This window comes from Arvicanthis niloticus, chromosome 2 (assembly GCF_011762505.2).
Source record: "Arvicanthis niloticus isolate mArvNil1 chromosome 2, mArvNil1.pat.X, whole genome shotgun sequence".
In the NCBI taxonomy this organism is placed as follows: domain Eukaryota; kingdom Metazoa; phylum Chordata; class Mammalia; order Rodentia; family Muridae; genus Arvicanthis; species Arvicanthis niloticus.
This window is the reverse complement of record NC_047659.1, coordinates 54,284,565-54,356,653: the sequence shown is the minus strand read 5'-3', so window position 1 is coordinate 54,356,653 and position 72,089 is coordinate 54,284,565. Positions and strand designations below refer to the sequence as shown.

General features: G+C 38.8%; 1 long non-coding RNA gene across 2 annotated transcripts; it reads right to left on the bottom strand.

Annotated features, from left to right (window-relative positions):
• Positions 1–36,594: 36,594 nt before the first annotated feature.
• Positions 36,595–70,909, bottom strand: LOC143441350 (uncharacterized). 2 transcript variants are annotated; one of them, XR_013108663.1, is made up of 4 exons: positions 70,762–70,909; positions 57,518–57,599; positions 40,913–40,976; positions 36,595–37,341 (listed from the first exon to the last, which is right to left on the bottom strand). It is a non-coding gene; the product is annotated as an uncharacterized LOC143441350 (long non-coding RNA). The 2 variants fall into 2 exon arrangements; XR_013108664.1 differs by lacking the exon at positions 70,762–70,909 and adding an exon at positions 65,699–65,984.
• Positions 70,910–72,089: the final 1,180 nt, after the last annotated feature.

Genomic DNA, 72,089 nt, shown 5'->3' with positions numbered 1-72,089 from the left:
AGAGATTTTGCCAGGCAGCCACACACCTTAGGCTTGGCCTCAAGTTTTAAAAAGCAGCCCCTTTTATTTTCATGTGCCCTGACAGTTTGTATGTGGTTTCATAGGACTGTTGCAAGAGTTGTATGCAGAAATACCTACGAGGATTTTCACCAGGATCCAGTACTGTGCAACAGCTTGGAAAGGAAGAGCTATAAAACTTTACCAGTACATGCTTCTAGGTTTATACACTTTATATTTTTACTTTTTTTTTTTTTTTTTTTTTTAGTTTTTCTATGCATGAGTGTTCTACATACATGTCTATGCACTACTTACATGTCTGGTGCTCATGAAGGCCAGAAGAGAACAACAGATTCCATGGTCATGGAGTTACAGACAGTTGTTAGCCATACATAGATGCTGCGAATCTGGCAAGAGTCCTCTGGAAGAGCAGTCAGTGCTCTTAACCACTGAGCCATTACTCCAGACCCTGGGCTTATACATCTTAACTTTACCATTATCAGTCTGTTTATAAATATCTGAGGAATAAATATAAAGATCCATAATGTGTTTAAAGAAGATAGGCAGCCACTGTGTCTGGTGTGTAACATTTGGGCCACAGCTGAAAAAGTCACTTGTTTCTTTAAAATTGAGTTTTTGTTTGAATTAAATAAATAAAGGTAGAATATAATGATTATGCAATACTAAGCTTCTATTTTGCTTTCAGGAAATTTTAATGGGGCTGGAGAGATGGCTCATGTTAAGGACGTACACTATTCTTGAAGAGCATCAACTCTTTTTTGATATATCCATGTTAGGTGGCTCACAACTATCTGTAATTTAAGCTGCAGGGGATTTGACACCTCTGGCCTCTGCACGCACCTCCACTCACTGCACCTACCCAAACACAGATGCATACATATACACATAGTTTAAAAATAATAAAACAAACCTTACAAAAATGCTTCTCTAGTAATTAGTAAATAGTTATTAGTAAATAGTTAAATCACTCAGTATGCCATGAGCATCAGTGTAAACAAGCAGGTTATGGGTAAGATCATTATCAAGAGACTTAATGTATACACTGTGCCTATTAGACAGACTAAGAGCAGAGAAAGCTTCCTGAAGTGGATGAAGGAAAACAATCAGGAAAAACAAAAGCCAAAGAAAGAGGTATGTGGGTTGAGATAAAGCTCCAGCCTGCTGCACCCAAGGAAGCCCAGTTAGTGAAGACTGGAGGAAAGATTGGGAGCTGCTGGAGACTCTTCCCCGTGACTTCCTGACTTAATATCAGAAAGAAATTACAATAGTAAATGTATTTTCCTCTAAAGAAAAAGAAACTAGCAAAGCCAACCACAAAGCAATAAACATTTGTAACATAGTTACTAAAGGAATCATTATGAAAGCAATACATACATAAATATATGTGTAAATAGATACATGTACAAATCATAATAATAAAACAATAGATTATAAGAAAAATAATTTTACTCAAAAGAAATACATTTGGCCAGTAACTCGATTTTACTGATCAATCTCTTGTACTGTATATATCGCATTATGTATTGTGTAAATGGTATTAATACTGTGTGTATCATCTATATATTATTGGAAATTTTAAATTTTTTTAATTTTTTAAAAAGAAATCTGGAAATATAAATGAGTCCATTTTTCACATGTGTGAAGTTGAATTCAGTTTTGAAAATACTTTTTTAAGTTTTAAACCTTAAAGAGCCTCTTAGTTGCATAACCCATGGCTGAGCAGTAACCTCTGTATACACACACAGTAAACTTTTGCACACACCAAGAACACACAACATGAGCCCCTTCATCACAGTTTAAGATGAAAAGCATGTTGAGAATTTCCAATGCCCATTTAAGAGAAAGTCACCAAATGAACACAGTATACATTCAATGGTAAGTATTTATCAGATACAGTGTAACAATACCCACTATCTAATTTCAAAAAAATAAATGTACATTGCTGTTTGAGATAACCAGCTAGAACATACATGATACAAAATTGGGGGTGGGAGGTTAAAGCTGGGAAAGCCTCTTAAATTTATTAATATCACTGTTCTAAAAGAGCACAGATTCAGGAATCTCAGGTTTTGTGTGTAGGCAATCCAGTAATTGCACAAAGAATACAGAATTTAAAGTTATAGTAAATGCCAATACAGCATCAGAGGCTACCTAAGATGAGCAATGTAGAAATTAACTTGAATCAAAACCATTTCTGAACTCCTTAGAGGAAAGATCAGGAATGTCTTGAGGAGCTATAAGCAAACTCAGTGTTTACTCAAATTGGTGATGTCAAGTTCAGCTAAGGTGAAGAAGCATCTGCTTCTTCACGTTGCTATTCCTTCAGCCACTGTGCAAGACATAACTGATTTTGGCCCTTTCCAGTTTAACAGGAAATAGGAAGTGCAGTAAGTAATAAAAGGAACAGATCTATATTCTGATTTTTCACTCATCTAGTAAATATATCTTTTGTGCAACATGTATGATGCTTGGTGCTGGAGAGTGAGTAACACGCAGATGTGACAAGACTCCTGCCTTTAGAAGGCTTACAGTCTCATGGGGACTGCACATCCATGGAGAGAGAACTAGACTGCTAGGGAGAGTGTTCACTGGGCTGGGCAGAGTGTTACAATACTTGGAGCCTCTGAATACTAAGATCCACAGCTAAACATTAGACAGCTTGGGGAGTCTCGTGGACGAGTTGGGAGAAGGATTGAGGGACCTGGAGGGGAGGAGATAGAACTCCACCAGACCAACAGAGTCAACTAACCTGGACTTTTGCAGGCACTCAGAGACTGAACCAACAACCAACAACCAAAGAGCATATACGAGCTGGAATGAGCTCCTCCTGTCCCCTATGCCGATGCATGTATGTTGCAAATGTGCAGCTTGGTCTTCATGTGGGACCCAAACATCTAGAGCTGGGGGTACCTCTTACTCTGTTGGCTGCCTGTGGATCCTGTTCCCCTAGCTGGACCACCTTGTCTGGCCTGAGTGGAAGAGGATGTACCTAGTTCTGCAGTGACTTGATGTGCTAGGTGAGGTTGGACCTTCCACCTTCTCAGAGAAGAAAAGAAAGGGGATAGGAAGAAGATGCATGCAGAGAGGACTGGGGGAAGGGGGAAGACTATGATCAGGATGTAAAGTGAATTAAACAAACAAATTAACTAACAACATACAAACCGGGCTGGGAAGATAGCTTGGTTGATAAAGCTAAGAACCTGTATGAAAATGACGGCATAGTAGCATGAGCTTGTAATACCAGCCCTGGGGAGGCAGAGAGAGGGGGATCCCTGGGGTACATGTGCCAGCCCTTCTAGCCTAATTAGTGAGTCCCAGACCAATGAGAGACCTAATCTCAAAAGAGGTAGATAGTATTCCCGAGAATCACACTTAAGGTTGTCCTCTCAATTTCACAAGCACAGGTATGCATGTGCTTGTACCCATATGTGTACATTTCTCCTCACACATGAGAACACCCACATCCATGACGGGGAGTGGGGGTAAGCAAACACACAGAGATGACAAATGATAAATAGATAGATGATAGATATAATAGATAGATAGATAGATAGATAGATAAAAATCCACAAACAACCTCATACCAACATACTTGTGTAAAAGGAATCCAAAGGCAGTGGAGGATCTATAGCTTAAAAGAGGAAAAAATGAAAATCCTAAGATAGGGCTATAAGAAGAAACAAGGCAGAGTGGCCAGAGTTTGCCTCAGAAACAGTGGTTACAACATGAAGAAACCTTAAAAGCCCAGATGTGGAAATACTCCTGTTCATTCATGTATATGTACATCTAGTTATATATAATCCATTAATCCATGTCTAGTCAGTGTAATTAATAACAAGAAACATCTTACAGAAGGCTATTTGCTGTAAGATGATAGGAAAATTACTAGAGTTGATTTGGCATTTTGTCTGCTATTCCAAGATACAAAGTTATAATTTCAAAATTGTATTTGGACTTTTTCAGTTCAAAACTGGTTATAAAGTATAAGTGGTCTTCTTTTAGATGACACAGAGATGATCCATGCCTTGACAGAGCCTTAGAACATTCTAGAACAGTAATTCTGAAGTTGGTCAGAAAATTATGATCACCTGGAGGAAGTTACAAATCCCAGGCTTCATTGCAGAGCTATTGAAATGAAAACCCCTGGAGATGAGATGCAAGGCAGGCATAGGTCTCTAGGCTCTTCAGGTGGTTTCTGAATGCAGATTAAGTTTGGGAACAAGTGGTCTAGAATAGGAACACAAAAGTGAACTGAAACTGCTCACTGTGAACTGGGACTGATCTAACTTAGAGGCCACAAAATCAGGTGTGCAATAAATAGCTTCAGTCCTCAGTAACAGTAATTTCCTTTAATTCCACAGCACAGAAAACATTTGCTCTATGTTCATCCAGGTCTTGTCTCTCTTCTCCCCTGTACTGTTTTCTACACATAGCTGGTACAGTCCATCCAGTGAGAGTCATGAAGTGTCAGGGGGAAGATGAGACAGATTAGCAGGGACCAGCAGCAATAGAATCTCCAGCTGAGATCAATCCATGTTGCTTGTGCTGACTCCCTCAACACTTGTCTTCTCTGTCTCTTGGTTTCTGAGCTCCCTAGCACATCCCAAAACATCCCATCCACATGGAGTCTATGGTCCCTGGGATTTCTGTTCACATCCTCACTGCTCATAACCTCACTACTCTGGGCAGCGACAGAAATTCTGCAACTTGCTACTTTGCATGAACTTCAAGGGACAAAGTATTTAAAATAGTAGTATGAAAAGAGATGGTTGAGAATGAGAAACTCCAGTTAATAACATATCCACATATAAATAACAATACCGCTTCCCATTACATGGTTGATTGTGCACAGGAATTTTATGTTTGTTAAATTATTTGCCGTGTAATTTTAGCATCCTCTTAATTAACTTCATGAGTTCTTTTTTAAGATGCTTGTCCATTTTGTGAAGGTAATTGTTTTATGCAAAATCATAGAGAGACATAATCTATCAACTTCCCTAATTGAATGTACAAAAGCTACAATACTGTAAGAGCTAAGAAGCATGAAAGATAGTCTTGCTCTTGCATACTGACCAGCATTTGCTCAGACATGACTCAAGGCTGGCTTATAGGACAGCAGTGTCAATTATTGTATGAGTTATCAAACTGTTTAAGAATATAGGTCAGTGTACTGGGAATATGACTCCATCAGCACAGGGCACAACTGTCACTTTAGAAAAGTTTTTCCACATTTGAAAGTTCATGGGTGAGCAACCTTGGTGCCCATATTTAAGCAGCAGCATGTGCTGTGTGTACATCAAAGCATTTGTCAGGCTGAACATCTTCAGATAGGAATGACTAAATTCTAGCACACTCAGCCATTTTGGGATTCAGTAGCCTGCTACTGTACTGTCATCTAAAAGGTGGTTCAAGACTTCACATTGTCTAACACAACAAGATCAGGGTCAGAATAGAACTCTGTACATTGAATGCTATGACATGGTGTGTGGAAGATGACATAAATGGGCTATGAGAACATGGATACACAAGTATGTGCATTGCCTGACTCGGATTAGCTTTCTCCTTTTTTATTTTATCCACTTATTAAGTATTTTCAAAGCATTTGGTTATGTTACCCTAATTGCCATGTTACTTACTATGTAGGCCAGGCGAATGTCTGACTATGGCTGAATGCCCCTGCCTCAGTCTCTCTAGTACTAAGTAGGACTAGCTTCTGTATGGTGATGGCCATCTGGTACCATCTGGTACCATGATTTTCTTGCTTGCAGTATAAAGATATCGTCCAACATTCTGTAATACAAACCAGTTCTTCCAGACCCAGTGGAAAAAGCACTGAGCTCTGAGAAGGAAGACAAGACCAGGATATACTCACCTACTTTGATAAGAAACAGAAAGGGTGGAAATTTCTAAATGAAACAAAAAAAAGCCTAAATACAGACTTCTTTCCCTTCTCGTGGGTGTAAGGCCTGTTGGGTGTTGAATTGTTGGTTCTTGGATGTACTTAAGAACTATTTACAAAGGCAAGAGTTCCCAGGGATAGTTTTATCTTAAAATATTGTTCAAATAAGATAATATAAAGAATTAATGTGTGAGGCAGAGCTAAGGAATAGGCCATAAAAGAGATGACTCAATGTCTGTAAGATGTGATGTCTTGCCGAGAGCTTTATAGGGTACATGGTTTTGAGTTTATGTGAATTAAAAGTACAATTTCAATATGTTAGGTGTGGTAAGATTTTCCTGAGTAATTAGGACAAATGCCAAGGCAAGAGATCATGGTGGGAGAACACTGGGTCGTACATGAAGTACAGAGACATTACCACAGAAAGGGGGGTGACAGTCAGACTTTGAACTGAATTAAGCCAAATGATGACTTATTTGGCCTGCTCAATGTTTAGTTCTCTAACTTCAGAAACAGTTTTATTGTATTAACAGCCAGTACTTAAACATTGTGAGATTGCCTAATCTTCTTCTAAAGGGTTTGCTTCCCTTGGAAAATCTAAAGCTCTGATCATGATGCTAGGCTTGCAGTCCCATGTCAATAGTCAGTGATCATTAGAAGCAAACCACCAGGGCAAGTCACAAGCTGTCAATAAACATGGTACCCAGCTTTACTTTCTGCCACAGTGATTGTCAGTTGGCCATTTGTCATGATGGCTATCCTGACTATATTACTGCTGTTGTTTTGTAGTACAGAATAATGTTTTCTTTGTACCATGTTTCACAGACTTCTCTGCTGCCTGGACTCTCTATATATTTGAGGTTTTGATCTCTACCATAAGGAAAGATCAGGAGACAGTCAACCTCTGCTGGATGCCTTTGTTCATCAGATGGTGGACAACCGCAAAGCTTGGGAGTAATTAGGGGACCTCAGCAGCTGGCTAGAGATGTGCTCATAAAACCTTAGCATAGCAAAGGGAAGTAGAATTAATTAAAGAAGGGAAAGATGGAAAATTCAATGGGAAATTCCCTTATTATTTAAGTAAGAGGTAGAAGGTGAAGTTAAGCTGGTGTGAGTGGCGATGGGAGTAGAAGAAAGGTGTACCCAAGATCTACATGAACAGAAGCAGATGGCTTCTAGAATTAAAAGGGGAGACAGATGACAAGCCAAGTGGTGACAATGATCAACTCCTCAAAGCATGGCCATTCATTCCATCAGAAGACATGGAAGAAATTAAAGTCTGGGAGAGATGTCTATTTTCTTTGGTAAGATTATCCCTTGCTTTGGAGCATCTTGGTTTGGGATGTCTCCTGAACATTTGAGCGGAGAAATTTATCAACAGCAATGGCATTCTAATGGGTCAGTACAGCTAAGAGCTAAAAACATAGGCTGTGCAAATAGGCAGAGCTCAGAGACCTCATGTACACAATAGGGGAACAGTAGGTCCCACTTTCCTTGAGAATACTGCCTGGTGAGTGTTTAATACAAAAAGTGACTTATTAGATACATATAAAAATTCATGGAAACCATGGATATGGAAAAATAACAACAAAATGGATTGAAAAACTCTAACAGGAGTCAAAAATAACTAGAAACTCAGTGAAAACTGGCCTCTTGGTGATTCTAGGTTCAAAAGAATACATAAGGCATTGGATTCAGAACTAAAAAATAATGACCCAGAGATACCATATATGTATTCTAAACTCCCAGGTGATCTCCTATTATGGTAGCCTGATTGCCTCTATTTCAGAGTAGGAGCTCGTGTGCCTACCTCTGGTGATGTTGACTGATATCAAGATAAGTCACTCCAGGTAATGATCGCTGAATCAGAGTAATCTCAGTGTCTTGTTGAAAAGACAAGTAGATTAATAGAGAAAATATATCGTCTAATCTTTTCTGAATCAAAGAGGCTGCTGGGTAAAGATATTGTGTGTGTTAATTAATTCAGAAATATATCATACTTCTAACATTATTGAATTTGACATTTGTATTTTCAGTTTCTCAAAAAATTCAGTGCTACTCAGACAAGAGAGAATATTGGCTGGTGAGTCATGCTACATATCAAGATTTTTGTCTAAATATGTCTCTTGCTTTAAAGAAAAACTCATTTTAGTCTTTAACCACCTTCCCCAACATATTTAAAGTCATAGCTGGAACTAGAAGTTAAGAAGCTAGAGCAAGCAGTGGCTGCTGGTAAGATTGTAATGCTCAATTCAGGGACAACTTTCTGCTTAGAACAAAATAAACACTTAGTATAGAAGCAAATAATTGCAGGTGATGACCTGTGGATGAAACGTGATGCTTGGAGGAAGTATAGAAAGGACTCCATGGATAGTGACAGAGGATGAGCTTGGCTTGCTTATAGAACTAGCTGTACGACGTTTGTTGGTCTTGCATCTTTGCTGATCTTTGCTTTGCTGAGAGAAGCACAGCTGAGAACTTTTCTTGGAATTCCTGTTGGTCCTGGTCCCTCCTGCTGACTTTGAGGCTGAGGCTGGTGCTGAGGCTGAGGCTGGTGCTGAGGCTGAGGCTGGTGCTGAGGCTGAGGCTGGTGCTGAGGCTGAGGCTGAGGCTGAGGCTGAGGCTGAGGCTGAGGCTGAGGCTGGTGCTGAGGCTGAGGCTGGTGCTGAGGCTGAGGCTGGTGCTGAGGCTGAGGCTGAGGCTGAGGCTGAGGCTGAGGCTGAGGCCTGGCTGACTCTGCTAGGTAGTGCTACTGCTGATTTGTGTTTGTTATCCCAACTCTACTGAACTGGACTGCTGGTGTATCCGTGAAGTGTTTGTGAGTGGAACAAGTTGTTACTGTTGCATTTTGAACTGAACTGTCAATTTCCAGACAACACACCTGGGGGTTTCTCCAAAGAACCATTTCTAAACAGGTCCACTTCCTCCATATTCTTTCTTTTCCACTTCCTCTGGTAAGTGGTAGGCTAAAGGGGAGGTTAAAATGTTTAAGAAACGTTATTAAAAACAGGTTATAAAAATAAGTTACAGATGTGTAACTGTATGTGTGCATGTAACAATCCCAAGTTACCTGTTTGGAGATTAGAAGACTGCTTACAGGAGTAGACTCTCTCTGCTCACCTGAGTCACAAGAATCAAACTCAGGTTTGGCAGCAGAAGCTGTTTACCCATGGAGCTATCTCAACAGCCCAGGACTACATTTTCATAGAGCCTTTTAGAATAAAAGTACTGATAATTTGACAGAGAAACGGACACTTAAATCTGATTATGTATTAGCCTATTACTCCTGCACTTTATCTTCTAAATACATGTTTATGTACTTAGTCATCCGAGTCTCCAATTTAATTCACACACAAGAAATTAGGTGACTACATTAAACTAACTGACATCAAGTTTAGAAGACTTTTCACCTCTGACCATTTTTTCCCTTCTCCATATTCAGATTCCACAATGCATGCTATATTAACATCCCATTCTTCCTTAGCATCCCTCTAAAGTATATGCTTGGGCTTAAAAGAATCCCTGTTGCTTTTACAGGTAACCTTGACTTTTCTTTATTTTCTTCAGTACTGCATTTCAGAATGATTGATAATATGAAGCCATCAGAATGAACACCACCATCATAATAATGACTGACCTGGTAAGGTTTGCCCACTGGTGCAATAGCAGCATGCATGGCATAGGAATAACAAACCGTTTAATGGTTGGATGTAAGGCACACTCCAAAAGATGAAACTTATGTCTGTCACCTCTAGCTAGATTAGACATATGACCTAGGGGAGAAAATTCTGCTTTTATTCTGCTAACTGAATATAGCTTTAAACAGACTTCTAATGACTAATCACCATTCCACTGTAAGAGCTGGAGACAGCAGATGATTACAACGACACAGCACTTTTTTGGACACACTGGGCAGTTTTGCATGTGAACTCACAGCAGTTGTAAGGGCATTGCACAGGACCTACAGGAGATCAAGGCAAACAAAATAATAACATGGCGGGCTGTGTTGATCAGGAAGGTCCACCCCTAACTGAAGATCTACAGGCATTTGATAGATGCTAGAAGAAGGAAAGTTAGTGGTTATTAAGAAGGTTGCCCTGGGTGCTGGAGACATGGCTCAGTAGTTAGGAGTACTTGTTCCTACAGAGGAATAGTGTTTGATCCCCAGCACCCACATGGTGCTCACAATCATTTGTAATTTCAGTTCCAGTAGATCTAGTGCCCTTTCTGACCTTTGTAGGCACCAGGCATGCATAATGAAAACACATACATACAGGCCAAATATTCAGACACATAAACTAAAATCAATAACCTCCTCCCCTAAAAGAGATATTGCCTCTAGTAGGTCAAAAAAAAAAAAAAAAAAATACTCCAGGGAATGGCTCCATACCCATGAGTATTTGGGCAAAACAAATTGGATTTGATAGGTTTCTTTTCAAAACATGGCACTAATTTTATAAGGTATCACCTCATTAGCATAAGGCTAGAGACTAACTCCCAAGAATGACATACAACTATAAATGAACAAGTCAGGAAGCCCACAGAGGAGCCTTTGAGGTCTTCCTACACAGCCTCTTGGGGGCCTTTCCTCTTCTACTAGTTCTTTAGTAGAACCAACCCCAACCTAGTTTCTGATGTTTGTCAAAATGCTCTTATTGAAACAAGAAATACTGGGACAAACTTTCTTCAAAACACTGCATCATCAGAAATCAGAAGTCTTAGTTTGTCCTTCCAGTCTGGGCCCGAGCACTGAGCAGATCCCAAGGGGCATCACAAAACCCAGAAGAAGCAGGGCTCCCAGGAACTCTAATCTGGGCAGTATCTTAGGTAAGGAGACAGAAACACCAGCCCCAAACAGGGAGTAACTGGGACCCACTGGGACCCAGGAATTCACACCTGTCTTGGAGCACTGGTTCCTTCTGGTCTGTGCCTGAGCACTGAGTAGATCTCGGGCCTCAACTCTAACCCCAGTAGTAACACCCACCCCACACAGTTCTGATACAACCAAGATAATAGTAAAGACAGGTTTCTGTCAGAGACAGGGCAGGTAGCACTAAGGAGATCCAGATGGTGAAAGGCAAGTGCAAGAACATAAGCATCAGCAACCCAGGGTACTTGGCATCATTAGAACCTAGTTCTCCCACACAAGAATTCCCCATATCACTAGGAAAGCAAGATTCAGATTTAAAATCACTTCTCATGATGATGAGAGAGGACTTTAAGAAGGACATAAATAACACTATCAAAGAAATTGAGGAGAACACAGGCAAACAGGAAGAAGCTCTTAAAGAGGAAACAAACTTAAAGAATTACAAAAGAACACAACCAAACAGGTGAAGGAATTGAACCAAACAATCCAAGACATAAAATCAGAAGTAGAAACAATAAAGAAATCACAAAGGGAGACATCCCTGGAGATAGAAAACCTAGGAAAGAAATCATTAGTCATAGACACAAGCATTACCAACAGAATACAAGAGATAGAAAAGAGAGTCTCAGGTACAGAAGATACCATAGAAAATATTGACACAAATGTCAGAGAAAATGCAAAATGCAAAAAGTTCCTAACACAAAATATCCAGGAAATCCAGGACACAATGAGGAGACCACACCTAAGGATAATAGGTATAGATGAGAGTGAAGATTCCCAACTTAAAGGGCCAATAAATATCGTCAACAAAATTATAGAAGAAAAATTCTCTAACCTAAAGAATGAGATACCCAAAAACATACACGAAGCCCACAGAACGCCAAATAGACTAGACCAGAAAAGAAATACCCCCTGTCACATAACAATCAAAACACCAAATGCAAAAAACAAAGAAAGGATATTAAATGCAATAAGGGAAAAAGGCCAATTAACATATAAAGGCAGACCTATCAGAATTATAACAGACTTCTCACCAGATACTATAAAAGTGAGAAGATCCTGGACAGATGACATACAGACCCTAAGAGAACACAAATGCCAGCCCAGGCTACTATACCCAGCAAAACTCTCAATTACCATAGATGGAGAGACCAAGATATTCCACAACAAAACCATATTTACACAATATCTTTCCACAAACCCAGCACTACAAAGGATAATAGCAGGAAAGCTTCAATACAAGGAGGGAAATTATACCCTAGAAAGAGCAAGAAAGTAATCCTCTTCCAACAAATCCAAAAGAAGATAGCCACACAAAGATAATTTCACTTCTAATAACAAAAATAATGGGAAGGAACAATAACTGTTCCTTAATATCTCTTAATATCAATGGACTCAATTCCCCAATTTAAAAAAAAAAAAAAAAAACAGACTAGCGGACTGGATACGTAAACAGTACCCAGCATTTTGCTGCATACAGGAAACCCACCTCAGTAAAACAGACAGACACTACCTTAGAGTAAAAGGCTAGAAAACATTTTTTCAAGCAACTGGTCCTAAGAAACAAGCTGGAGTAGCCATTCTAAAACCTTCAGCCTGAGAACACAAAGGGAGGGACTCATGCCTCCTCCTGTAGACATAGTTAAGGGTGGCCTTGTCAGGCATCAGTGGAAGTGGAGGGCCTTGGTGCCTAAAAGTTTGGATTCCCTAGTGTTGGGGAATTTCAGAGGAGGGAAGTGGGAATGGGAGGATGGTGGGAGAACACCCTTATTGAAATAGAAAGAGGGGGGATGGGATAAAGGATTTAGGGTGGAATGGGAGAGGAGATAACATTGAAAGGTAAATAAATAAAATATCCAATTTTAAAAAACAGATAATGGGTCTGGCAATTGTAGTTGAGCAGTCGAGACTTTTTGTCAACAATTTATTATGGAGATTTTGTATAATCCTCAAGGACAAGGTATTGTGGAAGAGGCCCACGGAACCTTAAAAAGATTGGTTAGACATACTGTTGCTGAGACAAAGAATGATACTGACCTGTGAGCTTGCTGAGTGCCCTGACAAGGGTGACTGGGGAGCTGTATTGGACATATGTTCCTGACCCACCTTTGCTTGACTATATCCCAGATCCCAATCTGCCTTGCCTCAAGTTTTTAGACCTTGTGGGATAGAGAAATGAAAAGAGAAATTATGTTTCTTGTATTCTTCTTGAACATGACCAGCTATTAGGACTCAATTATGTACTGGTGTAGAAATCAATCCAATATGGGAAATAACAGTCTACTTTTAGAAGACTGGATCTGGAGTTTGTCAGAGATGTATTTGGAAGCTAGCTGTAGCTTGCTATGATGTGAGGATAACAAGAGATAATGTTGGGACAGGATCTGGATTTCAAAAGGGTTAGTGCATGTTTTCAGGCTCTTTTAATTGTCAAGCTAAAATTAGTTTTGTCTTTCATACAGCATTTATTGTAAGTTTCATTAACTGTATAATTTCCAATTATGTTAATGTGTTGAAACCTGGCATGTCTGTTACGGAGGTCTATCAACCAGCTTTTGTCTCACTGCCCTGAGTATTAGAAAACCTTGATTCTCCGAAAAAAAGCTTGAAAGTGTTGGAAGAAGTGAGTTAGGCTTTAAGCAGAAGCAAGAGGGTAGAAGGCTTGATTATTGCTGGTATAACAGCTTTAACTCCATTAATTGCTAGCACCACTGCTTCTGCAATAGCATTGACACAAGGAGTTGAGACAACTATTTTTGATAACCATCTAGCAAAAAAAATGTTACTAATGTATTGAGTATACAAAAGGATTTATATAGGTATCTAGAATGATGAATGATGCTCTGTAACCCATTCAAATTATCTGAAGGAGGTTCAGAGTTCAAGAGTTAGGAGCCATCCCAATTGTCATGACAAATATCATTGGAGTAGTGTTACATTTGAAATTCACAATGATTGTCATTATAATTAGAAAAAAGTTTAAAGATACCTGTAGGATATTTGGCATAATCCTAATACCTCTCTGAGTGTGCTAACTTCACATAGTGAGATTATGAATTTAAAGAATGCTGCTCTGCTGACCTTTGATGTTGCCGATAATGCTGATAAAATTATCTGTGGCCTGAGCTCAGTATTTCCATTTTTGACAAACCTCAGGAATGGCATATATAGCTTGATCAGGCTAGCCCTTCTTGTCCTAGGAATAGTTTTATTCCTGCCTATCGTGTTAAAGCTTATTTTTAACAACATCAACATGTTGGCAGCCAAAGAATATGGCTTAAACCTGAAAATGGTCCCCAGACAGAGTTATTAAATTAACAGGTTGGCAAGCCAAGGATTGGTAAGATTCTGCACAGAGCCTTACCAACGTAAGACATAGTGCATTGCCTTTGATAATGCATATTCCATGACAAGTAAGGAGGGCATTCTTGTCAGAATGATCTAAGACAGGCTCAGTCTTTTTAAAGAAATAAAAAAGGGGGAGAGGTAGAGAGCCTTTGGGGCTGCTTGGCAAGAAGCTGACATGGACCAAGGACAAGGAAATGGGCTGCTTGGCAGAAATATGACATTGGCCAAGGACAAGGAAGTAGGCTTCAAGCAGAAATCTGACAGACTAGAACAAAGAAGTAATTTCTGGTAGGAGTCTAAATTTTAGGCTACAACAAAGAAGTAATGTCAGGCAGGAATCTAAATATTAGGCCAGAACAAAGAAGTAATTTCAGACAGGAATCTAATTTTAGGCTAGAACAAGGAAGTAGGCTTCAGACATGAAAATCACCTTGGGCTAGGACAGGGAAGTAGGCTCAGATACTTTGGTCACCCTGATAAGCCTTTAGAAACAGTGATCACAGGGGTGTTCACATAACTGGATTTATTGCCTTGCTTTTTCTTTGACTATTTGTGTTTGTTGTATTGCTTGTTCCTCGACTATTTGCATCTAATGTATTGCTAGACCCTCAACCTAGAACTGACCTTAATACATGCATGTAATCAAAATGGTATAAAAGCATAAAGTAAGAGGGAGTATAGGATAGGGGGTTCTAGGGAGGGGAAATGGGGAAAGGGGATGACATCTGTATTGTAAATAAATAAAATATCCAATTAAAAAAAAGAACTTGTCACCTGAAACAAAAAACAAAACAACAAAATACAAAAAAAAAAAAAAAAAAAAAAAAACATAAAACAAAACAAAGAAGTCTTCGTTTGATTCTGTGGCTCACTGTGATCCTTCACTACTCCCGAGTTATGGCAGAAAATATTATGGACCTAGTCTCTTGAGTCCTCCCTGAACTAGTACCAGGTTCAACAAGCATAAAAATAAAATAATTATTCAAATATAGTTTTTTTTTTCTCCACAGATACAGCTATTGTTTTTGTTCAAGTAAGTTCTGGTCATCTGGAAATCCTGCAAAAGAGCTTGTAATAAAGGGAAGAAAGATGTTGTGTTTTGAAATACTTGGCCTAAATTAAACTATGACATATATCATAAGTTTAAGGTCCTCTTGGACTTTCAGTCTAAAAATGTTAACAATTCTCTCACCTCCAAATTGCCATCATTCAGTTTTAAACTCGGAAGTCTATTCCACTGGCTGGGTAAGACTGTGAACAAAGAAATATGTTCAAAACGCAAACCACTTTATGAACTAAAAAATGGACAGGAACCCTTGGAGATAATATGTGCCAAATTGAATTTAGGGAGTTAGGATCTACCAGTAAGAGCTGCACTCAGAATATTAAGACTTCACAAGGAGACAAATGTATGGCATAAACCTGTCTAATCTTTCTTCTTTAAATATTTTTCACAATAAAATTGGATAAACATAATTATTCTTAGTGTTTTTGCCTAGGTCCCATAGAGCCTGTCTGACCATTTGGAGTAGCACTAGAAAATGTTAATCTTACTAAATATTCCCTTCATGATCAGAGCCCTTTAAATTTAATATTCCATTCAAACAAAATCATTTGGAAGCTCCTTGTTTTCTCTTGCTGTGGCAGCTTATTAGATTCATCACCTCACTTTAGCAAGGTTCTGGATGACTTGTTTCTATTTTAGGTAGCATTTGTGTAAGAATGATTGAATCGTATTAATGACTGCTGGCCAAATATACCCATCCCTGTGGCCAGGTAACCTCTGTAAAGTTAAATCCCTTTTAAAGTATGATAACCTTGTGAAGGCATATGTTGCCCACATGGGAGTTTTTAACATTTTAAAGATGATTGCTTCTTTGTTGCTGTTATTATCATCTTCTCAAAAGAGAAGAAACACTGTGTACATGCCATCTTGCTAAGAAAAAGAAATCTCTAGAAAGTACTGAATGATCCAACTGGAAAATGTTCTAACAATACAGTCGTTCCCCATTTTTCAATTTACTACAGGTGCAAAATCCCTGACTAACCCAGGACAGTGAGCAGATTGAATCACTTTTTAACAATTTGCATCTTGAATAAATTCCAAAGTGTTGAGAGTCAAGCTGGTTTCCCATTTTTTAATATTTCAAGTTAAGCCATTTTCTTTGAAAGTTGGCCCACAGTACTCACCAAATATGGGCTTTGGAAAACCACATTCTTTATTAAATAAACATTTAGGCATTGGAATTGCACTGATAATTTTAATCCATGTTGCCATAAATGTGACAACAGGAACTGTGTGTCTTCAAATCTTTCTTTGTTGTGTATGCTGGCACTCCCTGAAAGAGACACAATTTCAACATTTCAGAAATTAAAACATGACTGAAATGTTTCACTCTATAAGTGTTACAATGGGGCAAAAGTCAAAAGCTTTCAACTCTGCATATACTAAGGGTTTGTGGGACTAGTTTCCCCTGGAACCCCAGACAGTTTGAAGCTAAAATTTCCAACAGTCAAAACAAGGAAAAACTATGCAAGGGATTTGAAAAGATGGTTGGTATCCCATAAAATCACAGTGCAAGTCAGGATGGTTGCTCCTACACAACACTTATCCTTAGGGGGCTGAGGGAGAATTGCCGTGAGTTCAAGGCCACCCTAGACTGTGTTGGTAATACATCATCTAAAAATACAAAGAAGTGACAATGCATGTAACAAAATAAATAAAAATCTTTTCCAGCTAGCATGCTAGCTCTAGTGAAAGTTTAATTTCATATACCTAAAATGATTTCCCTGTCTTCACTGGCTTAAATGGACAGTGGCTTGGGAAAAAGGGATATATTACTGATTCTGGCTGCAGAGGAAGTAAGTGGTAGTAACAGTGCTCAGAAGACTCGTTAGTGTATGAGGAGAAGACACTTCGGGGTCATCTTATGACAACGAAGCCCCTTCCGTTGAGCCATCTCATTCCACTGGAATAAGATGCACTGGAAACACCATCATAATCACTAATGTCATGGAACATTCTAGAAGTGAAATTGTGAAAGTGAAATGAGCCCGACTTTGCTCTCACTGTTGGGGTGGTAAGTCATAGATAAACCAGCATTTATTCGCAGTGAATATGAGCCATTTGGGAGAAGAAGAAAGACACCAGAAAGATCATTTTATTTTAACAGTTGCTTTGAAATTTGAACATTTTAAAAATTCAAAATTGGCACCTGTGTTGTAAAAAAATGCACAGCTACCTAAGAAAGCCACCTTTTATGGGGTGGGGGAGACCAAAAACTTCTGTTTTCCCAGTTGTGCTGTTTAAAAGTGAATCTGTGTACCAGAAGGTTGTTCAGGATTATGAAACTTAATGCATCTTAGCACAAGCAGATATAAACACTTTCAAGGAAGGCACAAGGCAGGAAACAGGGAAGACCATATGTTTTTAATGCTCTCAGTATCACAACAGTCCCAGTCTCCAGAAAGAAGCTGCTAGCTGTGCTGAATTGTTTTGCCAGCAAGCTTCCAAAAGTTAGTTGGAAGAAAATACAGCATACTTTATGTACCCTGTAATGGAAAAAAATAGATTTCCTGAGTCCAAACATATTACATTCATGAGTTACTTTACAGGCCATAATACTTTATACTTTTTATTTCTGAGTTTTATTGTTCTTGGGTTAGCAGCAAATGTAAATATGAGATAAGAGAGAATAAAGGTTTAATTTTCTGGTAAAATTTTCTTAACAAGCTGTGGAAACTCTTTTTATTTAAACTGGTGTGTTTACTACATAAACAACTCAGGGTATTTTCCCTTCCCAGCAGCTGAGATATCTCTTTCCCTTCTTCTGGTAAGAGCCTTTAAACATTCACAGATTCTCTCTCTCTCTGCCCCCAACCCTGCAACTCTGTCTGTTTCTGACACAGAACAGAACCAACTGAGAGGGGAAGGCACCACAGAGTTGAGGGTAGCCTAAGCTGTTGACTGGAAATATGTTCCAGGCTTGCCCTTTGGAGCCACACTATGTTCAGATGACTACATGGTGTGCTGCCATTGGTTTGTTCAATGGATAGTCCTTCTCAGACTGCTCCTTCAGATGGCCTCTTGAACAGCCAACTGGGGAAGAAGAGCAAGATGGAAGAATTCTTCCCCAGTTCCTGGTAAGATTATTTGACTGTTCCAGAACTACTGTTTTCAGAATTATCTTCTATTTTGATGGCCCATAATTTACTTCCAATATTCATTCATCTATTCTCCCTCCCTCCTTCCTTCCCTCCCTCCTTCTTTCTGTCTGTCTCTCTCTGTCTTTCTCTGTGTCTCTCCATCTTTGTCACCCTCCCCCTCTCTCTGTGTCTCTCTCCTCTGTTTCTCTCTGTGTCTCTGTGTATTTCTCTTTCCTCTGTCTCTCTGTCTCTCTCTTTCTTTCTCTCCCACTCCCCACCAATATACTAAAAATACATATACCTATTGTGTATTTGATAGAACCTTAGCTAACTACATAATTTGGTCCTCTCAGCCATAATCAGGATAAATGATTGTCCTGGCACAGTACAGCCGAAGTAATTGTCAAATCTCCATGTAAAACATAATAAGGATCCATAGTCCAAAAAAAAATCAAGTAAAAAGTGTCACTTTCACTAAAAAGTATTACCAGAATATGAAATATTTCCTTATCCTGCCCATGTAGGTGTAGAGAATTGAATCTTGGTCCATGAAAGAACAGCCAGTTCTCTTAACCAATAGGCTACCTCTCCAGTTCCTTGAATGTAACTCTTATTAAAAAAAAAAAAAATGGAAGTCTGCTTACAGTTGGCCATCACTCATTCATTAATTGCTTGTGTGCTTCAATGCTTCCACTGTTTTTTTTCTATTAACTTATGTCTTATACATAAGAAATATCTAATCGCAATCCCATTTTCACAACAATCTTGAAATGCATTGTAAGTACAATCTCTATGTATTACAGTGAATTACCCAAGCCATGTTCCCTAAACTCACTGTAAAATATCAAAGAAAATAATACTACAATCCATTTCTCCTATAGCCCTTAGAAGTATCTTAACCCAAAGATGCCTTTTAATGTTTGTTACTCAAACAAATTTGACCACAGTTTACTCTGAGCTATCTCACTAACAGTAGTACGAAGTTCACATTGATTAGTACAAACTCTCATGTAGTCTTATTTGGGGGTGGAGGGTGGGGCATCATTTCAGAAGACAGAACAAGTTCAAGGTGTGAGGACTGTCAGAACAACTAATGAGATTTATTAACACCTAAACCTGAAGATACTGTCTGAGAAACCAGAATTTTCTTTTTTCAGTTGTCAGTGTTGTTAAGAAAAGAATTCAAAAAAGAAGGAAGTCCAAGAGCAACTTAACTGGAGTTTGGGAGCTGGAAGTTTGTTAGCTTTTGTGAGGAAGAAGATGGAAAGGAGAAGAGAGAAGGCCAGAGTCCACAAAAACCTTAGTGGAGGTCGCAAACAGTCGCATGGCAAAAGGGAGGTGGAGATTAAGAGAAAGAGTCAAAAAGCCCAAAGTATCAGGGAAAGTTTAGGTTCTGAGACAGCATCTGAAGGAGGGAGAGAAGAAAGGGTGGGACGGGGAGAAGGGGAGAAAGGGAAGGGGGAGTAGAGAGAAGAAAAAAGACAGACAGACAGAGTAAGACAGACAGAAAGAAAGACAGAGAATAGCCATGATTTTTTGAGTTTCAGCCAGGAAACTGAAAGGTCCAGCTGGGTTAACTCTTAAAGGAACAGACGATTTTATGTATTATTCTAATCTTTGGGGGAGACCAAAATGGCATGTCTCCACCCAGGGCCACAGGAACTGTATGCTTTTAATGTAAGTTCTAAGGAGGAGCAGGCATGGTGTTGGTGTATTCCTTTTGAGTGCTGCTGAGGAAATGAGTGGCAGGGTTAAAAGATGACAAAGAAGGAGCTAGCCACCCTCATTGGCTTCCAGGACTATGAATCCCATGTGTCTAATGTTCACCCTCAGAAGTTGAGAAGGAAAATCATTTAGAAGATGGATCGAAGTTAGAAAATAGATAGAACACATTTCTATTACAAATATCCAGAATTGCTTCTAAAGCTGGTCTGTGTCCAGCCTGGACATTTGATTATATCCTTACATATAGCTTCATTTAGTATGCTTATTTAGAAGACTGGGATGGCAAGAAACCAGAGCCCCTGTCTGGCATTCTTGACCTCTCACTAGGATAAAACCAAAGACACTTTTGGGTGTGGCCAAAGACTGGATAAAACTGCTGCCTTCGGGATCTTTGCCTGGTAACTTACAATTTTCTGTTCTCAAAGTGTTAGGTTCATGTACCAAGAATTATCATGGAGATGTCACTGTTCCTGCAGCATTTTCAAATGCTCCCTCATAGGAACACAACAGTGGATGAGTTTCTAAAAACTCAATCCATTGTCATCTCTTGCAACAGTGATTTAAATCCATTCTTTCATAATATTAAAGTTACTGATCTGTTAAATTACATACATTAAAGTCACCAATCTGTTAAATTACATACATATGCCTTAATTTCTTCACAAGTATATATGACATGTCATTGTCTCCGTGTTAATTTTGTTACTGTTATTCAAGGATTGTTGGATATTATAAGCATTTTTTTCTTTGTTTTGATTCCTTTAGATTCTGATTATTTAGCTTTTCAAATGCTCATAGCAAATGAAAATGGAGTTAACCAACTCATCCCTGAACCTTCATAATAATTAAATAAAGGTTTCAGTGGCAGTTTGTTTACCAGAGACCTCATGTCAAGCTGTTTTGCAAAGGATCTCTGAATAAGTCAACAGCATGGAAACCTCAAAACAAATGCTCTTCAGGAAATGAAAATGCAAACCACATGCCAAGTCTAAGCTGTAGCTTTAAGAGCAGGGTGGGTCCTGCAGTGAGGCACACTGTTTACATTTGACTAGAAATATGTAGCAGTGGGGGATGGGGAACTGGGGGGTAGCCACTAGAAAATCTCAGACACCAGGGAAAACAGAAGCTCCCAGGACCCAACAGGACCCATCAGCCAAAATACCCAGCAAAGGGGATGGAGAACCTGTAGAGAACACTTCCAATAGATAGACAAGGCCCCAGTTGAGAGATGGAACCACCCACCCATATCAAAATTTTTAATCCAGAATTGTTCCTGTCTAAAGGAAAGACAGGAAAAAAAAAAAAAAAAGAAGCAGAGACCATCCAGAGACCACCCCACCTAAGGATCCATCCCATCTGCAGATACCAAACCCAGACACTATTGCTGATGCCAAGAAGAGCTTGCTGACAGGAGCCTCCTCGGATAGCTGTCCCCTGAGAGGTTCTGTCAGCACCTGACTAATCACAGATGCAGATACTCACAGCCAACCACTTGACTGAGCCCAGAGACTACAATGGAGGTAGGCCCTTGGTTCTGTGGAGGCTCGATGCCCCAGTGTAGGGGAATGCTAGAGCAGTGAGGGGGGAGTGGGTGCGTGGGTGGAAATGCACCATCATAGACACAAAGGGGAGGGGAGATGAGATGGGGAGTTTGTGGAGAGTAGGCCAGGAAGGGGGATATCATGTGAAATGTAAACAAATAAAATGATTTTTTTAAAAAAGAAGGGGGAGACTAGAAGGAGGAGGCAGAAGTGGGTGAGTGGGTGGGGAGCACCCTCTTAAAGCCAAAAGGGGATGAGGATTAGGTGGGGAGTTTGTGGAGGGGAGACCAGGAAGGGGGACAACATTTGAAATGTAAATAAAATAATTAATAAAAAAAATAAAACCGTACAAAAACAGTTATAGCAGAAGACTGCATGGAATGAGTATGTCCAGATGCCCCTGTATTCTGAGTGCTGACCTGGGTCCTGACAGCAGTCACATGAGACACTCACATGTTTGAGGGTAATAAGAAGCCACTTAATTATGAGGGAAGAAATTATTTGATAAGTCAGAAAGAAATCATCTCACTGCTACTGAATTATTTGTTTATATCCTACTTTTTCTTTCAGCCCAACAAATAGTTTATCTTGCTCTTGAATTACTGAGAGACATGTTGAAAATGATAAACGTGTAGTTGAGTAGAAAATTCGACAACTTCTTAGCCATCAATTTCCTAACAAAGGCATGTCAGACTGCAAAAGACTCAGCAGTCTACATCACCAGTTAGCATATTTCCATATCAGCCTATGAACAATCTTAAGCCAAGGAGGGAAAGAACAATGATGTTCTTTTCAGTTAACTCCTCTGCAGCAAAGCTTTACAGGATCTGCCCTTCACCTTAGCCTTTCAGCATCACAATGTGCTCTGACCTGGTTTGGGCTGATTGCTTTTAAAAATAGCTGAGAGGAGAAAGAAAAAACAACCTGAGGCAGATGCAGAGAATTTCTGTCCCCCAAGTCCTCATCCAAGGTCTAATGGTGCTTAAGAACCAGAACTAGAATTGTCATACAATCCTGGGATGACTTGCAGACACCAAGAAGCACTGTGTCAATATTCTTTGTGCAGATCCTATGACATCCGAACAAAAGTAATTGTTCACTATTTTTCCATATTTCTGATAATTTCATCTCCTTCCTTAGAGAATAGGGGATCAGTCACTTTGTCTGAATACATTTGCTTATATAATCTTTTATGTATATGTTTTAGACTTAGAGACGAGTCCTTTTACTGGCTCTCTTTCAAAAGTAATACATAGAGTTAAGATCTTTGCTTTCTAGAAATCACACAGAGGTCTACAGGTGAAAAGATTATAATTCCATTATAATCCATTATAATTAAGAGTTTTATCCATCTCTCCATATGAAGATATTCAAGCTAAATGTTAGATAAAACAAATATAAATTTTGTCATGAGTATATTCTATAGCCAAGGAAAAGACATATACATACAATGTTATACTATATCCCAGAGTCATTTTCTACAGAGAGATTGTGGAGTTAAAAATCTTTTGTTTTTCTAGATACAGAAAATATCTTTAACTGAAGAAAAATATGAAGGTTGGAGCTTTGTTTTCTAGTATACTGTACTCCTTACATTATAAGAGCGTAAACTGTGCGTTTAAAAAAATATTTAACACATCTATCATGGCATGTTTTAGCTCCCTAGTAGTTCTACATGTATTTTCAGTTGCAGATAGCCTCTTATATTTAGTTACAGTGCATAAGTTACACCTGTGTACAGTCTGCAAAACGTGGCAAACCTTCCCAGCTTTACCACTCATAAAGTACATCTACTCTCACGAATGGATCCTTAGGATGTGTATTAGAAATAACTGGTAGAAGAGACAAGAGTCTGATTTTGTGGGAAATGCATAGACGGAATCAGGGGTTGGCCTTGTGTGTGTGCATGAGGAAGTTGGAGTATAAGAATAGTCCTGTACACCTTTCCTGTTAGTTTATCTCTGGGGGCAGAGCTTATTTGAAGGTAGAGTAGTTTGTTTTCAGACAGGGCCTCACTATATTCCAGGGTACTTTCAAACCTTGTAGTATTAACTTTATATGGATTAGTTTTTAGTGTGTCTGTATGTGTATGCATGTGTGTGCGAATTTGTGTATGCACATGTGCATGTGAGTGTGTGTGATGTGTGGATATGTGTCTGGAGGCCAGAGTGCTGATTCATGGTACACACAATTCTGCTTTACAAAGTTTTTCTGTTTGTATTTTGAGACAGGTCTGACTCTGCATTCCAGACTACTGAGAAACTCATCACGTAACGCAGGCCAGGCTCAAGTCTGTGGGACCCTCCTGTCTCACTTCCCAAGTACTAATATTAAAATACTGCCTAGAAATTTTACTTTTAATTGAAAACATAAATATTCTAAACAACCATTAATGTATATTCATAGTTCATATAAAATACAAAATAAAAATAAAAGTCCCTACAATATTTTAGAAACTTTGCTTGGTTTACATAACCTTTAAAATGAATTTTATTATTGCATACTGAAAAAAAAAAAAAGAGCCCATGTCCTTTGTGTCTGCTATTTATTTTTTTTTAACTTTTTATTGATTCTTTGTGAATTTCACAGCATATACCTTAATACCTCTCATCTCCCTGACCCTTCTTACCTTCTATCTACCCTTGTCACCTCCCCAGCAAAAAATAAATAAATAAATAAATAAATAAATAAATAAATAAATAAAATAAAATAAAAGGTCTTGTTGTGGAAGTTTTAGTGTGTGACAGTGTGTCCCAATGTACACCCTTTTACCCAGACTTCATTACTTTCAAATGTTCATTGCAATGAGTCCTTGGTCTGGTTCGAAGCCTCTAGTTTCTACTACATTATCCATACTAGATCCTCAATGAACTCCTCTAAGATATCCTGCTGTTGTCCTGTGTCATCAAAATCCTGTAACTTTGGAATGATGGGACCAGTCCCTTCATGTGTTCCAGCTATTCACAGATAAGGTACATATTTGGGATAGGGCAACTCAAAGCCCTGGATCCAGGCCTGGGTAGTAGCTAAGCTGGTTAGCCTGCCAACTCTTGAATATCCATACCACTAAGGGAGGCTCTCCAGCATTTCCCTGAATAGCTCACTTCATACCATAGCCAGCAGGAGGCAGAGCCAGCTCTCCTCATCTCATGCCCTTTAGGCCAGCTCACCTGCAACCACACCAGCAGGGTCAGCTCTATTGTGCTGCCCAGGTAAGGTTCAGGACAACTCACCCAAGCGATACAGCTATGAGGGGCAGGGCCAGCTCTCCTGCTTTCATGACCCTGGGGTCAGCTCTCCTGCCTACTACAGGTGGCAAGAGAGATAAGGTAGGAGCTTGGGGGGGGGGGGATCTCTCCCTCTCCCTCACCCATATCATTGCACTGAAGTCCAACTGCAGGGTCAGCTCTCTGGCATTCACTCCCTCAGGGCTGGCTTATCCACAGCCATCATAACCTGGAACCAGCTCCTGAGCTCATATGAGGCCAGAACTCATGAATACTGCAGCTGACAAGGGGCAGTACCAGCTCTCCTGTACTCATGCCTTCTGGGACAGCACTCCCATAATGCCCAGGTGAATGGTTAGGCCAGCTCTGCACAGCTCTCAGACATCAACATGGCTCCAGGTAGCACCCTAGAGAGTAGACATCCACTGATCCTCTGGTGGTAACAGTCTCCCACTGCTGCAGGGCCACTGACCCAGACATGACCCTCAGTAGTAGCACAAGACAGGACTTCACTATGTTCCAGGTGGCATCTCTGGCCACTCATATCAGTCTGATCTTTCCAACCAGGAGTCTCCAATCAATTTGATATCTCTTCATTGTGTACACATCCCTCTGTCTCTCCTTCTCCTACATCTCTCCAGCAGTTACTTGCTCATCTTAGTGGCACCTGGAAGCTCTGGGTGTCTAGGGTCTTTTCAAGAGTGTTATGCCCTGCCCGTGCCATGTAGCACTAGGCAGGGGTTGTCTCAAGTGTGGACTGCCCACTTGGGCCTTGATGTCACCAGGTGGTGGGTCATCTCAGGCTTGCTCTGCCAGCCTGGACCTTATGATGTGAGGCTGGAGGTTATATTGGACATATTGGGCATGGTCCATCTATTATTTATTTACTAAGACAAGGTCATCATATTCTGTAGCCCAGACTGGCTTCAAACTTTCAGAAACTCTTCTTATTCAGCCTTCCAAGTGCTAGAATCACAGGCATAAGCCACTATGCCCTTATTTTCAAGATACTTGATAGAGAACAGAGTATTGCATTATAAGTGAAAAACTAATTTATAGCAGGATATACTAAATAACACCAACATACTACTCACTAAAAGCAACTTTTGGTGTTCTGAAAATCATTAGTATTTTCAACTTTGAATCAGGACCTATAGGCTCTACTAAACAATATAAATAAAATTACACTCAACATTGACTCAATAATTATGAAGTGACAATATTTACATTTATTTTACACTCAGTGGTAGGATGTGTTCTGAGTAATAAGTCCTTAGGTGATTTAATCATTTTGAAGGAATCTCAGAGTATATTTACACCAAACAGCAAAGTTAAAAATCAATCATTCAAACTGGCCTTGATGAGAAACTGCAAACACAAAATGTATGTCTGGACTCCAAAATGTATAGCATATCATACTTCCTTGCAAACATACGTTTATAAGTAGAAAGAGTATATTATAAATCTGCAAAAATATAATATATACATTTGTGTGCTATTAATTATCATTCATTACCTCTCAAATTCATGTGCTGTGCTTTATGTAAACTTTTATGACTGGTGGTATAATAGGTTTGTTACAGCAGCATCACTTCAAATATTTGAATCATATATTGTAGCACAATGATACAATGACTATGAAATTACTACACAATAGGAAATTTTCACCTCTACTATAATCTTATAGGCCCATTTTATCTAAATTTATATGTTTGTGAGGCCTAGTGATATTTGTGGAGTGTAAAAATACATGTAATTAATGGCACCCGAAGAAACATTTCAATTGGCAATTGCATATACTAACATTTACAGGATCAATACAATAAGCATATATTTTAATGTACCAAGTAGAGCACAGTAGTTTTAAGGCAGATTTGTTCTAACCAAGCATAACTCTTGCCATGGGATGTTGCAATGTAGATCAGGATGCAGGGATAATTAGCTGTTTGATGCTAAGAGACTCCTCCCATTCCATCCTTGTTCACAATGCTTCTCTTTTTCCTACATTTGTTCCCCCACAGTCTTAAAAGTAAAATCCAGTATTATTGTTAATACCTATGACAGTTCATTGAAACTGAGCTTATCACTCTGACTTCATATCTTGTTGTCCTTCATTTACAATCAAGAATGCAGATAAAATGCATGTTGACTTACATGTTCTTCCTACTAGTAAAGGTATGAGAGTGATAAAAATTAAACTGAATAACTTTTCACTAAAGATTGGGAACCATATTTCTCCATCAAGAAATATGAAACAGTGTGACCTAGTAAGCACTACAAGCAAGGGTAAGATTACTTACGTATTTGCAATATGCCACTCTTTGATAATGAAATTTGTAAACTTAAACTTTCTTTCTTTAACCATGCTCAGAGCTGCAAACATACCAGACACAAAGATGGCTACCTGCTTCTCTGGTTCATTAAACCTGAAGATGCTAAGCCTTCTCACTAGACTATTATGATGTTTAATCTTGGTTATTGTAGTGGCTATTCCTGGTTGTCAACTTGACTATATCTGGAATGAACTACAGTCAAGAATTGGAAGGCTCACCTATGATCCTGATCTTGAGAATGGGAGATACAAGTTTCTGACCTGAATCTTGGCATAAAGATCTTGAAGCATAATGGCTAAGAATCCCAGGAGATCAAGGAAAGGATATCTCTGAGTTCAAGGTCATCTGGGACAAAGCAAGTCCCAGATCCAGGCATGGTAGTACACACTTTTAATCTGGGCCACACCTTCTTCTGGAGACCTACATAAAGATATTGGAAAAAGGAAGGCTCACTCTTCTTCACCTGCTTGTCCTGTGGGACTGAGCAACTGCTAGATCCTTGGACTTCCATTCACAGCTGCTGCTGACCATTGTTGGGGAGTTGGACTACAGACTGTAAGTCAACAACAAATTCCCTTACTATATAGAGACTACCCATAAGTTCTGTGACTCTAGAGAACCCTGACTAAGACAGTTATCAAACTGATGGGGCTGAGAGACACCTAGATTAGTAAAGTACACTTCTAAGTGTGTCTGTGAGAGTGTTCAAATAGAAGACTGATGATGTGTAACATCAATCGAGGGGGAGACACTTACTCTGAATTTTTGTAGCACTATCTAATAGATGACATAGGATGAGTGAAACTGAAAAAAAAAAGAAGGTAGGCCAGTGAATAAAACCTTCTTCTTCCTAAGCAAATATATGTACTACTGTAGCTATCACTCTTTTCCTTGATCATCAGTTCCCCCCCTTTCTTTAGCCCTCAGTGCAGGATCATCCAGGGATTTTTCCAGGCCTTCAGCTTCCCACTGGAACTGCACCATTGCTCTCATTTTTTCTAAGGCATCCAGCTTCTGGTACCAACCTGCTGCCAGGTTTCTAGTTCTCTGGCATACAGAGGAGCATACAGCCTACACACTGCCAGACAATATATTTATTGAACCTTCTTGTATAATTATATAGACACAAGGATATATACACATATATCACATATAAACATATGTATGGTGTGTGTTCATGAATGCTTATGAACTTATTGGTTGTATTCTTCTACAGAACCCTAACATAGCTATGTTTGTGGCTAGAGTTGATAATGTCTTCATCATCAGATGCAGCTACAGTCCTGGGATCCCATTCATTTTATCCCTGTAGACCTTCATCTGATCCAAACAGATGGATAGGAAGTGACCAATAAGATTCACTGGAATCATATCATCGTTACTGATTTATAAAAATAATTTTCAGCAGTTTCTCTATATGACTAATAATGTTAGCAACTCCTATTCTATATCTTCCCAAATGTATAATCCATGTGCCACAAATAAAAGACAACATCTGTGAATATAGTTTAACTTTGTTGGTAATTCTTATCACTGTTGCCTGAGTCTTGAACACTCATACTGTCAGAAGACCATAAACTGTTCCTTTGGCATATAATAAATATGTTTGTCCAAATCATGAAAATTCACATTCCCACAGTGGTGGTAATTTTTTCTGGATTCTAGCCATAGGCAAGGTCAAGAGCAAGATCCTGAAGTATCATCTTAGTTCACGCTATTTCCTCCCACAACAACAAGATGCCATTTCTTCCTACAGTCATTTCTTCGAATATTACTTGGAGTCTGTAGTTACACTAGAAGAAACAATTCCAAGAAATGACTAATTACTACTAAATGACCAAGAAAGAAAAATGAAATTATGCTTAAAATCTAACCATTAAGATATTGAGTCGGTTATACAGAAAACTATGGAGGTAACAACTTGGCCAGGCTCATATCGAATTGTGTCTGATAAAGTCAACTCAAGATTCTTCCTGATTGATACACACAAGTGTATGTCCTGACAAGCATTTTTCTTTTCTCTGTAACTGCATCAGAGACACAGCAGCTCTGCCATGATTTGTATGTGGGTGGAGTTTTCAACTTCCTGGGTCTTTCAAAGCAAAGTCTTAGATATCTAATGAAGTTAGACCACAATGACCCTCTGATAAAGCACAGCCCATTCCCTGCAGCATTTAAAATGTTGTAAATCTTTTATAATTTCACATTGCAATACACCCTCCACTTAAGAATTCGAGAGCACTGCCTAAGAACTTAAGAGCATCACAAGACTCAGCTGAGCTTTGGGAAATCACCACAAACGGCCATGCTACATATAACACATCTCAACTCTCCTATTTTTAAAATGTATCACAGAAATATATTCCAGTCTTTCTTAAATATCCCATTTTAAAAGTATTATTCTTTCATGCAAAGAAGCATCTTTTCTTTCCTCTCATATGACCCATCACCTATTCATCTTAAGCAGTTTTTCTCCTATTCCAATTTTTGTTAACTCACCAACTCTCCTGTGAACATGCAATACTTTATTGGAGTTGCCAAAACCACTTTTTCAGTTACCAGTATTCTTAGACATGAACATTTTTCCCTCTGTTAATCCTTGGTGATATGAAAATGCTACATATTTAATGTCCAGTTTGTGTTTCGAGTACTTGATAAGATTCCCAAAGTCTGCTTTAAACAGCTGGATGTGAGACCAAGAACACTATCTGACTTCTGTGTTTAGGAATCACAGTAAGCCGAGTTTCTTTCTCATTATTGCTCAGAGTGTCTCTATCAGTCAGTCACATGGAGAATTCTATACTGACTAAAAGGGTCTCAGACAGTGCTCTCGTGAGGAACTTTGACCTTTGGCTTGGTTTATACACTGGTTCCCCCCATGTTGCACTTGTTAATATCAACCCTAGTGGTGAATTCTTAAAACCTGAAGTGTGATTTTAAATGAGTATTCTCCCACCACACAGAGTATTCATTTAGGTCTAGGCAATTGCAAACCACATTCCAAAACTGATGTGTCTATAACTCCTTTCTCCTATAGAGAGAACATTTTTACTCTCTTAAAGTCTTAACACCATGAGAGGTTCAAAAAGCAAGCAGAGCAATTCTTGACTATAAAACTTGGATGGTTTTAGAGTGTTTTTACCCATTGTTAGCCTTTGAAACTCATTATTTTTCTAAAGTAGTTCCGTGTGACCACCAGAACTGGAACAGTCAGGGACTCTCTCCACAATCATAAGTGCACTGATTGTCGCTCTCCATTGCCCTCACTTTCTCTTCAGCCACACACTTTATACTGTCACTGCTAGACACCCCAGTAGGCATTATGTATACAACCTTTTATTTCATTCTCAAAACATCCCGACAGAATGTTATTCTCCATCCAGTGTAAGGATGAAACAGATTAGACTTGGAGGCATCAAGTAAAATACACTCTGAAACATGTGGCACTGACTCCCATGGCTGGGTATTAATGCTTCCCTCTCTTTGTTTATAAAGCATGGTAATACGTTGCATTGAATCAAATGACACAAACTGCCAAGCCTCTGTTGAAGCTGGCTTATGAGTTTTCAGCTTTATAATGGTGGGAAAGTGACATACGTTCAACAGACATCATACTTCAAGTTTTGAGTTTTAACCTTTCCTGGCTAGCATTATGGAATGTGATATGCTCTCCTGCTGGCCACAGCTCTGATCTTCAACTTCTGATCACTAGACAATGAAACTACTCTCCAGTTCACTGTGCTGCAAATTGCTGGGATCTAAATACACTTTAATGAGACAATTTGCAACTCACAATGGGCTTATCAGACTATATCCTCATTTAAAGCATTTTATTACATAAAATGTGCATATTAATGTGTTATTCAATTATATACTTTTATTTATGCCATGTAAACAATACTATATCATTTAGCTAGAAATAATACACATAACACAATTTATTATAAAATTATGTAATTATTTTAGTCTAACTTTTAGTTATTTTAAAAAATATCTTACATAAATAAGTTTTAAAGGAAGAAACATTTAGTTAGATCACTGTTTTACAGCATTCAGCCCATAACCAGTTGCTCCCATAACTTAAGTAAAACATCATGGTAATTGGGACATGAAATGAAGAAAGCTTGTTTTTCCCTCATGGCTAACAGAAACTAGAGATGGAAAGGAACCCTGGGAACAAGTCATAACCTTCAAAGGCTCACTTCTTACTTCCTCCAAGTAAGCACCACCCCATGAAGTTTCCACCACCTGCTGAAATATCTTTACTGGCTGGGGACCATGAATATAATTGCAGCCTGTGGTGAACAGTTCATGCACAAACCATATCAGTAACATAATTGAGTTTGTATATGCAATCTGTATAAAGTAGTATACTACCTGCATTCTAAATAATACACATACTTGTAATGACTTGAGATTCAAACTTTTCTATGAGTATAAGTATAACTGATAATTTCAAGTCAATATACTTTAGTCACATGTTCTATATTCAAAACAAACTTGGCACCAAAGCCATAGAGTATCTCCAATCATGAGTCTAATGATAACAGTCATTTAGTCTAATGGTTAGCTTGACTGTTATGTTATCACATAAGAACTATGACTATTTCAGTCAATAGCAAATGTAAAAATACTTTGTTAAACCAGCTTGTCTTGATTATGAATACTCTAAAAAGATATAATTTACAAATTAGTCTTTTGTTGTAAATAATGTAGCAACGCTCTAATACCATGAAAGCACAATGGCAAAACAAATATATTATTACTTATTCTAACAGAGAGTTAATGGTTTGCTAGATAGCACTAGGGAAGTTACTTGTGTCACTGATGATTGGTTGCTTCTTGTGCTGCATTAGGTATTAAATATTTAATACTAACCCAAGTTACATAAATGTATATGGCTTGAGTTACTCTGTGATTAAAGCGGAAGCTACAAGTCTTTAATAAGTAACCTTCACACTCCCAATTTTATGCATTATAAACATTTGGCCTATAAATAGAAGCATATAGTTTCTTCATGGACCATTTAATTCATTTTCAAAGTAAATGAGCTTAACTTAATATTTTGCCTGAATAAGCTTGCTTCTGCTGGATAAAATAGTAGATAGTGTTAGTGTTAAGAATATAGCTCAGGGGTAGAGCACTTGCCTAGCATTCACAAGACATTGGTTCAATCCTTAGCATTACAAGAATATATAAAACAAATACAGGTTAAAATACAGAGATAAACCCATAACGATTGTTCTTAAATTGTATGCAGTCTAGCACCTGGGGGATGAAGTAGTTGATAATGACTTGTTACATAAGTGTGAGTCCCTGGGTTCAGATCCACAGTTGCACACATTAGTAAATCCAGCATTGTAGGATGAAGGGGGAGACGTGGATTTCTGGAGTTAGCTGGCCAGTTACCCTAGCAAATAAATATGCTCCTGTAGGAGACCCTGTGTTAGAAAAATAAGGTGGGTATATGGCCAAAAGTGAAATCTTGAGGTAGACCAATTCCCACTTCTTTAGGAACTGTCATATTGATTTCCATGGTAACTGTACACATTTTAATTCCCACCAACAATACATGAGTGTTCCCCTTTTTGCACTCTTGGGCATACATCCAGAGGATGCTTCCACAAGGACACTTGTTCAGCCATGTTCATTGGTGCCCTATTCATAATAGCCAGAAACTAGAAACAACCTAGATGTCCCTTAACACAAGAATGGATAAACAAAGTGTGGTCCATTTAAACAACGAAGTGTTACTCAGCTGTTGAAGAAAATGACATCAAGAAATTTTCATGCAAATGAATAGAACTAGAAAAAAAATAATATCGAGTAAGGTAACCCAGATTTAGAAAGATAAATATGGTATGTGTCTTAGTTAATGTTCTATTGTTGTGAATGGACACCACCACAGTAATTCTTATGAAATTGGAAAGCATTTCATTTGTTCTGGCTAAGGTTTCCGAGGTTTAGTCCATTATCAGCATGGCAGGATGCATGGCATGACAGGGCATGCAAGCAGATATGGTGCTGGTGGAGCTGAGAGTTCTACATTCAGATCCACAGGGAGCAAGAAAAAGAGAGAGGAAGCTACTGGGCCTGGCTTGGGCTTCTAAAACCCTAACGTGTACCCCCAATAACACACTTCCTCCAACAAGAGCACACCCACTCCATCAAGGCCACGCCTCCTTCCCTGTCAAGTAGCAGCACTCCCTACTGACCAAGAAATCAAATACATGAGTTTATGGGGGCCATTTCTATTCAACCCCCACAAGATATATTCATTTATATGTGGATATTAGCCATTAAGTAAATGATAGCCAACCTACCATCTGTAGACTCAACCTATCATCTGTAGACTCAAAGAGGTTAGGAATAGAGAAAGAGACAAGGATGACACACAGATTCCCCAGATGGGAGGTGAATAGAATGGATTTTATGGGTTAACTGGGGCTTGGGGGAAGGAAACAGGGGGGTCAGGTGGGAAGTGAGAGGGAAAATAGGGTTAAGGAAGAGAATACAGGGAGAGACAGCTGGAACTGAGGGGTATTTGAGAGATGGCATGGAAACCTAGTACACTGGAAACTTCTGAAAATATGTGAAGGGGGTCCTAATGAGGTCTCCTAATACTGGAGGAGACAGAGTCCCAACTGGCTGTTTATTCTCACCAACTGAGGCTTCCAGTACTGGGCTGCATTCAACTGAGCTGTTGCCCAATGGGGGGTCCCATAGAAATCCCCCACACATGTCAAGATGATAGGACTTGTAGGTTGCTCTCCACAGACTCACAGCAGGGCTCCATCACTGAGGACAACAGCCACAAAACTCGTTAAACATGAAGAAGTCAAGCTGGTATGTGCATGAAGCCTTCACGCCTATGTTTTAGTGTCTTTGCTGTATGAAGATACTCAGCAGGCAAAAAAAAAAAAGAAAGAAACATGAACACCAACCAAGCCACAAAACCTGTGACCTACAATTTGTCCTGCCTACAATATGCTAGAGCAATGGTGGCACAGAACTTGTGGAAGTAGCCAACCAATATCTGAGTTGATTTGAAGCCCACTCCATGATGGAACATGTAACTGAGGTTGCTTGGGTGGCCCAGAACCAGAGACTAGACAGCCTAGAGATCAAAAACTATTAGTCTTTAAAAAAAATAAAAGCAACAATAAAATGACTCTTGGTGATATTCTGTTATACTAATAGATCAGTGCCTTCATTCAGTCAACATCAGAGAGGTTTACTTTTGCAGCAAACAGGAGCAGATGCAGAGACCCACATCCAGATATTCAAAGAAAGGGGGGGGGGAGATTTAAATGGGATGCAACCCCATTCCATCAAGAAACACTTCCAAAAAAGGAAGTAGAAAGAATGTAAGAGCCAGAGGAGATAGAGGACATCAGGAGAAAAAGTAGCTCTGAATCTCTGAATGAAGCAAGTAAGACTCTTATGAACTCAAAAAGACCTCGTGAGCACAGGACTGGCATGAATCTGTACCAGGTCTTCTGCGTATACGCTATAGCTTTTAGCTCTGTACTTTTTAAGTGTGTAAATGAATGGGTCTCTGTTTCTTAAGTGTGTTGCTTCAGTCCCTCTTAGAAAGGGGAATAAAATACTCACTCACGGGATTAAGTACATAGACAAAGTGTAGAGAAGAGGCTGAAGGAAAGGCCACGCAGAGACTGCCCCACCTGGGGATCCATCCCATATATAGTCACCAAACCCAGACACTACTGTGGATGCCAAAAAATGCTTGTTGACAGGAGCCTAATATAGTTGTCTCCTGAGAGGCTCTGTCAGAGGCTGACAAATACAGAAGGGGACTGAGCATGGGATCCCCAATGGAGGAGTTAGAGAAAGGACTGAAGGAGCTGAAGGGATTTGCATCCCCATAGGAAGAACAATAATATCAATCAACCAGACCCTCCCCCTTTCCAGAGCTCCCAGGGACTAAACCACCAACCAAAGAGTAAACATTGAAGGAACCATGGTTACAGCCATGTATGTAGCAGAGGATAGCCTTGTAGGGCATCAGTGGGAGGAGAAGCCCTTGGTCCTGTGAAGGCTTGATGCCCCAGTGTAGGGGAATGTTAGGGCAGGGAGGCAGGAGTGGGTGGGTAGGAGAACACCCTCACATAAGCAGGGGAGGGGGGATAGGATAGAGGGTTTCAGGGAGGGAACCAGGAAAGGGGATAACATTTGAAATATAAATAAATAAATAAATGAATAAATAAAAGTCAATAAAATTTAAAAAGAGAGGGAAACCACCTAGTATTTACATCTGGCTTCCATACGCTCCCTCATGCACAATTACACACACACACACACACACACACACACACACATACACATACATTCATGAACTTATACACACATGTACACTTACAGTGTATAGACTAATGAAATGATATATTGAGATAAAGAAGACTGGAAGACGTTCTTTTTAAAAAAAAAAAAGAAAGAGAAAAAGAAAGAAAGAAAGAAAGAAAGAAAGAAAGAAAGAAAGAAAGAAAGCCCATTATTTGTCACCATAAATCTCCAATCCCATCTCCCAGGGGCTGAACAGAGAGTCACCATGAGTCCCAGGCTACCCTGGGCTATACGGCAAGTCTCTCTCATTTAAGAAAGAATAGCAGAAGAAACGGAAGAAAAAAAGAAAGAAAGAAAGAAGGAAGGAAGAAAACATAACATTTTATGGATTTAAATAATCTTTTTTAAAAAGTTTAATCAGGCATGCAGCAGCACATGTGTTTGAAATATCTGTTTTTATTTTCTACAAAAAAAAATGAAAAGGACAGCTTGAAATGGCCACTGTGCAAGATGTTGCCTGGATACTCCTCCTTAAGCTGAGATCATGACTTGCCAGAAATGAACTCTTTTTTTTTTCTTTCTTATCTATATCATTCCTCTATAGTCTGGCATGTCTAACAACAATTTCCAACAGAAATGTCGGTTTGTTTTTTTTTTTCATGGCTTTTTGGCAGAGCAGCAGTTTCACTGTGCCAACCAAAAGTGATACAGAGCAGAGAGTCTGAGGAAAGAAAACTGTAGAGCTTGGTGGGGGTGGGGGTGAGGATGTAGGGGTGGGGGCATAGGGGAATAGGTGATGGAGGAGTCAGGGGTGGGGATGCAGGATACAAAGTCAATTGTGAAGCCAAGTTAGCAGTGGGTGAGGAAAAAAATGAGTATATCACAAAAGGGTGGGCATGGGAAGATTTACTAATAGGTGTGAATAGAACATAAATGCTCAAAGAAAAAGGTGTAAAGTCAGGTGAAAGATAAATTAGTCACATGTTCGCAGCTGTGGTTCCTGAAAGAACTCTCATCAAGAAGATTAAGAAAAATAATGAGAAAAGAAAGAAGGGAGGGGAGGAAGGAAGAAAGAGAAAGAAAGAAAGAAAGAAAGAAAGAGAGAGAGAGAGAGGGAGGGAGGGAGGGAGGGAGGGAGGGAGGGAGGGAGGGAGGGAGGGAGGGAGGGAGGGAGGAAGGAAGGAAGGAAGAAATCCCCCCAAATAGAAGAATTCTCACAACGATCACAAGTAATAACGACCACTAAGATGCCAAAACCTGTATGTCCTTGTTGGGTTATGGCTGAGGACAACTTGGAATTCTAGTTAAACCGTTTTGATATCTTAGAATTCTGCTGTGTTTGACTTAGAATTGAATCAGGAAGAATGGCAATATGCCTTTCATTCCCAAGGGCCAGTCAGTATGTCTAAGACAGATGATAAAGCATTTGTCATCGAAAAACCATGTGGGGTACAGGGGGAAAACTGATGATGAATCCTTCAAATGTTTGGGGAGTTTCTTTTCCCTAGTTTACAATTGCCCTGTAATTTTCATTATTAATTAAGTTCTTATATAGCTGCTTATTGTTTTAGCAGAGGAAGAGCTTGGTATCCTTTACTAGTCTCTTCCATTTTTGGTTCACCCATCTGTATAGTTATCCTTTCTACTCCTTCACTGTAGATTTGGAAGAATAATCTGATCATCACAAATGCCTTCCAATGAAAAGTAAAACCACCTCATGGGTTTAATTAATGATCTGCAAGTGAGTTTTTCAGATGAACCTTTTGCTTCTTTAGAAGCCCTCAGTAATAACCCGATAAACTTGAGAAGTTTGTGCCTGCGCACTCAGAGCGGTGTCCACGTTTCCTGATGGCTGCAAGACTGGGCAAACGCTCTTGACTTTTTTTCTCCAGGAATCCATCATTCCGTTTTCCCCCATCAGCTTCTCTTTCTGTAAAGATCAGAATTATCATACCTTTCCATTAGTTTTCTTAAGATTAGTGAGGAAACTAGAATATTATAAAATATAATTAATAAGTCTGCTTAAAGCTCCATTTCGTTTCATACGCCATAAAAAAAAAAAATTAGGAGGAAGATCTAATTTAGTGGAAATTGAGGATTTAAAATTCCCAAACAATTTGTTCTCTTCAGGATAAAGTCCACATTTCCCCGCAAGGCTGTGATCTGGCCATTGCTGCATTGTTTAGGCATCCTTATTCCAAGATAATATATGAACAAGGAAGAAAGCAGTCTGTGGGGCTTGTTGCCCTGATAGTGAGAGCTGATTATCCCTGTACAGACTCCACTGTACCGAGCACCTCCCAGGCATTCAGTTCAGTCTCTACTCCCCATATCTACATGCCCTGACTCTATGCTTTCTCTCTCAGTCAGTGGGGTGGATAGGGAACCTTGTGAGTGTTTATAAAGAACTTCACTAAATGGCACTTGCTCTACTTAAAGAAGTAATGTGAAGTACTACCATCAGTAATGAGGGTTTAACTATCTCAGAGTATGGTCCTTCACCATCCAAAAGCACAAGGAAAACATTGTGTATAGAGAACAAGGCAAACCATCACACCGATCCAGTGGGAAGCAAGCACTGAGGCACAAGTAACACAATCATGTAACATCTTGGTGGTGTGTTCATGTGGTTTGTGACATCTTTGTGTATATGTTACATCTTTGTATGTGTGACATCTTAATGTGTGTGTGTGTGTGTGTGTGTGTGTGTGTGTGTGTGTGTGTGTGTGTGTGTGTGTATAGCTGAAGTACCCTGAGAACAGACTTTAGAAGTCTTCTTTCTTGTCCTAAGCCCACAAAGGAAGCAGTTTGCCTTCACCTTTACTAGACTGTTGGAAACAGATGTTCATTTGCTCTCTTATGCCATCCATTAAACGTAAAAGAATGGTTTCATAATTTTTAAATTATGTATGACTGAATTTAAATTTGATCATCTATTCATTCTAGAGTATATTCCCCTGTTTTTCTGGATGGAAACCAAATGAATATAAATTATTCTTTTATAATTAGTTTGTGTGTGTGAGTGTGTGTGTGTGAAAGAGAGAGAGAGAGGGAGAGAGAGAGAGAGAGAGAGAGAGAGAGAGAGAGAGAGAGAGAGAGAGAGTTTTGCTGTGTAGCCCAGACTGGCCTTGACCTTACTATGTAGCCCTCACTGGCCTTGAACTTCCTGCAGTACTCCTTCTCTGGCATACTCAGTGCTGGGGATTATAGGTATGCACCATATGCTCACTGATAAATGATGATTCTAATCACACTTTAAATATGGTATAATCAAAAATAAGTAGCACAAGAGCAAGGTGCCTGGATTGGAACTCAAATAGAAGTCCCAAGTGCACTGCCTTTCCTTCCCACTTCCTCACAGAGCACAGGGAATCTCTCACTCAGTGTCAATGCAGTCTTTGGCTGAATCAGCTCTCACATCTTTTCCTTTGTCTGGACTGGTTTTACACAGAGATACAATGCAATTGCCTGGAGAGAGTTTAAGCACTTTACATTTAGACTTTTTCTGTTTTATTCCTTTTATTGATTTAAATCTTTGCAAATTTAGACACTATAGAAAACTACTATTTGCCTCATAATGGCCTCTTCAGTGTGTTTCACAGTCTTTTGTGGAAAATAATGACATAATGACAGTGTTCTCAGACCTATATTTTCTACTTGATAAACTGGCAATTATATGATTAAAGCATTTTTTAGAAACCCACATTAAGTATATGATACTCTAGAAATCAGTCCATCATGTAATTACACAGTCAGGAGAGAAATAATTTACATGACTAAAAACCATCTGAAACACTATCTGTGACCAGGATGTGAGTTTTTAAATGGAGAATTAAGGAATATCAAATGGTTCTCTATATAATGTACTTTTAATGTTAGGGCCATAACTTCTGTATTTTTAAAATTAGGTTTCAATTTTTGCTTTCTGTCATTAGTAGTGGGAAGCTATATCAAACTCTGCTGGAAACATGCTGGATACATTAGGACAAAACACATAAATCTGATGATTTTCTCTTGAAACAACAAGCACTTCCACAGAACAGAGACAAGCAGACAAGGCCTGAGTATTTAAGCTTTTGTGACACACACCAACTTTTCAGTGACTTATCTTCAATACATCACAAAAGCAGATTGATGACTGGAGCATGGAATTTCTTGAAGGTCAAGTCATAGACCAGAGCGCCCACATTCCAAATACAGAAGCCCTAACATTACTGTGGTCAGTGGGTGAGACATAAACACATCCACACATCATGTTTATTAGAATACAGGATGGACGTTAGCAGTATGTTCAATGGGTCCAATCAGGACATAGTTGAGGACCCATATTTAAGACCAAAATACACTCCTATGTTCTCTTCATTGATTTATGCAACTCTTTAAAGCCAGTCACCACGCTTTCCACACTGTTATTTGAGGAAGACTCTAGAAGAAGCCAGAAGTCTCATCTTAGAACTCACCCCTCAAAAGAATAATTTCATGAAGTCCCATGAACTAGTATTGCCTAAAAAGGAAGCTTAGCTATGCTAAGTAAGAATAACCAGTGTACAAATCCATGAATGTTATTTTACCATTTATGAGGTTTTTGAAGAATAAAACATGTACAGACTAGGCTGCAGTTATAAATAATAAATCTCTTTAAGCAGACAGAGGAGGGGCTGGAGAGATGCCTCTACAGAAAAGGTTACTTACTGTTCTTTCAGAGGATCCAAGTTTGATTCCCAGCACCCCTGTTGGGCCACTCATAACCACTTGTAACTGCAGTTACGGGAGATCAGATGGCATCTCCTGGCTTCTATAAGGCCCACACATATCTGTGCATATAGTTACACTGGCGTGCCACATAAACAGGAATAGTTTTGTTTTTTTTAAATAACACATAGAACACTGTAAGAAGGCTCGCTCTTTGGCAGGATTGTGAAGGATGTATGTGAATTAGACATTGGCAAAGGAAGCAGGAGAGACTTACAGAGATCTGGCTATTGAGTCATTTGCGTGCTTTACTCAGAAACTATGTCATGTTTTAAAATTGCAAAAAAAAAAAAAAAAAGAAGAAGAAGAAGAAGAAGAAGAAGAAGAAGAAGAAGAAGAAGAAGAAGAAGAAGAAGAAGAAGAAGAAGAAGAAGCGATATAGAGTAAATGCCCTCAGCTCTGAGGAGCTTTAAGAACAAAAGTCATGTCTGGGTTCAAACCTCTAGTACCACAAAAGAAAAAAAAATGAGAAGAATAAAAGCTAGCAAACTTGTATGTCTCTTGTTACAGGCTTATTCTATCACTACCACAACCCCTCTAGTGCCACTGGTTTTTATGCTTTCTAACTCAAAATAATTCAAAAAGTACAACACACTTTATATTAGAATGGTGGAAACCCAATAGAACAAAGCCAGCATGGGACACTCAGGTGGCCACACCTTGTGATAAAAATGGTAGTAAATACGTTCCACTCTTCCTTTGAGATCCTGAAAGAAAGCCAGTCACCACCCACTCAAAGTAAAACTTACCTTAGCCTCAGTAATTTCCCCTGGGACATCTTCAAAAGTCTTGTCATCCAAGCATTACAAGGAGCTGAGAATGAAAGCAAAAGAAGATAGAGCACACACACAGCCATACCCAGCTGACATGAATGAAGGTGTATCGTGTCATTTAGTTCTTCCCCATTTGCTACCTGGGTCATTCTGATTGTGACTAATTCAACTTGTCATTAAAAATCCAAGGAATTGTTGATCTATCACTCCTTCTATAAAGAATAATGTGATGAAGATGCCCCAAGACACTTGAGAAACCTGCAGATAACACCATCTGACATCATCCCACATAGAATATCAGTGAGCAGCAGGTGGGACAGAGACATCAAATACCTTGTTGTTAATTAAGAGTGGAAGGTGTTGGAGGTGATCAGGACATCATCTCAGGTCTTGTGGGTTTGTGTCACTGTTATATACTGGAGTCTTGGGGTTTTTCCTCAGAAAAACAGTAAAGGCTTCTACGGCTGTGCTGCAAACTCCACATCCGCAGTAAGGCTTAATCTACTTTAGAAAACAATCTACAGCCAGGCAGTGGTGGCTCACGCCTTTAATCCCAGCACTTGGGAGGCAGAGGCAGGCGGATTTCTGAGTTCGAGGCCAGCCTGGTCTACAGAGTGAGTTCCAGGACAGCCAGGGCTACACAGAGAAACCCTGTCTTGAAAAACAAAAACAAAAACAAAAACAAAACAAAAAAAAAACACTGAGGAAGGAGTATAAGCTTATCTGTTTTTAAGTTTTTGTATGGAAGGGTGTTTATTATTTGCTTATTTATTTCATCTTTAATGAAAAGATCAAGAGTGTTAAAAGAAAGAACTACTGCATTTTGCAAATTGATACATAGATATTTATTGCAACTTTTGAGCATCCATCTCAAAATGCATGAACAAGATCTCCCAGAATTTTGATCTTAGATAGCCAACTTTCAAGATGACCTGGTTGATATCAGCAGTTTACATTTGGAATAAATGAATGAAAAATGCTGATTTTTCCCTCTGTGCTACTGTATCCAACCATATATTTCCTATCCTGCTAACCATGATGGAGGTGATGTGTTTGCATATCAATAAAACACACTGTGAAAAAAAATGAAAACTTATCCTGAACTTCAAGTACCTTTCCCTATTCAACTGGGAGACCAAGGGAATCTTCTCTGATTTCACTTCCCCTGCATGCAGGGCAAATTTCAATACACATTAGCATTGGGGCCTTCAAAGTGAAAATGGGAGGTCCCAAAGCCATTTATTTTCTATTTAATAAAACCCCATCAATTCTGTCACACCCATTATGATGCTATTTTAATTGTTTTACCATCGATATAAATGTTTTGCATGTATTGTTACTCCCGACAGCTAACATAAGAACACCAGAGGATTAAACTCAGTTTATCATTTTTACCAGACATGTATTAATGTGATCTGAGTAAGATGTTCATTGCCAACCTTAAAGCAATGAACAGTACTCATGTGAAAATATAAAGCTGATATACATATATATGTGTATATCTTGATGGGTGAATTTCTTTAAAGAACTATTATTTTTTCTCTTTAATTTTTTTGTATTTTTGAGCCTATAATATACTCAGAACATTTCTCCCTTCCCCTTTCTCCCTCAAAAAACCTCCCATGTACCCATCTCTGTTTTTCTTCAAATTCATGACTTCTTTTTTCATAATTGTTATTGCATACATATATGGATATACATATATTTTTTCCTAAACATAGCTTGCTCTGTCTATATGATCTTTCTTGTATGCATGTTTTCAGGGTTGATTATGTGGCACTGGATAAGCAATTGGCGTGCTCTTCCCTGGGTAAGGCCACCTCTCTTGGGGCATTCCTCAGTTGTCTACATTTCTTTGGGTAGGAATGAGGCCCCGTGTGTTATTTCCTGTCCACTTTGGCATGTCCACTGCTGTTCTTTCTCAGCTTATGCTTAGAAAGTCATGTTGGGAAGACTTCATGGGTATAGCTTCTCACAGTCCTAGGAGTCCTAGTTCATTAAATTTTTCTAAAATTTCACAGCAAAGTTTGCTGAAACAGGGCACTTTGCAACAAACTGTTTCAGCAGTATTGAATGAAGATCAGACCCCACTTATAGATGTGTACCCCAGAGTAGACCACCTGAGAGTTGTAAGTAAATGAGAGGCCCTGTAATGACACAGCCAGTATAGAGTCAGAAAAACCAGTGTCTGTCGCTGGCTTAGTTATCTGCTCTATATCTGAGAGCACTGCTTCTACTTTAACAACTTTAACATGGAAACCCTAATCTCTACCTTACAAGGCATTCAGTGGAATTAAATTCTGCATGTAAGCTAAAGTACCCAATGATACTATATAAATATGAGGAATTCATTTTATAATTACTAATTTCAAAACCATAGTGATGGGCAGCATACTAAGCTTCAAAGTCTGGACTCCATGGTTTGTCTGCAATGTCAGCACTTGGGAGACTGAAGCAGGAGGATCACCAATTCAAAGCCTATCTTGAGTATAGCTTCTTGGGTATAATTCAAGAGGTTTGAGTTAGGGTAGGGGTGATGCAGGGGGTAGATGAGAAAAAGGAGGCAGGGAGAGGACAAGGAGAGCTCAATATATGGATTTAAAAGCTGTAAAGGCAATTATAAGAATAAGGTAGGCTACCATCTTCTCTTACTTCATTATACTGTTACAAGTGTCCATATTCTGTTCCTGTTTGGTAAGCAGAATGCAAAGATGTTGATGGCTTTCTTTTAAAAAGAGAAGGCAATACTATTGTTGAATTTTTCCACCTGTGAGCATCTTGAACCCATCTAACAACTCTGTAACCTCAAACAAATCTGTCTCACATTTTACTAGATATAAAGTTGGAACAGGGGCCAACATCTCAGAAGAAAGGTAAGAATGATTCATGGGTTATCACAGGCTTAGAGTTAGTGCAATGTGTAACACAAGGGACTTAGACATGCTGGCCAAATCTCTTTCTTATTTGTGAAGTCTAAAAGGATCTGAGCCCATTCCAGAATCATCTTTTTTTATAAGCCTTGATTTGCATTGTCTATCAAGATGAACTCTGAGTGACCAACCCCTGTGTTCAAGTCAACTTTGGTCACCAAACATCTGATCAAAGCTAAGGGGCCCTGTAATCATTATAATAATGATAATAGTGAGTTTATTCTAAATTCTCCCCATGTGACTTCATTGCTTCACTCATCTTCAGAAGAAAAAAAATGGTACGTTTACAATCTCTATTACATACTAAGCATTGCACTGAGCTGTAGTGTGGAAGATATAATTGTTGCTCATCCATGGGAAAGAAAGATAAAGCTTAACCAACGTTATTACAAAGAAAAACAGTTAAATATAGCTGTAAGGAGTGATCTCAGTGTGGAGAAAAGCAGTGCTGTGGGTCTGTAACTTTAAGAGGAAAAATCTAATTATAATGCTGAGGGAAGGTCTGAGAGATTGATGACTGCCCTGAAGAGAAATTTCTTGTAGAAACTGTAAGGTATTATAGTATAAACACAAAAGGGAGCATGGGGCCTTGATGGGAGTGAAGGAGAGAGGATGAACCTGATGCCCAGCAGGAGAGCAGGGCAAGAGGGGCCAAGGAGCCAAGCAAGCCAAGCTCCCAGCCAGTTAAGAGGATAATCCTAAGAGCTGAAGAAGTGTAAGCATGGGCACTTGGTGAGTCTTGAGGAAACGAAGGGCCTGTAGGATAACCTCTGTCTGAGAAAAACAGTTTGAAGGGAGGGTGGTAGTTTGAATAAAAATGGCCCCATAGGCTCATAGGGACTGGCACTATTAGGAGACTTGGCCTTGCTGAAGTAGGTGTGGCTGTGTTGGAGGAAGTGTTTCTCAGTGCTTTCTGAAGATTCAGAAGTAGGACTCTCAGCTACCTCTACAACGCCATGTGTGCTGCATGTCGCCAAGTCAGCATGCCAGTAATGGCCTAAAACTCTGAAAATGTAAGCCAGCCCCAATTAGATGTTTTTCTCTTTAAGAGCTATGGTCATGGTGTCTCTTCACAGCAATGGCAACCCTAAGACAAGGATTAAGAGCAATTGTAGGTAAGCCAGTTAGGAGGCTGTCTGTCCTCCACATGAAGACTGGAGCTCTGAGCATGACAGCTGAGCCAGAGGTTTTGCAGGTGCTACAGAAACAGCTTGGAACCTCATAAAATATACCTTTTTCCCTTTTGTTGCCCAGCAGATCATTCACATAAAGGCACATTCACTTTCCTTTTGGAATATTCTAAAGAATCCTAGTAAAGGTTAATGGTGGGTAAAATGGTGGATTCCACACACGTTTAAATTCATGAGGGAACAGTCAAAATGCCAATTCCTGAAATAATTGGTATTATTTCCCTCCAGGTGAAAGTCCTTGTTCAGTACTGCTATAAAACAACACTAGAAAATTTTCCATCGAAACACATTTTTACTAGGAAAATGGTACAGATAAATACCATCTATAACAAATTAGGTTAAAACAGTGGCAAAACTATGGAACTCAAGCTAAAAGAAGAGAAAATGCATGCATGGACTTCAGATCATAGAAAACACATCCTATAATAATTCTAAAATCGCCAATGTCCTTGACTGTAGTGTCTGGTGGACCAGAGCCACTGCCTTGGGGACACTGGCTGCCATGCTTTAACCACTATGCAATTGTGGGCTTGTGGCCAAGGCACTGCCTCATCATATTGCAACTGAGCAGAGCTCATGTGTGCACACACAGGCACAGATACCAAAATCCCTAAACAGGCTAAGTCCATACATCTTGCATTACTAGGCATAAAAGCAAAAGAGATGCCTCCCTGCCACAAACAGGCGCGTAAGACATCCCTTAGAATTTCCTCTAGGATAAATCCTTCTCTCCTAAAAGAAAAGAAAATTAAATCATTGGCAGCCTGAGTCTCCCCGAGTAGAAGTGAGACATTAATTTCAATCGTGCACATTGAGAAGTTATTGCACGGCAGGGATTTCCAATTACATAATACAGAACCAGAACTCTGCCGTGCCATTTGGCTGCCAGTATCCATGGGTGAGCTGCGTAACACTCCTCTGTCATGTAGCTCATGTGAGAAGAGAATTCTGCTGTTCCAAGAAATGGCACTCATCTTGGAGACCTGCCCAGTTACACAAAAGAGCATAATTTCCACATTATCCCCGGGCATAATGTCTGAGATGATAAGTGTGTGATAGCTTTACATGTAAATTATAGATGCAATGCTACTATAAAGGAAAGGTGCACCGACCGCTCTTGGGTGGCAGCAGTTGAGAGAAACAAAAGCAATTTGTTCTTTAATTTTTATGAAATGATAGCTAAGCCCCCCTATGATAATCAACAGACACTTGAGGGTTAGATGGTAGATAAGGTAATTGCATGGTGATTATCTATAAAGCAGGACCAGAATTGCAAAACTGTAGAACTGATGCAGGCTTAGTCACTAACTTGTCACAGATTATTTCATTATTTGGATTTTAAATCCTTCACAGTCTGAATTTAGTGTTTATCTGTTTTTTCTCAGGGACTCTATATACTATTTGCAAATAGTATGCCTGCCTGTACACCATACACTTGCACAAACACACTCACACTAGCAAAGAGAGAGAAGTATAAGATATATTTTCTCTATTTGGTGACAACCCTCCATATGTAATATAAACTGTGTGCCAGACATGGGGTTAAGTTACAAGAAAATATTATGTGTTTTTCTGCTAAAGGTTCACAAGTCTTTTGATAGCAGTCAAAAATGTGGCTTTCTGTACTGGTTATCAGTAACGTTTAGAGGATTTCTCCTTAGCTTATTAAATTCAACCATATCATTCACTACTAGGCTCTCATCACAAGATTAGCGTCAGGCATTTGTAACTGCAAGAAACTTCATGGGAAAGCAGCACACTAAGGTAATGCAATCAGCAACCTGAACCTGATGAACAGTGAGAGCAGTAGAGAAGGGAAGGGGGAAGGGAAACCACATTGTACATTACACAGTTGCCTCACCTCTCGAATTTTCAGAAAGGGTCATCTGATTCAAGATGGCAGGTTAAAGCTCTCATAGGCAAAGTTAATATGTTTTAATCCCTCATTACTTAGTTATGGATAGCACAACCTCTACTGAAAGAAAGAAGGGGCCAAGAACATAGAGCCTAAATGTTGACAAACATAGAAGTTCAGGCACCAAATCTGAACTAACATTTTTAGTGTAGTAGTTTTAGATGGGTTAATCTCTGAATCCACATCCCAACAAGACAGGTGACCATGTAGCAGAAGACAAAGGATCAGCACAAAGGAGCTCATAGTAACTTAATAGTTGTGCTTTGAAGAATTCTAAATATTAGATAAGAGCTGAATAATATTGGTTACTAAATGTTGGGCAAATTCCAGAATCTTGACAGTGTTATATATGAAGACAGCATTTTATCTTTTTAAATATTTATTTGCAAACATTTATAGGATGCAGTATGATAATTCAATACATGTGTAATGATCAACTCAAGTGTCTTGGGAGCCCATTATCCAACTTCCCGCTATCCCTCCTACCCTACCCAGCCTTCCCAGCTTCTATTAATCACTACTAAACATTTTAAGTGAATTTTTAAACATCCACATGTGAGATAGAACATTCTGTAGTTGTCTTTCTATGTCTGATTTGTTTCATTGACCATAATATCTGCTAGGTCCATCCATTTTGCTGCAAATGATAGTATGACATCACCTTGTTATCCTTTTCTCAGTCTCCCTCTTTTTCTCTCCCTCTTTCATTTGAGACAAGGCTTTGTCTCATTCAGCCTAGTCTTGGTGCAGAATGTCAATCTCCTTGCACATGCCTCCCGAGTTATAGTGTATGCACTACTATGTAGCTTTTTTCAGTGGTCACTTACTATTTCACTATGTTTTTTTTTCATTTCATGCCATGCATTCATACAAGTAGATTCCATATGTTAATGACTGTTACTAGCACAGCAATAGACATAAGCATACAGGTTTTTCTCTAATATGTTGATATCATTTCCATTGGCTATGAACCTAAAGAAGAGTAGCAGGATTATTGACAGACATTAGTGTTCACAGTAGCCTTACATATTCTCCAAGGGATGTTCTATCCCATATGTCCCTTTAATAAGTGTATAAGAATTCTCGTTTTCTATAATGTCTATTGATAGTCTTTCTACATATTTAATTGGATTATTTAGGGGTTTGTAATGGGCTTTTGAAAGTTCTTGGATACTTTGAATATGAGTTACCTGAACAATTTGTAAAGTTTTTTTCATTGTGAAAATCATCTTTTTGCTGTTTCTTTTGTTGAATAAATGTCCTGTAGTTTACTATAATTTCCTTTGTCTGTTTCTACTTTTGTTTCCTGTACTTTGGAGGTCTTAGAAAATCTGTGACCCATAATAATATCTTGAATTATTCTGCATTTTTTATCTTATTTGTTAAAGAGTTTAAGGTCTTAAGTTTAGATTTATTTATTTTGAGCTGATTTTTACAAGGTAAGAGACAGAAATAAAATATAAATTATCTGCAGATATGCATATGAATATCAAGTTTGCCCAGTACCACTTATTGAAAAAAAAACTATATTCTCATGCTCTACCTGTCTCTCCAGTGTGTTTTTGTCAAAACAAGTCAACAGTAAATGCACAGGGCTATTTCTGGACACTTTCTTTATCTTGTCACAGTGGTGTGTGTGTTTACTTTTATGCCAATACCATTAGGTTTGATAACTTTGCCCTTGTACTCTATTCTGAAAGGTCCTGAAAACTAAAAGTTTAAAAAGTCAGTTTTCTCCAGCATAGTATCTCTTAAAATAGGTGACTCTTCAGTCATAGAGGTTTGCTATTTTCTTTAAGGATTTGTTTATTTGTTTTATGTATATGAGTACACTGTAGCTGGTGTACACACACCAGAAGAGGGCATTGGATCCCATTACAGATGGTTGTGAGCCACCATGTGATTGCTGAGAATTGAATTCAGGACCTCTAGAAGAGCGGTAAATGCCCTTAACTGCTGAACCATCTCTCTAGCCCGAGGTTTGGTATTTTTAACAAAGTAACAGTGAAATTTTTCTAGCCCTAGAAAAATCATCCCAAATGTAATTTTATCTCATGTTTTATTACATTTAAGTGTGTGTGTGTGTATGTGTGTGTGTGTATGTGTGCATACTACTGTATACATGTACAAGTCAAGTTGTAGAATGTGTTTCATTTGTTCCCTACTTCTCCCATGTAGATGAAGGTCATGAGGTCTAGTGGCAAGTACCCTCAAAGCCATCTTACTGGCCACAAAACATGATTTGTAACTCAAACATATCCTTCTTTTGCATGACAGAGTATTGAATATCTGTATGTGGCAGGCAGCTGCAAATACTAGGTAAACAATAGTGAACAAAACGCATAGAGGCCAACATAATAACAGTTTTGAGGCCACAAAATAAAGCCGCAAAGAGATCAGTTTCTGTGAACATAAGAAGTAGGCAGTATGAGTGCAAGTCACATGAAAGCCTTAGCCACACTGGGAAAGCTAATGAGGACTTCATCTTGTTATTTAGGCCAAGATCTGGAAGATAAGATAGGTTGGGTTGTAGCACAAACTCAGGGAAAAACACTTTATTGTGGTGACAAGATTTTAATGCCGGAAACAGTTCATTATTTCCTCCTAGAAAATAGTGAGGCCATGTTAAGAGAAACCAAACCAAAAAAAATAAATAAATAAAAATAAAAAAATAAAATAAAAAAATAAAAAACCATAAATTGTTCAAGATATTAGTGTTTAGATCTTTCATACCTTGTAAGACATTGGAAGGAGTTCATATTTTTATTTATTTAAAACAGGAAGTAGTTTTAAAGACTCAAGAAAGCCTGAGTTAACCTGCTTTACACATTTGGGAGCTCCCAGATGCTTGGCACAGTGGGTGGCCATGGTAGAGTGCAGGAGAAAGCAATGCAGAAAAGAGAGAAACCCGAGATTGTGATCATTTCAGTGAATGAGGACTGTTCTTGTCATTGACTGGGATCGCAGAAATGAGAGGAAGCAAAAAATATGGGTTAATGGTTTAACCCATTATTTAGTGAAAGGTGGGGTTTAGGTTGTGATAGAGAAGAGGAAAATCAAAAGGTCCTTCTAGATGTCAAGTGTAAGCAAGTGTGTGCTTGGTGGTGCCATATACTGAGAGGGTGAAGAAAGAAAAAAGTTTCCAGAAGGGGAAGAAAGAGCTCTATTTTGGATGCCTTAACTTGAAAGTTGACTGTGAGTCACCAAATGGAAATTTCCTGAGACTAATTAGTTCACAGCCCCCAAAAGAGGCCTCACAAGGTAGCAGAGGGAACAGGAAGTTTCTAGTGACTATGGGTTGAAGAGATGACCTTTAGACTCTAGGCAGATTAAGAAATCCATGCTGGACTGTGGCTCAGTCGGTAAAGTACTTGCCTAGCGTAGTGTCTCAGATTCTATCCGGGTACATGAGCTAGGCATAGAAGCACACTTGGAAAGTGGCTCAGGGCCATCACTGGCTACATAATGAGTCCAGCAGTCAAGCACTCTTCTTTAGTACTAAACAGAACACTGCTCATCACGTGCCTCTAAGGAGGGGGAAAGCTGGAGAAATTAGAATAGTTTCCAATGTTAACATTCAGGGAGAAAATTACCCAACTCAAAAATGACAGATGATTTGAGCGTACATGTCTCTTAAAATGAATACATACAAAATTTACAACATCATTTGTTACTAATATATTCAGGTTAGAACTACCAAATGTAACAATACAGGCACATTTTTATTATTAAAATTAAAATACTGACCATGCTAAGAGTTTGCAGGGTGGGAACAGAGAGCTTTCAAATACAGCTGTCAGGAATGAAAATGGTACAGCCACGATAGAGGGAAACAAAGTGTTAGGCAAATTCAGAAAAATTAAAACCTAAAGAGTGTTAAGGCCGTCATGTGATATGTCCCTCCCAGCCCTAAGTTTTTACCTAGGACAGATCAAAATACATAGCCTTAGAATAGTTTGTACATCAGTGGCCATATCAGCTTTATGTAGCACAGTCTTAAACTAGAACCAGCACATATGTCCTCTGGCTGGCGAGTAGATATTTGAGGTGTTATGGAGTCATATCCCACTCAGCAACCACTGTGACAATTTTCTGACAAATGCAGCAGCACAGGGACTCAAAATAATTAGGCTGGGTTTTAAAGAAGAAAATGAGCCAGGCAAAAATGTATCATTCACAAGAAAGTAGAAAGAACCTAAAAATGATAGAAAGTATGAGGAGACTTTTAGTGTTCATTATATTCATTGTTCTGCTTGAGGTGACAGTCTCACTTGTGAGCATATATGCAAGAGCATAGCAAGTGCACACTGAACCAGACACAGTGCACTATATCTCCGTCATTCTTCCCTCAACTTTGTGAGAAATAAAAGCAGGTTGAGAAACAGGATGAGTTGCACAGAGTGAAAACATTCGTTTTGAGACATTCAGACATATAAATCTGACCACCAGTATTATTATCTAAAATTGTATTTATTTATTTTTCATTTAGATGTAACAAAGCAGTATTTATTTATCTATATTTGTATTGGCTATTTTATTTATTTACATGTCTAATGGTATCCCCCTTCCTGGTTTCCCCTCTGCAAACCCCCTATCCAATTCCCCCTCCCCCTTGCTTCTATGAGGCTGTTCCACCCACCCGACCACTCCTGTCTCACCACCCTAACATTCCCTTACTCTAGGGCATCTTACCTGACATTAAACCGGCAGCATTGTGCATGCTGTGTATCATCAACTGGTTGCAGAATACAAATCATCACAGAAAGGAGGATGGAAAACCCTTCATTTGAACAGGTGTTTATGAAACATACATCAGCACATCCTAAGTTAAATATCCTAAAGCTCAAAAATAATTTTTTGCCTTCAAGCTTAAAGAAGTATTTCAAGTGACTGAGTTATTTTATATTTCAAATAATTTTCTCTGTTTGTTGTTTGCTTTAGTAAGACTATAGTCAAGAAACCTTGTGAATATTACAGAATCATGTCAAGTTAAATCTTTGTGTTTATAATGCCAAAGAACATTTTACTAGAAAGATTTCCTGTGTCCCTTACCTTACTCAGACTGCCCACTCTGCCCTCAGCCCTTGGACACATGCTTGCACAACTGTGGTTGGCAGTTGCTCTCTCCTCTTCCAGCCTCCAGCCATGCTGCTTTCCCAGAAGTCTCTCCAAAGCCCACTGTGAAATCCCCCACATTCCCTATGACTTAAGTTTGTTCACATTTGGCACTGCCTAAGGATCTATTTATTTTTCCCAATAGTCTCCCCCATGCTTACTTCTTCCTTCCTCCCTTTCTCCCCTCCCCCTTCCTCCCTTCCTTCCTTCCTTCTTCCCTCATTCCTTCTTTTACAATACGATAGAAATACTAGATAAGACGCTCTCTTCTCCTGTTTGCTATGTATATGGTGCAATTGTGAATTTGCATGTTTCTATTTTCCACCTAGTTCTTTCTCAAACCTCTTCCTGGATAATCTTATCACCACCCGTGGTTTTAGCTCCCAAACTATATTTCATATAACCTAGTATTTAAATGAACTTAAGACACCCCTTGGAACAAGCCACACTGCCTACCTACCTAGCCCCATTTATTGGCTAGTTTCTATTGGATCTGCATGGCTAGAGGTCATTTCTTATGCTAAGAAGATATATTTGTTCAACAATGAACAAATACATTGGCAGAATATAAGCCTTGCAAATAAAATCATGTCATGATGATAGGTTCCAGTTTGTAACAAGTTTATTTCAGGGGCACTTTTCATAGAAATGTACATCAACTTGTGGTTGTCAGTCATGGGCCAGGATTTTAAAAAAAAAAAAAAAGCTGGGGGAAATGACATTTGAGAGTGGAATCTCACCAAGTATGAACTTGCTTTGTCTGAAGCCAGGAACTAACATTCATCTCATGTTAACTTCCTGTATAGCTTAAAGTAAATTAAAGTAAAATGTGTGACCAAAATGACAGAACTATGCTGAAGTCTCGCCTTGTGCCTAGTGTTTGTAACACTTTGCTATTCCAGAGGAAACCAATTTAAAATGCTGACCTTTGAGGTATAGACTTCCTGGGCAAGATCCAAGTTTTAACTACACTTAGGTTTGTTTTAGTGGCTGGGGTTAGAAATGCTTTGTCCTTATACATGCTTGTTATGGAAGGATATGTCTTCTCTCCTCAGAGCACCAGGATTAGTCACTCGTTAGGTTCTTAATCTAGATCAGTTTATAACTAATAAAGCAAGTACCCTCTATAGTCATGCATTGTGTAAGCATTAAGCTTAGCCTCCACAAAGTGACAGTCTTTAAAACAAATCATAGGAAGACTTTCTTTGCATTTTCTACACAAAATGTAAACACACGAAGCTGTGGTGATCTGAAACTGTATGTAAACCTCCAATTTTAAATTTCTACTGAGGTATCTCATGCGTGAAGTGAAGAAGAGGGCATGTTTGAGTGTAGATGGAGAGGAGAAAAAATGCCTAAGAGATTGGGATTAAGTGGTGATAAAGAAATGGAATGTGTTTTCAAACTTCTCTATCGTGTTAGATAACGAATATACAGGAGAGACCATAAAACAACAAAAGGTTTCCTAAACATAGAAGCTTTTAAACTATAAGATGTTAGATGTTTAGTTTTAAAAGATTTCCACACACAAGTGTAAAGACAATTTCCAGTAACAGGCATGTTTTTCTTAATCTTTGCCTTTCGTGATGTTTTTCATAACTGAAAGCCCTTAGTAAGCACTCCCAATGAAACTGCCCTAATTACCCTCCTGTTACACTTCTCTTGGCACCTTCTTATATTTATCAAATAGCAGATACCATCAGTACACATGCAGGGTTTAAAGAGAAACCCATTCTCTTCAGTATTTGATAAAGTCTTATTTGAAAGGAATCCACATTAGTGGTGTTTTATCCTATGAATAGAATAAGATAAGTCTCAAGGGAGTACCTACAAGGACAAGGCTGGTAGGTTGACATTTATAAAATACATTTATCTTTAACCAGCTGTCCATCAATAGCATCCTAACACATGGTCAGAAACTCTTAACACAGGACAAGGAAGGGCCAGTAACAGTCTTCATTTAAATAACTAAAAGATTCTCTAGCTGTGACTCACGGAGTAAAGAATGAAAGGACATTGTGGTGATCAGTAGCTTTTCCTAACACTAATTTTCTCTACTAATAAGATTGAAGATGATTTGTATTTAACATTTGAAGATATTGTAAAAGAGTAAACATAGTAGGTTTCGCTACTAAGCAAAACATTACAGTACCAGAGCAAAACCCTAGACTCTAAAACTTTTTAATTAACTTACTTTAAAAAAAAAAATGTCTCTTCAAGAGTTACACAGAGTTGAGGTCTAATATCTATACTGACTTTTTCAGAACACACTCAAATTATAATCACAAATTCATAATGAAAGCAAGTTTCGCCTCTGCTTAACAGGCACAAACTTTCCCCTTAAATTTTAATAGTGTAGACTTCCAGCATGCTGACATGATTCCAGAACTCTCATTTTGAAACAATACTGCCAACACATGCTACAAATACAACCATTTTGTAGTCATTGAGCTTAAAGAGAAGCACCAGCCTGTGAAAAAGCCACCATGATCCGATGGGTACCTTGTTCCTTTGATTCTAATGAAAACAAATTAAAGGATAATGAAAAAGAGGAGTGTCTCTGTTCACATTTCTTAAAATACTCCAATTTACATAATCAAAAGAATTTTCCCCTAAACAATTGATTGTCAAAGCCCAGTATTTATCATGAAGGGACAGAATTACAAACCATTAGAATTTTGGTACTGTTTAATAATTAGCACATATGCATGTTAGAAATGCAAAATTCTTTTGCTGCTTTAATTTGTAACTCCCTCCCCCCCCCATTTCTATTGTGCATATTATGTATCTTTTTAAGAAAGTAAAAATTTGGAATTATAATTATTTTGATGTGGAAAGTTATTCAACCTCCCACCTCACCCCAAATGTCAAAAAATGAAATCTGGATTTATTTTTAAAACTCTCATGGCTCAAAAACCCTTTTTCTCTTCTAGAAGAAAATAATGTTAAACTAATTTCATAATGCCTCAAGTGGATCAGGACATAAGTGGCTCTGGTTTCCTGTTCTTTCTAGGTTATACCATTGATATTCATCATTAAAATAGTAGTAAGCTAAAAATCCTAGAATATCTGCATTGTAGCATAACCACTGACTGTATCTTCCCAAATCAAAAATCATTCTGAAATGTTTACCACTCTTTCAGGAAGCTTAAAGGTAGAAGTAGCTTTCTAAATTATTTTATTTAAAGTGTAGACATCTGCCTAAAAATAATCATCATCATCACCATCACCATCACCATCACCATCACCATCACCATCACCATCACCATCACTACTACCACCAACACCACCCCCAACACCACCAATCATCAACCAGTGTCAAGGAACAAGAGTTGGAAAAAAATATAACCAAGACTAGTGAATATAAAAAAAAAAAGGTCAAGTAATCAAAAGCTATGATAAAAGAGGTACTTTTTAAACATGAAATACATGTTTTCTGCCTATAAATTATATCATTTTGCCATTGATTTTGCCTCTTTCTTCTCACATGCCTTAGACAGTACCACTTCACTTTCAGAAGTTTGTGGAGCACAATACTTTTGATTCGGTGTTTCATCCTGACTGTAGTCTACCATGTCCAACAGCTCCCCTGAGCTCAAGGCAAAATGGAGGACTCCCTTTCCCAGAGGGGCTTCCTCTTCTCTGCCTGATCTGGGGATCCCGACCACCATATCCTCTACCCGAGGAATGTCCACAGTCCTTGACAAAATTACAGGTTCAACTTCCTCTCTCCAGACAAGAACCAGCGAGCACCTGGGCTTTCCGAAATACCTCTCCATGCAAATGAGGTATTCCCAGAACATTAAGCTTCAGCCAATGAAATTTCACCCTAAGAAGAATCCTTTCCTGTTCTCCAAGGTTCGTATACAGCCTTTGATTTACCCCAGATAAAAGTGTATGTGCACAAGCTGTTTCACTGAATATCCTCTAAAAGAATTGTAACACTAAAACCCTCAGAGAAGGCTTTCTCCCTCCTGCAGTCCCAGTTGGATCTGTTCTGAGCTTCAGATGATCCTGTGACACGCCAGCCTGGATACTCTGAGAGAGGATAAGGAATTTGGGACCACAGGAAGGAGGCAAAAGAGGGAAAAATGGGAAGTGCATAGAAAAGGTACTGGCAGCCCAACAAACAACTCAGAGGCAAAGTTAAAAGAATAATAATCATAAAAACCTATTCAAGTGTAGGTAGCCTCTCACAGAAGGGAAAAAAAAGATACAGAAAAAAAAGCCACAGAAACTAACTTCTGCCATTTTGTGTGTGTGTGTGTGTGTGTGTGTGTATGTGTGTGTGTGTGAAACACTCTTTGAAAATAACCTTGCCTTGTATCAAATTACTCACAGACTTCATCAGAGATGTTTCTCTGTATATCAGATAATGATTAAATCAGAAATTAACAACTGGTCAATGAGCCAAGAACAAGTGTGTATGGACCTTGTCCATAAATGGGACAACTACATCACACACCTTCCTTGTAAGTCTCAGGAACAATTGCAGAAGAGTGACAGAAATAATGTTACGAGTCAGAGCTTGGGAAGGACCGGACCAAATCAAAGTTCTAGCATGAGGAGAGGTAGGCTCATGAACTGCCTCCCATAATTGAGTTGCTATTGACAATTGATGGCTTCTGGGGGGCGGGGAGAGCCAGTTTTCAACCAGGGTGTGGCCCCTGGTTGGTTGACCACACTCTAGTAGACAGGCCCACACACCCATGAGTGTATGGGCAGCACGAACTGGACTGGATGGGCTTTAAAAACCAAGCAACAACAACAAAAAGGTGGAAGTGGTGGAGCGTTGTAGAGGGGGATTGAGAAGAGTTAGGGGAAAAATCAGGTATGAATGTGATCAAGGTGCAGTGTATTATGAAATTCTCATAAAAATATAATACTACAAATGAAAAAAATAGCGATGACCACAATACTTGCCAAAATATTTAAGTCTTAACAATGTGTGTGTGGTGGGATATATATATATATATATATATATATATATATATATATATATAATTTCTTTTCTTTTTTTTTTTTTACTTTTTATATCTCAGGGTTAAAGATGCATCATTAAAATGAAACAATTTGAAGGGGAGCCACAATGAGAAGTGAGTAGTTAATCAAACCAGTGGTACTGTTTAGCCATCATTTGGATTTTAAAATTCTGACACCCCTTCTTCAAAACACAGAGCACTTCCTCCCGTCTAAACAGCAAAGACTGCTTCCATCTCCCACAGGACACCTGGGAATCCTAAGAGCTGTCTCAAAACACTGACATCCTAAGTGATGCCAGGAGCCAGGCCTGCATGTCTGTCCCACTGCCACCCCACCCCCACCCCCATCCGCTCCCCCATCCCCATGGGCAATGTGCTTCTATCCTGAGCCAAAGCTTTCGCCAGATTCCACTTGAAGATACCTTCTGCCTGCTTTCTTTTTCACTTACCTTGTGAAGGCTCATCCCCTAGACATTGGCAGTGGCTTTGGGTGTTGGTTGAAGAGAGATCAGCAGTTAGGATGGTGGTTTCCTGTAAAGCAGGCAATTAAACACAGCTCAGTTCAGGTCACCTAATACTCAAACCGAGAAGTCAGCAACAGGGCAAAGTTGGGGCTGATGAACTTTTTCTCTGTTCCTATACATGCAGTGGAACATCAGACTGAGTTTCTTTATAGTTACTTTCCAAAAACTATTTTTCCAGCTTACACATCTTTTCTGGCTGCCTTCTTTCTGTAAACTATCTGGAATCACTATGTTCACCCCTTCACAACAAAATGGACAGTTTAATGAAAGAATGGTATTCACTAGGAAAGATAACTTTTTTGACCTGGAGACTTCAAAAATATCCTGGCCCAGGAAAAGGTGGGGGCATTCTTTGGTTCTTGTGTTTAATTAAATGAAAGAGAAAAGAGGGGTGTTGTTTATCTCATTCAGATTTGAAAAAAAATATATGCTGAGCTTAATAACTTAAAAAGCTCCATTCAATTCCAAAATTCTATGTGCCAACCTCATTGACAGGATTTGGGGCACTAGGAGTTAGGTTTTTGTTCCCTTCTAGAATCACACTGAAAATATAAACAAATGATCTTATGCTCCAGGACCCTGGCATTCCTGAGAACATGAAAGGAAGGAGTCTAATGTGTGGGTTTGAGTTTGTCAAGACTGGAGCCCTAAAGCAAGTGTATTGGAGGGAAATCATTTGAAACTCAGAAAAGTGTTTGGACTACTCATTAATGCATTCTATCTAGTCAGACTATTCCATCACAGCTTTATATAGTGCAAAACTTCACAGACGTTTTCAGAACACAGAGTTACAAACCCATTTGAAATAAAACCTGATTCGCTAGAGATCGCTGGCAGCCACTTTATCTAGCAAGAACAATGCTTTTGAACTTGTTTGTACTTGTAAGTACATTTTTTGATCTATCTATAGTCTTATTTTCATGAGCCCCACAAGAAATAACAGAATTTTATTAGTATCATTTCAAAACTTCCGGAGATCTTATGAAAAAAACAAACCGAAACACCACTAAATCTATCTTACAGCCTGGTGCAAATTCCACACCTATAAATGACTCTGTATCTTCAAGTATTCCTTGTAATGTTAATTTTAGTTATTTATATTAGTTTTGGAACTGAAGTACAAACTCCCCAGTTAGTTCGTCGTAAACTAAACTACCTCATCTGGAAACAGTAGTGTAATTTTTAAAAATGTAGTACTTTATCTTAGCTTTAACAAAATCTGTTTTCAGAACATTTCCTGGGAAGAGGCACACACATACCTATTTACAGTAGATGAGGGGATGAAGGACAGTGCCAAGCCAACTAATAAACCATACATGTACTGGCCCTGCCTGCAGGGGGCATGGCAGTTGACTCCCAAGGGCATGGGGAACCCCAAAGCACCCCAATCACACCAAAACTCCATCTTCTGGCCTGGAAACTGGGTACAAGGCTGGAGTGCTCCCTCTGCCTTCTCTTTCAACCCCACCCTCTGTGTATGCCGAGCTTTTTACTGTATTACTAACCCATTTCATGAAAATGTTTACATCATTTCTGTTTAGATGGCTAGTTGGCAAATAGAGTTATATATTAAACACACAAAACATAATGAGAAAATAAGCTTAAGGTTTGTGATTCCGTTTGACTATAAAATATAGACCCAAATTATTCTAATTTCTTTGTTTCCAGAAAAGAAAGGTTTGGTTCTCAAACAGAAAATATATTCCCTTCTCCCAGGTTTGTGGTTAAAGAAAATGACCCCCCCCCCCAAAAAAAAAAATTGGAACTATATAAACACTGCAATTTGAAAAGACTGAGAATGTAATTAGTAAATGTCCCCCCCCCCACACACACACAATGACTTATTTGCATCCCAGATCACAGCCCCTCAATGTTAGTATGGAAGGATAATGTAAGAGTACAACCCTCTAAATTTCACATCACTGGCCAGAGTGAATGACAACAGAAGAACTTCAGCCTGCTTGCCTGCTATTCCTGATCGGATATAATTAGTGTAGAATATTAGGTAAGGCAGAGAGTGAGTGGTTTGCTAATCATATTTCCTATGGAAATAGTAGATGTTGCCACTTTTGACAATACTATGAGGAATTCAGCAGTGGCTGAACGCTATTAGACTGAGGAGACCTAATCAGTCACCAGTTTAGGCCCCCACCCTTCAAACAGTGGCAGGTAGAGATGTACTAGCCACCATTAATAACTCAAGTGAGATGGAGGCTCTGGCCAGTGGATAACCATTTACAGGGCTTTGTTTTTTTCTTTAATTCACCAGGCCATATGCTGCCAGGCTTTCATGCAAATAGACAAAATTATAAGTAATAAAAAAAGAACCAACTGTTTTAGGGATCAGCTATTTTCTGTCCTCAGTGCTATCCATGTGAGAGACCAGTTAATGAAAGGGAGCTCTTGGACTCCCAGCGACACCCACCTAAAGGGATAGATGCTTCGACAGCCAACCCTCGTTCACACCATGTTAAACCTCTGCCCTGGAGTACAACTGTGCCAAGTGTCTATTTGGCTGGGAAGCAGAGATCCTGGCCCTCCAGCTGGCTTGGACACTGGGCACAAGGCTCAAGTGCTCCCTGCAGCTGAGGCCCATTGTCCACTGAAGTAGGAAGAGATAAGGTGTTACCTTTCATTGAGGCAGGGTTAAATTGAGGCTCATGGGTTTACCAAATTCATACACTTCCAAAAATCACCTTCAGAAATAGAAAGGAACGGTCAATGCAATTTCCAGCTCTAAAACTTTAAAGAAATTAGAAGTCACAGGCTTTTTGGAAATCTCAAACTCTTTAATAGCAAAGACCGCAATTTCTCCAAGCAAACTCTAAACCCTTCCCTGAAACACTTGCATTTAAAACAAAATGTTGTTTAACTTTTGAATAATTTCTGCCATCTCTTTCCTTATTACCAAGTCTCCCAGTACAAATAGAGAGTTTCACACCCTTGATAAAATTCACACATTTGTTTCCCATTTTAAAGCAGTAAATCTCCAATCAAAAAAAAAAAAAAAAAAAAAAAAACCAGAACAAAACAACAACAACAAAAAAAAACAAAAAAAAAACAAAGCAGACCAACTGAATACATATCTGTGTGTGTTTATTTAAAATTGAGCCATTCTAGAGATAGTATGCTACCGTTCATTTACACCTATATCAGGTCACAATGAGACAATAATTTACACCTTTTTAGAGATGATTTAAAAGCATTTGTAGTCAATTACTGTGCAACACGTTGCAGTTCAAGAATTGTCAAAATAGAGGTATCACAGAAATACATTCAGATGCATGTGGATGTCCTGCAGCAAAGAGAGGGCGTGGTGAAAACAGCCAAGGCCTGCAGACACGGGCAGTGTCCTCTCTGTGCTGTCCACTCTGTCCACCATCCCACCAAACCTTAGTGTCTTACTGGTTTGCTTTGCCCTACTGGCTGATTGTAAGCTAACCAGGTCTCTGGTGTCAAGAGTGGTCACAAAATCCAGCAGGTACGTATAATCATGGTTATTAGAGCCATACCCTCAGCAGGTTCTCATCCATGTACTCTACCAAAATGATGATTTCAGTGGAGAAAATTTGTTTTAGTACATAGAGGAAATGAACATTCCCAAAGAAACAGAATTCACATTGTAGATAAAATAGAGACAGAATATATTACTGAGAAACTGTCTTAGAGACTCCCACAACTAGAAGTAGTGGCTTCCAATATTACTAACACTCATGATTCGTGTTCCAAATCAGTTGAAAATTTCTTCTAATGTGCAAGTGTTAGCATGGCTGGGAAGTGTGCTTCCTCAATGATGCCTACTGCATAGGATCTTACACAAAATGGTCCACCTTTCCAATTTAAAGTTAAGAAGAATAGAGTTCAGATGGACTCTAACTGGAATGGATGTGAAAGCCAGAAATAATTTCACTTAGTTCATAAGGATAAGACAAAAATTTCAAACATTTTTTTATATTATGGGAAACCATGCAAGCCAGGGGTGGGAGAACAAACAGGCACTTCGAAGTCTGGTACTTTTGACATCCAGAATTTACAATTTGCATTAGTGTCATAAACATCATTCTGTTATAGGAAAATATATTCCAGTAAAAGGCAAGTTTATTTGCACGGTATAAGCTAGATACTACTGTCTGCTGAAGTACAAAGTAGTTTGTGAAACAGCACTAAAGCCCTAAGCAAATACACAGCATATTTGTAAAAACCATAGTCTTCATGTAGAGTGCTAAAATTATATATAAATAAAGCATAGTTACTCTGATACATATGAAGCAAAGTTCTTACCATCTTAATCATTTCACATATTCTTACTGAGCATTAGCGAGATTGTGTTTGGGGTTTTGGACTCAGAGATAAGCTCTCAGATATCCCTGTCCATACAGTTAAGGATGACCTTGAACTTGTGATCATGACTCCTCCACTTCCTAAGTGTTGGGATTGTGGTCCGGAGCCTACAAACCCAGGTCAAGTGGTTCTTTGGAAAGTACCCACAATTTTGTACATGCTAGGAAGGCACTCTACCAACTGTACTGTATCTCCAACCCCAGATTTATTGTTGTACAATTTAATTTACATTAATTTTCAACAGATACCTATGAAAATTAAAATTATATCGTGAGGGCTGGAGAGATGGCTCAGCCATTAAGAGCACCGTCTGCTCTTCCAGAGGTACTGAGTTCAATTCCCAGCAACCATATGGTGGCTCAAAACCATCTGTAATACGATCTGATGCCCTCTTCTGGTGTGTCTGAAGACAGTTACACTGTACTCATATACACACAAAAAATAAATCTTTTTTAAAAAGAAAAAATATATAGTAAAATTATATAATATGTAATTATACAAAATTATATATTAAAGGGCCAGTGTACTATTTTAAACTGTATATATTGTACAATGTTTGAATGTGGTTAAATGTTCCTCTTAAGTTACTGATCATAGCTTTACAATGTTGACTTTCAAAGCATTCAGGTCATTTTTAATCTAGAATCACCCTACTAGTTCCTACCAAACTGCAATTCAAGACCTGCTGGTCAGTCCCCTCATCTGCTCCATACTGCTCTTGCTAGCCTCTGCCAACACCATTCTATTCCGTTTCTGAGACTGATTTTAGTAGATTTCACATATTGATGAGATTGGGTGGAACCCATCTCTCTGTGCCTGGCTTACTTCACTGCTCCTATCTCTGTTCCCATCTGTATTGTGGTACTGATGAATTTCACCTATTTTAATGACTGAATAGTATCCACTGCATGTAAGTACCATGTTGTCTCTATCCATCCATCAATTGATGGATACAAACTATAAATAGAACTACAGTGGAAACTGTGTTGCAGATATGTATCTGAAACACTGATTTTGTTTCCTTTAGCTGTGTATCTCCACACACAAGCATTACAGAGTCATCAGATACTTAAACTACTGCCACAATCCAGGGACATTATGGAGAAAGAGACTCATCCATTGTTCTTTTGGAATTTTTCACATAACTATACGTATGACCATATTTTTCCACACACCCACTGGAATGGAGAGCTTATGTAGAGAATGAAGGAAACATGCCCCTATGTCTCTCTGCAGATGGTATCTCTGCAGTGTGCCATTCATGCACATCTTCTTCTCAAAATGTTGCGTTAATACACTCTCAGCCATTTCAGTTCCCCATGTTTAAGCATTGTCTGGCTGGCTTACCTTCTTGCTTTCTAAGGATACTCCAAAGAAGCACATGTGATAGCTACAGAACAATTTGTTTCCAGCATAAACCTACCTAAATGTAATGTGTTTAAAGTATTACAGTCAGCCAGAGGCAATAGAGATAGGAAGATGCCCTGAGCATCTGAACTGTTTGATTAAACAGAACATTTGTCCCACTGTGGTAAAGAAATTCCTAGCTTACAGCCAACACCACTAATATGTGAGTCCAGCTCAAGTCCCTAACACAAATGATTTTACTTTGAGATTCCCAATGGCCTGCTCACAGACTTGTAGGCATAGCTCCACTCTAGTCTGTAAAATCAGACGGTTCAGAAGCACTGCATGACTGTGACTTCGAGAAGAAGCACGGATAATTGATTAGGACAATGGACTCCATTATTTTGACACTCAGCTGCACCCCACTAAGTTAGCAGGCAGAGGCCGTGGGAGATGCCACACTGTTCCCACTGATAAGTGTTTATGCTTCTACACTCACACTCTTGTCTTCCATGGGCTTGACTTCAGTGACCAGTCACTGGCCCGCCATTCCATCATCGCTCGGGTTTTTGTTTGTTTTTCCTTAACTGGGAAAGCTATTTCTACTCATTCTCAGTGGTGGTGCTGCTCTGGTGTGGTGGGAAAGGAGCTGAAAAGAAAGGAAAATATTAGCAGGAAGGAGACAAGATACAAAGCTGACACCCTTCATGCCCAGTGCGTGAAGAAGGAAGGATAATGTTGACTGAAGGTAGAACAGATTTTCACTCTGCCTCATGTTTTTAGAATTGCTGTTGACTGATCCTGATGAACTGGCTACAGGACAGCTCCTTTTGAGGGAAGAGAGAAAAACATTTTTTTTTTCTTGAGCTCTGCTTTCCTATTAATTGATTTATACATTCTCATTTTAATACCCTGAAAAGAATCAAGTTAGAACTTCTGTTGCCAAGAGTGATTAATAATGGCATGCACAGTGCAACCTTCACTACTGAGCTAATAATGACTGTTTAAGTAATTCAAAAGCATGAAACCTGCAGAACAATGAGCCATATTTGGGGCAATCTCCCTAGAGAGTATGTTTTTCATATGTTTGATGCTATCAGAGTTTGGGGGAAAAATCATAAACACAACACTGGGACCACTTGCAACTTAAATACAGAATTGAGTAGTTTGAGTCATATTTGCAAAATATTCAAAAATCCTTTCCTATAAAACTATAAGTAGAAATAAAAAGAAAATTCTTGTCCTTTTAATACTTTATATTTATCCTTTGCCGGGACAACTAATAACTCATTGTATGAGAGAACATTTCTGTAGCTATGTAGAAAAAGTTCATCCTAAATTATGGTCTGTCTAATTTATGCTAAAAATAATTCACTTTTGAAAATGTTATTTTACTGATTAGATAAAGCACCTTCGAATTGTATTGACTCTACTTCCAGAGAGGAAATGCCTCTTTCATATTGCTATATGGTCCCACTTACTCATCTAGTTTCTTATAATTATAGGAATATATGTATTCTTATATTTAGAAATAGATAAATACATACATAAATAAAATTACTTCAAGATATTCTACTCATAGAAAAAAATACCAGCTTTGTCCTGCTGAGTGTGGAACACCACCACTGCGATTATCCGATGATTTTCTCTGATCTTTTTAAGGCGACTGCCCAAGACACTGCTCTAGGGTCTGTCTTGCTGATTAACTCTGTCGTTTATTGGAAAGCCGCGGGCTTCTCCCTGTCAGGTCAGGTTTCTGTACAGATAAGTCATGTGTTGAAAGCACACTAAAAGCCACACAACAGATGTCCAGAAAACCTAAAATATAGAGGTCGGTTTTTAAAGCATCCTTGGAATAAAATCATTTGCTGAGACAGTCTTAAGGGCCTATTGAGGAAAGCAAACTTCCTATGGTTATTGCAGAGCTGATTGCATTTGTGGGGCTGGACTATCGAATTATTTCAAATGTATGAATGGAAGAATCCCTATGACATAGGAGGGCTGACTTCATACGACAGCAGAAACCTCTTGACATGATGGCATAGTAGGATTCGTTTGAGAAGGTCACCAGTCACTCATGATTTCTATTAATGGCTTTGAACATAAGGGTACAGTCAGCAAAACTACAGACACCACCCACAGATGGTAACAGTGAATACAGAAAGGATTATGAAGCAAGGATGGGTGCCTAGGCAAGCTTCATTTGATGAATATTATTAGGACCTGCCCTTGGTCCTAATAAAGAGAAAATTCGCTGTAGATTGAGATGTAGACATTTTTTCCCACATTAAGGTTCTTGCACTTTGAAGCAAGATTACTGGTTGAGATGACCTGAAACGCTCCCTTCCTCCCCTCAGATTCACATTCTTAGACGTTAAATATGCTTTGGAAAAATCGGTGTACATAAGAATGTTGTACCTTGCTTTGCATCTTCTTAGGGGCTTTCATTATCGTTTGAAAATTAACAAAAATAAGCCTTGGTTCTTCATTTAGAGATCACCTGGGAGACGTTAATGTTGGCCTCCTCATGCCTGGGATAAGAACGTCTAGTCTCCAGTGCCTGTGTGAGCACTTCAGCCAACTGCTGCTCCTAATGGAGAGTCTTCACTGTTCTCTGTCTTCCAGGCTTTGACCTTGATCCTATCAGAGTCTGCCAGCACATCCCACCAGGAGCCCCGTGATACTTCAGCTTGCTTCTTTCTGCCACTGCTGTGGTTATGAAGAGACATTCCCAGTTAGAGCCCCAAATGTTGTATTCGGAATCATATTTCAGATTCTATCCATTTTCCCTCTATAACTTGCTCAAATTTACCTTCTTTCCCCCTTTAATAAAATTTGCTGATTCCCACTTGCTGGTGTTGTCCATAGATCAAAAGTACTGGTGTCCTCCAGTACTTTTCAAGCTTTATGTTGAGCCGATTGAACACTGAGTTATCAAACAGCTGCTTTTCCATAAAGTTGAATGGATCAGACCATGGATTAGCTAGTAAGCATCTAGGTGATGTTCAAGTTCTTCAAGCAGGTGCAGTGTGCCCTGGTATCCACTTGCTCTAAACTCATCCAGCTCAGGCACTGTACATGATTTAAGTTTTTATCTCCAATGAACCTAAGACTGCTAAACATATCATAATACTTAATAAAGGCCTATGGAATGCTGGATGAATAAATATGTTATTAATATACCCCGGCATTTAGAAATTTCTAGTTAAAATAGACTATTTTTAGATCTCTGCAATCAGCTTTTGTTTTTAACTAAGACTGAGTTGAAGACAGATACCACATTGTATTCTATCTCCTCAAAAAATTATATATACCTTTTGTGTCCACAGAAAAATAGACACTAAATATGAATAGTAAGTAAAAATCAATACATGTAAGAGTTGACTACGTCAATAGAAAAAGCAGTGCCTTTGGTATAGCTTGTACATGAGGTACCTAGAAAACAAAAGTTGTTTATCAAACTGGCCACATTTGGTGATAGAAGCCTCAAGTTCAGTGAAGGAAGACAGATAGGATAGGAATATTTAAATGAACAACCAGGAAAAATGGCCTTTTGTAGCCACAGACACAGTCTAATGAGAAAAGTGCTTTAGTTAGTTGAAATGCCAAGCCAGTGGTTGATATGTTTGGGAATAAAACCAAGCATTATCACAGGGGTAGGCAGATGGCACATTTCCCCTTAATTCAAAGCTTCACTTTTGTAAATAACAATGGAAATTGAACAACTGGCACATTCCGAGCTTTGCAGGCTATATTAAGAGTTCTCAAAAAAAAAAAAAAAATGAGCCTTCTCAGCCATTTCTGCCTTTGGAACATGTAAATATACACTAGCTTGCAGGGCTATTGACTCCGTCTTCCCATCCATGGGAATAGATCTGTTCCCACACAGACTTGAGCCAGCAAGAAGGACCTTATCTGTATATCTCGATAGATAGATTAGATAGATTAGATAGATTAGATAGATTAGATAGATAGAGATAGGGATAGATATGATGCAGAGATAGAGATATGATATAGATTTTCCACTGAAGGCTATAGACAGCAGAAGAGACCTTATCTAAATATCTCAATATAGATATCTAAATATGAATATCTCTAACACATATCTATATATCTATATCTATAGATAGGTAGGTAGAGACAGAGGTATATATGTGCTGAGTATACAGTGATGCATGTTAAAAGAGTGAATAATTTAGTATGTCTTGGATGGCATACAACCAGGTTCCAGATATGGCTCTGGAGTGGAGGTGAGAAGAGAAAGAATGGGCCAGGAAACAGAAGTCGAGATATAGCACATGAATAGATTCTCAAACTAGAGATGGAAAGCTACACAACAGCTAGAGACTTTTGTTTTTTAGTGTTTCCCTTGCTTTGTTCCATTATGTCTCTAGAAGGTAAGCTAGTTTTGAGTTCTGCCATTGGTGGCCTATGTAAAATCCTATCGTGGAAATAGGTGAAAACTGGCTCGTTCCTGAAGCTTTCACAACCATTTCACCAAGTACTGACTCTGCCACCAGATTATTAACAAGTAAGCTAGATGCAAATACTTTATCAACAGATGCAGTAAGCTTTTGTCTTCTGACTATATTTGTCAGGAAAGTTACAAAGGCATACATATTCTATTTATAGAGAGCCGTATACATATGAAGAGTACAGGTAATTATATGGTTAGAAACAGACTGTCGAAGTGATGATGTCAGGCTCACGTTTTAATCTATTAACTACCTACCTCTTATACAATTACTGAGAGAATTATGCTTTTATTCTGCCCAAAGCAGGGCTTCTTGCAGGAGCATAAGAGCTTCTTGTGTGTAGAGTATTTAAAACAGAATGAAATTAGCAATCTGTAACTTAAAATTATACATAACATTTAGCTTCATTTAGAATTAAAGCAGTAGAAGGAACAGATTTTCATGGCATTTCCATTATGCAGAGAGGTAAACAACAAATAAATATGGCACACATGAATATGAAAATCACAGCATGGTAATTGCCGTACTCCATCAGTGTGTGCAATATTAAAGTCCTCAAATAAACACTTACTTAACCTTATTCTCACACATGCCTATTGCTTTTATCAGAAGCAGAACCACCTGAAACATTCAAACTAACACATCATTCCCCAGTGAGGTACAAAGTCAACGGTGTTCCTGAGAAATTTCGGTTGTATTCCTCCACTGGCTCCAGGAGTGCCAGTATTTCTAAGAGCCAGGGACAGGAGAAGAAATGTGGAAGTCAGTTAGAAAAAACACAGCCCTCCTGAGACTGTTTTTTATGTCATAGCATCCTAACTCCTCTGCTGATTCTTAAAACCTTGTGAAGATCATCAACCTTACAGCCATGCCAGGATCCTCTGCCTCCTGGCGGAGACCACACCCCAGCTCTCTCTTTCTCTAGCTCTCGTTTTACATGTGTGCTGAAAACTATTAAACCTTATTTTTCTGCTGAGAGCAGAAACTCTTTTCGTCTACTCTTAATAATAGCTAACTTCTGTCTCAGGCTCTGGGCCCGAGCTTGCCCTAAATTTAACCCTAAGCAATGGTTCTCTGTTTTACTCACAGCCACGAACTGACTCATTTATGAAGAGACCTCTGCTACCCTGGAGTTTTTCAACAGGCAAGGGTTAAAAGGTCAACCATAGTGTTGTTTCTGTCTTTATGAATAACAACTGGCAGAATTCAGTTATGTAGAGGTAACTTGCTGAAGATGGCTTATCATTTTACACAGCGTGACCAATGGTTCAGAGATATGTGGTTTGTGTGCCCGTGAGACCAAGTCTCCTCGTAGGGGACATCAGCGACTTTATCACAAGCTAGGAACCAGAACATAAATTAATTAAATTCAATTTTAAAATAGAAGCCAAAGAAGTATGCAATCCAAAGAAAGGAAAGCTGCTTTGTTCCAAATAAATACCTTTCAAGTTTACCAATTTTCATTGTTCTGGTGATGAAATTAATACGTCTTTGCTGCTCTAAACTTAAATTTGACTGGATGGGTAAATTCAAGCCTGAGGCTTTCATGCCATTATCAGAGGCTCTGTCAGTGAGTGCTTTAACCTAATTACATTTGATGCAGCAAATCAAGAAAACCACTGCTGGTTATGACCTCTGCCAAGAGCACTCATGAGCTAGACAAATGGAGCTTAAGATGTTATTAGTTGTTCGTTGCAAAGTTCCAGATCCTGCCCGACAGGAGGCTGCCGCCTGATGTGGGCATGGACCCTCCAGATGGCATTCTGCATTGGCTTGTGGCAAGGCTCTCGGGGACGCTGGCACATTTTCTCCGTCAAAATGAAAGTTTTCCAATTACAAGGAGATAATGTGAGGAGATGCAAACTTAATCTCTTGAACAAAAGGTTGCAAGCTGTGTAATAGCCATTTCAGGGGAGAGATTTCACTGTAGTTCAATTGATTTAAACGTTGTAGATCACAAAATGGGCTATCTTTCCTAATAAAACTGAGGGCGCAGCTGCAGTGGATTCTACTTCATGGAGCAGGGTGCCAATGGGTTCATCATCTTAGGGACAGCTTCTCTTAACTCAGTGTTCTGTTGAATTCAAGTTGGTGATTATTTTTGCCTTCCCTTGTGTGTAAATGAATAACAAGAAACCTTCTCCTTTTAGTTAGACAGCAAATGTCTTAAATGAAGCCTTCCAGGTGTAACAGCTTAACACTGCTACTAGATAGCAGATCACAGAGTTTCATCAGGGCGTATTAAGTGGTAAGAAAGCCTTATTACCATCAAAACCTTTCAGACAATTTAGCCAGCATGTTAGTATTTCTTTTTTTTCCCCTAAGTCAGGCAACCCTGATGCAAATCGGGCAATATGCCTCAATACCTCCAAATACCCCCTAGTGAGTATGGGATGCAGGGTGGGGGTGGGGGATTGGGGGAAAAGGGTTTCAGCACAGTCTTGTGCCTAATGCATTGAGCTGGTTTTCAGGAGTTTAAATGCTAAGTTTATCATGTAGCTCTATAAGTAAATACCCTTGAACATCATAGGATTCTTTTCTTCTGTGATTTAGGAAGAATTTACTGATACATTCACAGCACAGATTCCCATGCATTCCTCATAGAGAAAACATATACTTTCCAAAATTAAGGCAATTCACACATAGAAGAGTACTTTTATAATAAATTCTAAGATATTAAAAAATACATTTTAGACACTGAGATGATGATGGATGCTACAGGTTTGTATAAATCTCTGAACTGCCGCCCATCCGGCTAACCATAGTAAGCAGTTGCCTTCTGTCGTTCTTAGGAAATCGCTAGGGAACTGCTATTTCTTCATAAAATTCAGTCAACTAAATGAAGCAGGATTATAAATTCTAAGTAGTCTCAACTGTAACATTGTAGGTTCTGTAAATCAGTCAAGAATATAAGCAAGCACTTCAAATCACTCAGGAAACCTAACAGATTCCTACTGAAGACTTAATATATGCAAGCGATGAGCATTCTAAAAAAAAAAGTCTCACCATCAACATAAAGTGGTCCACGGCAGCTGCTGCAGAAGCTCCACATCAGTGTTATGTTGGCTCAACGACTAAGCAGCGACCACAGTGGTGTCCCTTAGGAGGCATTTAAGGGCCCAAGTGTATAGCAATTTAAAAACTAAGCAGGAAATCAAAACTAATACCTCGTCTGTTTACAAAATATTTCTCCCTGTGTGCTTGTACCACCATCTAGTGGTTACATAGCTCTCAATCTGATCATTAATAGGAAAGTAATCTGGAAGAAGAGGAAAGGAAGGAAGGAAAAATAAAAGAGGGATAGAAAAAAAGGGAGAAAAATGGAAAAGAAAACAGGGAGAGAAAAGAAGAATAAAAAACAAAACTAGAGATACATACAATTTACAGATCATAAAAAAATAAAGGTATAGAACTCATAGGGTCTTACCAATTAAAATTAAGATGTTATTTTGAATCATTTGCTTTGTATATTTCTATAGATATGAAAATTTTACAGTTGGCATAACAAATGCCTGGATTTTAAAAATACAGCTGAATTTCTAAGGACTTCTCCCACAACATAGAACCTACAGGAATGTTTGCCTATGTGTCTACAGATATGAATACAAGATCCTATGATTGTTTGAACAACCTCAGTGTTGGTAAGTAGAACTCTTTACATAAAGCTTGGCATATTCATAGAGTAAAGCAAACAATTTGGTCTTTATGATTAATACAGAACCATCTCTACTGTACTTAAAAAGTGGAGGAAAAGCAACTACATGGAATGATGTGTTTTATAGTTTATCACTTCTATAAAACATATGTAATTTACATGTGTATCATGACAAGAAAGACCCTTATACTCATGGGTCTAGATGAAAAGAAATATACTATAGCTTAAATCATATGAATGCATTAGGTATTCAAGACTAAATGTATTTTAAATCTAGAGTATTTGCATGATTAAAAGAAACTGCCACCTGTGTCAGTTTTAAATCAATAAAACTTCACTGGCAATTTTCCATTGGAAGAATCATATGAAATATTTTCATATAAATGTACATTTACTATAAAATGACAAAGATTGAAGCTTCACTTTTTCCAGATAAAAAGAAATTCAGGGGTCTGGAGGCATGGCTGAACAGTTAAGAGCATTTGCTGTTGTTGCAAAGGATTGGATTTAGTTCCCAGCACACACACATAGCAAGCAGCTCACAGACATGAGTGACTCCAGTTCCAGGGGATCTAATGCCCTCCTCTTATCTCTGCAGGTACCAGGCATGCATGTGGTGCACATACACACATGTAGGCAAAACTCTCCTACACATAAAATAAACAAATAACTTTTTAAA